We start from the raw sequence: 70,379 nt of genomic DNA on the forward strand, positions 1-70,379 counted from the left end.
GCTGATTTCTTGTCCTGTAATAAAAAGCCTTCTGTTTCCATCGCCACAGCTTTCAGGGAATCATTTGCAAGCTTCTGGCACCATTTTTGAGTGAATTGCCAAAAGTCAGATTTTTGCTGAAATTGTGACCCCGGGGCTTAGGGATTTTTTCAAAAAAATATTTTCTGCCGGTTAAGTTTTTGAGGGCGGATTTCTTGTCCTGTGATAAAAAGCCTTCTGTATCCATCGCCAAAGCTTTCAGGGGATCATTTGCAAGCTTCTGGCACCATTTTTGAGTGAATTGCCAAAAGTCAGATTTTGGCTGAAATTGTGACCCCGGGGCTTAGGGATTTTTTCAAAAAATTATTTTCTGCCGGTTAAGTTTTTGAGCGCGGATTTCTTGTCCTGTGATAAAAAGCCTTCTGTTTCCATGGCCAAAGCTTTCAGGGTTTCATTTGCAAGCTTCTGGCACCATTTTTGAGTGAATTGCCAAAAGTCAGATTTTTGCTGAAATTGTGACCCCGGGGCTTAGGGATTTTTTCAAAAAAACATTTTCTGCCGGTTACGTTTTTGAGGGCTGATTTCTTGTCCTGTGATAAAAAGCCTTCTGCTTCCATCGCCAAAGGTTTCAGGGGATCATTTGCAAGCTTCTGGCACCATTTTTGAGTGAATTGCCAAAAGTCAGATTATTGCTTAGGGATCATTTGCAAGCTTCTGGCACCATTTTTGAGTGAATTGCCAAAAGTCAGATTTTTGCTGAAATTGTGACCCCGGGGCTTAGGGATTTTTTCAAAAAAATATTTTCTGCCGGTTACGTTTTTGAGGGCTGATTTCTTGTCCTGTGATAAAAAGCCTTCTGTTTCCATCGCCACAGCTTTCAGGGGATCATTTGCAAGCTTCTGGCACCATTTTTGAGTGAATTGCCAAAAGTCAGATTAGGGCTTAGGGATCATTTGCAAGCTTCTGGCACCATTTTTGAGTGAATTGCCAAAAATCAGATTTTTGCTGAAATTGTGACCCCGGGGCTTAGGGATATTTTCAAAAAAAAATTTTCTGCCGGTTAAGTTTTTGAGGGCTGATTTCTTATCCTGTGATAAAAAGCCTTCTGTTTCCATCGCCACAGCTTTCAGGGGATCATTTGCAAGCTTCTGGCACCATTTTTGAGTGAATTGCCAAAAGTCAGATTTTTGCTGAAATTGTGACCCCGGGTCTTAGGGATTTTTTCAAAAAAATATTTTCTGCCGGTTAAGTTTTTGAGCGCGGATTTCTTGTCCTGTGATAAAAAGCCTTCTGTTTCCATCGCCAAAGCTTTCAGGGGATCATTTGCAAGCTTCTTGCACCTTTTTTGAGTGAATTGCCAAAAGTCAGATTTTTGCTGAAATTGTGACCCCGGGGCTTAGGGATTTTTTCAAAAAAATATTTTCTGCCGGTTACGTTTTTGAGGGCTGATTTCTTGTCCTGTGATAAAAAGCCTTCTGTTTCCATCGCCAAAGCTTTCAGGGGATCATTTGCAAGCTTCTGGCACCATTTTTGAGTGAATTGCCAAAAGTCAGATTAGGGCTTAGGGATCATTTGCAAGCTTCTGGCACCATTTTTGAGTGAATTGCCAAAAGTCAGATTTTTGCTGAAATTGTGACCCCGGAGCTTAGGGATTTTTTCAAAAATATATTATCTGCCGCTTACGTTTTTGAGGGCTGATTTCTTGTCCTGTGATAAAAAGCCTTCTGTTTCCATCGCCACAGCTTTCAGGGGATCATTTGCAAGCTTCTGGCACCATTTTTGAGTGAATTGCCAAAAGTCAGATTTTGGCTGAAATTGTGACCCCGGGGCTTAGGGATTTTTTCAAAAAAATATTTTCTGCCGGTTACGTTTTTGAGGGCTGATTTCTTGTCCTGTGATAAAAAGCCTTCTGTTTCCATCGCCAAAGCTTTTAGGGGATCATTTGCAAGCTTCTGGCACCATTTTTGAGTGAATTGCCAAAAGTCAGATTAGGGCTTAGGGATCATTTGCAAGCTTCTGGCACTATTTTTGAGTGAATTGCCAAAAGTCAGATTTTGGCTGAAATTGTGACCCCGGGGCTTAGGGATTTTTTCAAAAAAATATTTTCTGCCGGTTACGTTTTTGAGGGCTGATTTCTTGTCCTGTGATAAAAAGCCTTCTGTTTCCATCGCCAAAGCTTTCAGGGGATCATTTGCAAGCTTCTGGCACCATTTTTGAGTGAATTGCCAAAAGCCAGATTTTGGCTGAAATTGTGACCCCGGGGCTTAGGGATTTATTCAAAAAAATATTTTCTGCCGGTTACGTTTTTGAGGGCTGATTTCTTGTCCTGTGATAAAAAGCCTTCTGTTTCCATCGCCAAAGCTTTCAGGGGATCATTTGCAAGCTTCTGGCACCATTTTTGAGTGAATTGCCAAAAGTCAGATTTTTGCTGAAATTGTGACCCCGGGGCTTAGGGATTTTTTCAAAAAAATATTTTCTGCCGGTTAAGTTTTTGAGGGCTGATTTCTTGTCCTGTGATAAAAAGCCTTCTGTTTCCATCGCCAAAGCTTTCAGGGGATCATTTGCAAGCTTCTGGCACCATTTTTGAGTGAATTGCCAAAAGTCAGATTTTTGCTGAAATTGTGACCCCGGGGCTTAGGGATTTTTTCAAAAAAATATTTTCTGCCGGTTACGTTTTTGAGGGCTGATTTCTTGTCCTGTGATAAAAAGCCTTCTGTTTCCATGGCCAAAGCTTTCAGGGTTTCATTTGCAAGCTTCTGGCACCATTTTTGAGTGAATTGCCAAAAGTCAGATATTTGCTGAAATTGTGACCCCGGGGCTTAGGGATTTTTTCAAAAAAACATTTTCTGCCGGTTACGTTTTTGAGGGCTGATTTCTTGTCCTGTGATAAAAAGCCTTCTGCTTCCATCGCCAAAGGTTTCAGGGGATCATTTGCAAGCTTCTGGCACCATTTTTGAGTGAATTGCCAAAAGTCAGATTATTGCTTAGGGATCATTTGCAAGCTTCTGGCACCATTTTTGAGTGAATTGCCAAAAGTCAGATTTTTGCTGAAATTGTGACCCCGGGGCTTAGGGATTTTTTCAAAAAAATATTTTCTGCCGGTTACGTTTTTGAGGGCTGATTTCTTGTCCTGTGATAAAAAGCCTTCTGTTTCCATCGCCACAGCTTTCAGGGGATCATTTGCAAGCTTCTGGCACCATTTTTGAGTGAATTGCCAAAAGTCAGATTAGGGCTTAGGGATCATTTGCAAGCTTCTGGCACCATTTTTGAGTGAATTGCCAAAAGTCAGATTTTTGCTGAAATTGTGACCCCGGGGCTTAGGGATTTTTTCAAAAAAATATTTTCTGCCGGTTAAGTTTTTGAGCGCGGATTTCTTGTCCTGTGATAAAAAGCCTTCTGTTTCCATCGCCAAAGCTTTCAGGGGATCATTTGCAAGCTTCTGGCACCATTTTTGAGTGAATTGCCAAAAGTCAGATTTTTGCTGAAATTGTGACCCCGGGGCTTAGGGATTTTTTCAAAAAAATATTTTCTGCCGGTTAAGTTTTTGAGGGCTGATTTCTTGTCCTGTGATAAAAAGCCTTCTGTTTCCATCGCCAAAGCTTTCAGGGGATCATTTGCAAGCTTTTGGCACCATTTTTGAGTGAATTGCCAAAAGTCAGATTAGGGCTTAGGGATCATTTGCAAGCTTCTGGCACCATTTTTGAGTGAATTGCCAAAAATCAGATTTTTGCTGAAATTGTGACCCCGGGGCTTAGGGATATTTTCAAAAAAAAATTTTCTGCCGGTTAAGTTTTTGAGGGCTGATTTCTTATCCTGTGATAAAAAGCCTTCTGTTTCCATCGCCACAGCTTTCAGGGGATCATTTGTAAGCTTCTGGCACCATTTTTGAGTGAATTGCCAAAAGTCAGATTTTTGCTGAAATTGTGACCCCGGGTCTTAGGGATTTTTTCAAAAAAATATTTTCTGCCGGTTAAGTTTTTGAGCGCGGATTTCTTGTCCTGTGATAAAAAGCCTTCTGTTTCCATCGCCAAAGCTTTCAGGGGATCATTTGCAAGCTTCTTGCACCTTTTTTGAGTGAATTGCCAAAAGTCAGATTTTTGCTGAAATTGTGACCCCGGGGCTTAGGGATTTTTTCAAAAAAATATTTTCTGCCGGTTACGTTTTTGAGGGCTGATTTCTTGTCCTGTGATAAAAAGCCTTCTGTTTCCATCGCCAAAGCTTTCAGGGGATCATTTGCAAGCTTCTGGCACCATTTTTGAGTGAATTGCCAAAAGTCAGATTAGGGCTTAGGGATCATTTGCAAGCTTCTGGCACCATTTTTGAGTGAATTGCCAAAAGTCAGATTTTTGCTGAAATTGTGACCCCGGAGCTTAGGGATTTTTTCAAAAATATATTATCTGCCGCTTACGTTTTTGAGGGCTGATTTCTTGTCCTGTAATAAAAAGCCTTCTGTTTCCATCGCCACAGCTTTCAGGGAATCATTTGCAAGCTTCTGGCACCATTTTTGAGTGAATTGCCAAAAGTCAGATTTTTGCTGAAATTGTGACCCCGGGGCTTAGGGATTTTTTCAAAAAAATATTTTCTGCCGGTTAAGTTTTTGAGGGCGGATTTCTTGTCCTGTGATAAAAAGCCTTCTGTATCCATCGCCAAAGCTTTCAGGGGATCATTTGCAAGCTTCTGGCACCATTTTTGAGTGAATTGCCAAAAGTCAGATTTTGGCTGAAATTGTGACCCCGGGGCTTAGGGATTTTTTCAAAAAATTATTTTCTGCCGGTTAAGTTTTTGAGCGCGGATTTCTTGTCCTGTGATAAAAAGCCTTCTGTTTCCATCGCCAAAGCTTTCAGGGGATCATTTGCAAGCTTCTGGCACCATTTTTGAGTGAATTGCCAAAAGTCAGATTTTGGCTGAAATTGTGACCCCGGGGCTTAGGGATTTTTTCAAAAAAATATTTTCTGCCGGTTACGTTTTTGAGGGCTGATTTCTTGTCCTGTGATAAAAAGCCTTCTGTTTCCATGGCCAAAGCTTTCAGGGGATCATTAGCAAGCTTCTGGCACCATTTTTGAGTGAATTGCCAAAAGTCAGATTTTTGCTGAAATTGTGACCCCGGGGCTTAGGGATTTTTTCAAAAAAATATTTTCTGCCGGTTACGTTTTTGAGGGCTGATTTCTTGTCCTGTGATAAAAAGCCTTCTGTTTCCATCGCCAAAGCTTTCAGGGTTTCATTTGCAAGCTTCTGGCACCATTTTTGAGTGAATTGCCAAAAGTCAGATTTTTGCTGAAATTGTGACCCCGGGGCTTAGGGATTTTTTCAAAAAAACATTTTCTGCCGGTTACGTTTTTGAGGGCTGATTTCTTGTCCTGTGATAAAAAGCCTTCTGCTTCCATCGCCAAAGGTTTCAGGGGATCATTTGCAAGCTTCTGGCACCATTTTTGAGTGAATTGCCAAAAGTCAGATTATTGCTTAGGGATCATTTGCAAGCTTCTGGCACCATTTTTGAGTGAATTGCCAAAAGTCAGATTTTTGCTGAAATTGTGACCCCGGGGCTTAGGGATTTTTTCAAAAAAATATTTTCTGCCGGTTACGTTTTTGAGGGCTGATTTCTTGTCCTGTGATAAAAAGCCTTCTGTTTCCATCGCCACAGCTTTCAGGGGATCATTTGCAAGCTTCTGGCACCATTTTTGAGTGAATTGCCAAAAGTCAGATTAGGGCTTAGGGATCATTTGCAAGCTTCTGGCACCATTTTTGAGTGAATTGCCAAAAGTCAGATTTTTGCTGAAATTGTGACCCCGGGGCTTAGGGATTTTTTCAAAAAAATATTTTCTGCCGGTTAAGTTTTTGAGCGCGGATTTCTTGTCCTGTGATAAAAAGCCTTCTGTTTCCATCGCCAAAGCTTTCAGGGGATCATTTGCAAGCTTCTGGCACCATTTTTGAGTGAATTGCCAAAAGTCAGATTTTTGCTGAAATTGTGACCCCGGGACTTAGGGATTTTTTCAAAAAAATATTTTCTGCCGGTTAAGTTTTTGAGGGCTGATTTCTTGTCCTGTGATAAAAAGCCTTCTGTTTCCATCGCCACAGCTTTCAGGGGATCATTTGCAAGCTTCTGGCACCATTTTTGAGTGAATTGCCAAAAGTCAGATTTTGGCTGAAATTGTGACCCCGGGGCTTAGGGATTTTTTCAAAAAAATATTTTCTGCCGGTTACGTTTTTGAGGGCTGATTTCTTGTCCTGTGATAAAAAGCCTTCTGTTTCCATCGCCAAAGCTTTTAGGGGATCATTTGCAAGCTTCTGGAACCATTTTTGAGTGAATTGCCAAAAGTCAGATTAGGGCTTAGGGATCATTTGCAAGCTTCTGGCACTATTTTTGAGTGAATTGCCAAAAGTCAGATTTTGGCTGAAATTGTGACCCCGGGGCTTAGGGATTTTTTCAAAAAAATATTTTCTGCCGGTTACGTTTTTGAGGGCTGATTTCTTGTCCTGTGATAAAAAGCCTTCTGTTTCCATCGCCAAAGCTTTCAGGGGATCATTTGCAAGCTTCTGGCACCATTTTTGAGTGAATTGCCAAAAGCCAGATTTTGGCTGAAATTGTGACCCCGGGGCTTAGGGATTTATTCAAAAAAATATTTTCTGCCGGTTACGTTTTTGAGGGCTGATTTCTTGTCCTGTGATAAAAAGCCTTCTGTTTCCATCGCCAAAGCTTTCAGGGGATCATTTGCAAGCTTCTGGCACCATTTTTGAGTGAATTGCCAAAAGTCAGATTTTTGCTGAAATTGTGACCCCGGGGCTTAGGGATTTTTTCAAAAAAATATTTTCTGCCGGTTAAGTTTTTGAGGGCTGATTTCTTGTCCTGTGATAAAAAGCCTTCTGTTTCCATCGCCAAAGCTTTCAGGGGATCATTTGCAAGCTTCTGGCACCATTTTTGAGTGAATTGCCAAAAGTCAGATTTTTGCTGAAATTGTGACCCCGGGGCTTAGGGATTTTTTCAAAAAAATATTTTCTGCCGGTTACGTTTTTGAGGGCTGATTTCTTGTCCTGTGATAAAAAGCCTTCTGTTTCCATGGCCAAAGCTTTCAGGGTTTCATTTGCAAGCTTCTGGCACCATTTTTGAGTGAATTGCCAAAAGTCAGATTTTTGCTGAAATTGTGACCCCGGGGCTTAGGGATTTTTTCAAAAAAACATTTTCTGCCGGTTACGTTTTTGAGGGCTGATTTCTTGTCCTGTGATAAAAAGCCTTCTGCTTCCATCGCCAAAGGTTTCAGGGGATCATTTGCAAGCTTCTGGCACCATTTTTGAGTGAATTGCCAAAAGTCAGATTATTGCTTAGGGATCATTTGCAAGCTTCTGGCACCATTTTTGAGTGAATTGCCAAAAGTCAGATTTTTGCTGAAATTGTGACCCCGGGGCTTAGGGATTTTTTCAAAAAAATATTTTCTGCCGGTTACGTTTTTGAGGGCTGATTTCTTGTCCTGTGATAAAAAGCCTTCTGTTTCCATCGCCACAGCTTTCAGGGGATCATTTGCAAGCTTCTGGCACCATTTTTGAGTGAATTGCCAAAAGTCAGATTAGGGCTTAGGGATCATTTGCAAGCTTCTGGCACCATTTTTGAGTGAATTGCCAAAAGTCAGATTTTTGCTGAAATTGTGACCCCGGGGCTTAGGGATTTTTTCAAAAAAATATTTTCTGCCGGTTAAGTTTTTGAGCGCGGATTTCTTGTCCTGTGATAAAAAGCCTTCTGTTTCCATCGCCAAAGCTTTCAGGGGATCATTTGCAAGCTTCTGGCACCATTTTTGAGTGAATTGCCAAAAGTCAGATTTTTGCTGAAATTGTGACCCCGGGGCTTAGGGATTTTTTCAAAAAAATATTTTCTGCCGGTTAAGTTTTTGAGGGCTGATTTCTTGTCCTGTGATAAAAAGCCTTCTGTTTCCATCGCCAAAGCTTTCAGGGGATCATTTGCAAGCTTCTGGCACCATTTTTGAGTGAATTGCCAAAAGTCAGATTTTTGCTAAAATTGTGACCCCGGGGCTTAGGGATATTTTCAAAAAAATATTTTCTGCCGGTTACGTTTTTGAGGGCTGATTTCTTGTCCTGTGATAAAAAGCCTTCTGTCTCCATCGCCAAAGCTTTCAGGGGATCATTTGCAAGCTTTTGGCACCATTTTTGAGTGAATTGCCAAAAGTCAGATTAGGGCTTAGGGATCATTTGCAAGCTTCTGGCACCATTTTTGAGTGAATTGCCAAAAATCAGATTTTTGCTGAAATTGTGACCCCGGGGCTTAGGGATATTTTCAAAAAAAAAATTTCTGCCGGTTAAGTTTTTGAGGGCTGATTTCTTATCCTGTGATAAAAAGCCTTCTGTTTCCATCGCCACAGCTTTCAGGGGATCATTTGCAAGCTTCTGGCACCATTTTTGAGTGAATTGCCAAAAGTCAGATTTTTGCTGAAATTGTGACCCCGGGTCTTAGGGATTTTTTCAAAAAAATATTTTCTGCCGGTTAAGTTTTTGAGCGCGGATTTCTTGTCCTGTGATAAAAAGCCTTCTGTTTCCATCGCCAAAGCTTTCAGGGGATCATTTGCAAGCTTCTTGCACCTTTTTTGAGTGAATTGCCAAAAGTCAGATTTTTGCTGAAATTGTGACCCCGGGGCTTAGGGATTTTTTCAAAAAAATATTTTCTGCCGGTTACGTTTTTGAGGGCTGATTTCTTGTCCTGTGATAAAAAGCCTTCTGTTTCCATCGCCAAAGCTTTCAGGGGATCATTTGCAAGCTTCTGGCACCATTTTTGAGTGAATTGCCAAAAGTCAGATTAGGGCTTAGGGATCATTTGCAAGCTTCTGGCACCATTTTTGAGTGAATTGCCAAAAGTCAGATTTTTGCTGAAATTGTGACCCCGGAGCTTAGGGATTTTTTCAAAAATATATTATCTGCCGCTTACGTTTTTGAGGGCTGATTTCTTGTCCTGTAATAAAAAGCCTTCTGTTTCCATCGCCACAGCTTTCAGGGAATCATTTGCAAGCTTCTGGCACCATTTTTGAGTGAATTGCCAAAAGTCAGATTTTTGCTGAAATTGTGACCCCGGGGCTTAGGGATTTTTTCAAAAAAATATTTTCTGCCGGTTAAGTTTTTGAGGGCGGATTTCTTGTCCTGTGATAAAAAGCCTTCTGTATCCATCGCCAAAGCTTTCAGGGGATCATTTGCAAGCTTCTGGCACCATTTTTGAGTGAATTGCCAAAAGTCAGATTTTGGCTGAAATTGTGACCCCGGGGCTTAGGGATTTTTTTCAAAAAAACGTTTTCTGCCGGTTACGTTTTTGAGGGCTGATTTCTTGTCCTGTGATAAAAAGCCTTCTGTTTCCATCGCCAAAGCTTTCAGGGGATCATTTGCAAGCTTCTGGCACCATTTTTGAGTGAATTGCCAAAAGTCAGATTTTTGCTGAAATTGTGACCCCGGGGCTTAGGGATTTTTTCAAAAAATTATTTTCTGCCGGTTAAGTTTTTGAGCGCGGATTTCTTGTCCTGTGATAAAAAGCCTTCTGTTTCCATCGCCAAAGCTTTCAGGGGATCATTTGCAAGCTTCTGGCACCATTTTTGAGTGAATTGCCAAAAGTCAGATTTTGGCTGAAATTGTGACCCCGGGGCTTAGGGATTTTTTCAAAAAAATATTTTCTGCCGGTTACGTTTTTGAGGGCTGATTTCTTGTCCTGTGATAAAAAGCCTTCTGTTTCCATGGCCAAAGCTTTCAGGGGATCATTAGCAAGCTTCTGGCACCATTTTTGAGTGAATTGCCAAAAGTCAGATTTTGGCTGAAATTGTGACCCCGGGGCTTAGGGATTTTTTCAAAAAAATATTTTCTGCCGGTTACGTTTTTGAGGGCTGATTTCTTGTCCTGTGATAAAAAGCCTTCTGTTTCCATCGCCAAAGCTTTCAGGGGATCATTTGCAAGCTTCTGGCACCATTTTTGAGTGAATTGCCAAAAGTCAGATTTTTGCTGAAATTGTGACCCCGGGGCTTAGGGGTTTTTTCAAAAAAACATTTTCTGCCGGTTACGTTTTTGAGGTCTGATTTCTTGTCCTGTGATAAAAAGCCTTCTGTTTCCATCGCCAAAGGTTTCAGGGAATCATTTGCAAGCTTCTGGCACCATTTTTGAGTGAATTGCCAAAAGTCAGATTAGGGCTTAGGGATCATTTGCAAGCTTCTGGCACCATTTTTGAGTGAATTGCCAAAAGTCAGATTTTTGCTGAAATTGTGACCCCGGGGCTTAGGGATTTTTACAAAAAAATATTTTCTGCCGGTTAAGTTTTTGAGCGCGGATTTCTTGTCCTGTGATAAAAAGCCTTCTGTTTCCATGGCCAAAGCTTTCAGGGGATCATTTGCAAGCTTCTGGCACCATTTTTGAGTGAATTGCCAAAAGTCAGATTTTTGCTGAAATTGTGACCCCGGGGCTTAGGGATTTTTTCAAAAAAATATTTTCTGCCGGTTACGTTTTTGAGGGCTGATTTCTTGTTCTGTGATAAAAAGCTTTCTGTTTCCATCGCCAAAGCTTTCAGGGGATCATTTGCAAGCTTCTGGCACCATTTTTGAGTGAATTGCCAAAAGTCAGATTTTTGCTGAAATTGTGACCCCGGGGCTTAGGGATTTTTTCAAAAAAATATTTTCTGCCGGTTACGTTTTTGAGGGCTGATTTCTTGTCCTGTGATAAAAAGCCTTCTGTTTCCATCGCCAAAGCTTTCAGGGGATCATTTGCAAGCTTCTGGCACCATTTTTGAGTGAATTGCCAAAAGTCAGATTTTTGCTAAAATTGTGACCCCGGGGCTTAGGGATATTTTCAAAAAAATATTTTCTGCCGGTTACGTTTTTGAGGGCTGATTTCTTGTCCTGTGATAAAAAGCCTTCTGTCTCCATCGCCAAAGCTTTCAGGGGATCATTTGCAAGCTTCTGGCACCATTTTTGAGTGAACTGCCAAAAGTCAGATTAGGGCTTAGGGATCATTTGCAAGCTTCTGGCACCATTTTTGAGTGAATTGCCAAAAATCAGATTTTTGCTGAAATTGTGACCCCGGGGCTTAGGGATTTTTTCAAAAAAATATTTTCTGCCGGTTAAGTTTTTGAGGGCTGATTTCTTATCCTGTGATAAAAAGCCTTCTGTTTCCATCGCCACAGCTTTCAGGGAATCATTTGCAAGCTTCTGGCACCATTTTTGAGTGAATTGCCAAAAGTCAGATTTTTGCTGAAATTGTGACCCCGGGGCTTAGGGATTTTTTCAAAAAAATATTTTCTGCCGGTTAAGTTTTTGAGGGCGGATTTCTTGTCCTGTGATAAAAAGCCTTCTGTATCCATCGCCAAAGCTTTCAGGGGATCATTTGCAAGCTTCTGGCACCATTTTTGAGTGAATTGCCAAAAGTCAGATTTTGGCTGAAATTGTGACCCCGGGGCTTAGGGATTTTTTTCAAAAAAACGTTTTCTGCCGGTTACGTTTTTGAGGGCTGATTTCTTGTCCTGTGATAAAAAGCCTTCTGTTTCCATCGCCAAAGCTTTCAGGGGATCATTTGCAAGCTTCTGGCACCATTTTTGAGTGAATTGCCAAAAGTCAGATTTTTGCTGAAATTGTGACCCCGGGGCTTAGGGATTTTTTCAAAAAATTATTTTCTGCCGGTTAAGTTTTTGAGCGCGGATTTCTTGTCCTGTGATAAAAAGCCTTCTGTTTCCATCGCCAAAGCTTTCAGGGGATCATTTGCAAGCTTCTGGCACCATTTTTGAGTGAATTGCCAAAAGTCAGATTTTGGCTGAAATTGTGACCCCGGGGCTTAGGGATTTTTTCAAAAAAATATTTTCTGCCGGTTACGTTTTTGAGGGCTGATTTCTTGTCCTGTGATAAAAAGCCTTCTGTTTCCATGGCCAAAGCTTTCAGGGGATCATTAGCAAGCTTCTGGCACCATTTTTGAGTGAATTGCCAAAAGTCAGATTTTGGCTGAAATTGTGACCCCGGGGCTTAGGGATTTTTTCAAAAAAATATTTTCTGCCGGTTACGTTTTTGAGGGCTGATTTCTTGTCCTGTGATAAAAAGCCTTCTGTTTCCATCGCCAAAGCTTTCAGGGGATCATTTGCAAGCTTCTGGCACCATTTTTGAGTGAATTGCCAAAAGTCAGATTTTTGCTGAAATTGTGACCCCGGGGCTTAGGGGTTTTTTCAAAAAAACATTTTCTGCCGGTTACGTTTTTGAGGTCTGATTTCTTGTCTTGTGATAAAAAGCCTTCTGTTTCCATCGCCAAAGGTTTCAGGGAATCATTTGCAAGCTTCTGGCACCATTTTTGAGTGAATTGCCAAAAGTCAGATTAGGGCTTAGGGATCATTTGCAAGCTTCTGGCACCATTTTTGAGTGAATTGCCAAAAGTCAGATTTTTGCTGAAATTGTGACCCCGGGGCTTAGGGATTTTTACAAAAAAATATTTTCTGCCGGTTAAGTTTTTGAGCGCGGATTTCTTGTCCTGTGATAAAAAGCCTTCTGTTTCCATGGCCAAAGCTTTCAGGGGATCATTTGCAAGCTTCTGGCACCATTTTTGAGTGAATTGCCAAAAGTCAGATTTTTGCTGAAATTGTGACCCCGGGGCTTAGGGATTTTTTCAAAAAAATATTTTCTGCCGGTTACGTTTTTGAGGGCTGATTTCTTGTCCTGTGATAAAAAGCCTTCTGTTTCCATCGCCAAAGCTTTCAGGGGATCATTTGCAAGCTTCTGGCACCATTTTTGAGTGAATTGCCAAAAGTCAGATTTTTGCTGAAATTGTGACCCCGGGGCTTAGGGATTTTTTCAAAAAAATATTTTCTGCCGGTTAAGTTTTTGAGGGCTGATTTCTTGTCCTGTGATAAGAAGCCTTCTGTTTCCATCGCCAAAGCTTTCAGGGGATCATTTGCAAGCTTCTGGCACCATTTTTGAGTGAATTGCCAAAAGTCAGATTTTTGCTAAAATTGTGACCCCGGGGCTTAGGGATATTTTCAAAAAAATATTTTCTGCCGGTTACGTTTTTGAGGGCTGATTTCTTGTCCTGTGATAAAAAGCCTTCTGTCTCCATCGCCAAAGCTTTCAGGGGATCATTTGCAAGCTTCTGGCACCATTTTTGAGTGAACTGCCAAAAGTCAGATTAGGGTTTAGGGATCATTTGCAAGCTTCTGGCACCATTTTTGAGTGAATTGCCAAAAATCAGATTTTTGCTGAAATTGTGACCCCGGGGCTTAGGGTTTTTTTTGAAAAAAATATTTTCTGCCGGTTAAGTTTTTGAGGGCTGATTTCTTATCCTGTGATAAAAAGCCTTCTGTTTCCATTGCCACAGCTTTGAGGGGATCATTTGCAAGCTTCTGGCACCATTTTTGAGTGAATTGCCAAAAGTCAGATTTTTGCTGAAATTGTGACCCCGGGGCTTAGGGATTTTTTCAAAAAAATATTTTCTGCCGGTTACGTTTTTGAGGGCTGATTTCTTGTCCTGTGATAAAAAGCCTTCTGTTTCCATCGCCACAGCTTTCAGGGGATCATTTGCAAGCTTCTGGCACCATTTTTGAGTGAATTGCCAAAAGTCAGATTTTGGCTGAAATTGTGACCCCGGGGCTTAGGGATTTTTTCAAAAAAATATTTTCTGCCGGTTACGTTTTTGAGGGCTGATTTCTTGTCCTGTGATAAAAAGCCTTCTGTTTCCATCGCCAAAGCTTTTAGGGGATCATTTGCAAGCTTCTGGCACCATTTTTGAGTGAATTGCCAAAAGTCAGATTAGGGCTTAGGGATCATTTGCAAGCTTCTGGCACCATTTTTGAGTGAATTGCCAAAAGTCAGATTTTGGCTGAAATTGTGACCCCGGGGCTTAGGGATTTTTTCAAAAAAATATTTTCTGCCGGTTACGTTTTTGAGGGCTGATTTCTTGTCCTGTGATAAAAAGCCTTCTGTTTCCATCGCCAAAGCTTTCAGGGGATCATTTGCAAGCTTCTGGCACCATTTTTGAGTGAATTGCCAAAAGCCAGATTTTGGCTGAAATTGTGACCCCGGGGCTTAGGGATTTATTCAAAAAAATATTTTCTGCCGGTTACGTTTTTGAGGGCTGATTTCTTGTCCTGTGATAAAAAGCCTTCTGTTTCCATCGCCAAAGCTTTCAGGGGATCATTTGCAAGCTTCTGGCACCATTTTTGAGTGAATTACCAAAAGTCAGATTTTTGCTGAAATTGTGACCCCGGGGCTTAGGGATTTTTTCAAAAAAATATTGTCTGCCGGTTAAGTTTTTGAGGGCTGATTTCTTGTCCTGTGATAAAAAGCCTTCTGTTTCCATCGCCAAAGCTTTCAGGGGATCATTTGCAAGCTTCTGGCACCATTTTTGAGTGAATTGCCAAAAGTCAGATTTTTGCTGAAATTGTGACCCCGGGGCTTAGGGATTTTTTCAAAAAAATATTTTCTGCCGGTTACGTTTTTGAGGGCTGATTTCTTGTCCTGTGATAAAAAGCCTTCTGTTTCCATGGCCAAAGCTTTCAGGGTTTCATTTGCAAGCTTCTGGCACCATTTTTGAGTGAATTGCCAAAAGTCAGATTTTGGCTGAAATTGTGACCCCGGGGCTTAGGGATTTTTTCAAAAAAATATTTTCTGCCGGTTACGTTTTTGAGGGCTGATTTCTTGTCCTGTGATAAAAAGCCTTCTGTTTCCATCGCCAAAGCTTTCAGGGGATCATTTGCAAGCTTCTGGCACCATTTTTGAGTGAATTGCCAAAAGTCAGATTTTTGCTGAAATTGTGACCCCGGGGCTTAGGGATTTTTTCAAAAAAACATTTTCTGCCGGTTACGTTTTTGAGGGCTGATTTCTTGTCCTGTGATAAAAAGCCTTCTGCTTCCATCGCCAAAGGTTTCAGGGAATCATTTGCAAGCTTCTGGCACCATTTTTGAGTGAATTGCCAAAAGTCAGATTATTGCTTAGGGATCATTTGCAAGCTTCTGGCACCATTTTTGAGTGAATTGCCAAAAGTCAGATTTTTGCTGAAATTGTGACCCCGGGGCTTAGGGATTTTTTCAAAAAAATATTTTCTGCCGGTTACGTTTTTGAGGGCTGATTTCTTGTCCTGTGATAAAAAGCCTTCTGTTTCCATCGCCACAGCTTTCAGGGGATCATTTGCAAGCTTCTGGCACCATTTTTGAGTGAATTGCCAAAAGTCAGATTAGGGCTTAGGGATCATTTGCAAGCTTCTGGCACCATTTTTGAGTGAATTGCCAAAAGTCAGATTTTTGCTGAAATTGTGACCCCGGGGCTTAGGGATTTTTTCAAAAAAATATTTTCTGCCGGTTAAGTTTTTGAGCGCGGATTTCTTGTCCTGTGATAAAAAGCCTTCTGTTTCCATCGCCAAAGCTTTCAGGGGATCATTTGCAAGCTTCTGGCACCATTTTTGAGTGAATTGCCAAAAGTCAGATTTTTGCTGAAATTGTGACCCCGGGGCTTAGGGATTTTTTCAAAAAAATATTTTCTGCCGGTTACGTTTTTGAGGGCTGATTTCTTGTCCTGTGATAAAAAGCCTTCTGTTTCCATCGCCAAAGCTTTCAGGAGATCATTTGCAAGCTTCTGGCACCATTTTTGAGTGAATTGCCAAAAGTCAGATTAGGGCTTAGGGATCATTTGCAAGCTTCTGGCACCATTTTTGAGTGAATTGCCAAAAGTCAGATTTTTGCTGAAATTGTGACCCCGGGGCTTAGGGATTTTTTCAAAAAAATATTTTCTGCCGGTTACGTTTTTGAGGGCTGATTTCTTGTCCTGTGATAAAAAGCCTTCTGTTTCCATCGCCACAGCTTTCAGGGGATCATTTGCAAGCTTCTGGCACCATTTTTGAGTGAATTGCCAAAAGTCAGATTAGGGCTTAGGGATCATTTGCAAGCTTCTGGCACCATTTTTGAGTGAATTGCCAAAAGTCAGATTTTTGCTGAAATTGTGACCCCGGGGCTTAGGGATTTTTTCAAAAAAATATTTTCTGCCGGTTAAGTTTTTGAGCGCGGATTTCTTGTCCTGTGATAAAAAGCCTTCTGTTTCCATTGCCAAAGCTTTCAGGGGATCATTTGCAAGCTTCTGGCACCATTTTTGAGTGAATTGCCAAAAGTCAGATTTTTGCTGAAATTGTGACCCCGGGGCTTAGGGATTTTTTCAAAAAAATATTTTCTGCCGGTTACGTTTTTGAGGGCTGATTTCTTGTCCTGTGATAAAAAGCCTTCTGTTTCCATCGCCAAAGCTTTCAGGAGATCATTTGCAAGCTTCTGGCACCATTTTTGAGTGAATTGCCAAAAGTCAGATTAGGGCTTAGGGATCATTTGCAAGCTTCTGGCACCATTTTTGAGTGAATTGCCAAAAGTCAGATTTTTGCTGAAATTGTGACCCCGGGGCTTAGGGATTTTTTCAAAAAAATATTTTCTGCCGGTTACGTTTTTGAGGGCTGATTTCTTGTCCTGTGATAAAAAGCCTTCTGTTTCCATCGCCAAAGCTTTCAGGGGATCATTTGCAAGCTTCTGGCACCATTTTTGAGTGAATTGCCAAAAGTCAGATTTTTGCTGAAATTGTGACCCCGGCCGGGTCTTAGGGATTTTTTCAAAAAAATATTTTCTGCCGGTTAAGTTTTTGAGGGCTGATTTCTTGTCCTGTGATAAAAAGCCTTCTGTTTCCATCGCCAAAGCTTTCAGGGGATCATTTGCAAGCTTCTGGCACCATTTTTGAGTGAATTGCCAAAAGTCAGATTTTTGCTGAAATTGTGACCCCGGGGCTTAGGGATTTTTTCAAAAAAATATTTTCTGCCGGTTACGTTTTTGAGGGCTGATTTCTTGTCCTGTGATAAAAAGCCTTCTGTTTCCATGGCCAAAGCTTTCAGGGGATCATTTGCAAGCTTCTGGCACCATTTTTGAGTGAATTGCCAAAAGTCAGATTTTTGCTGAAATTGTGACCCCGGGGCTTAGGGATTTTTTCAAAAAAATATTTTCTGCCGGTTACGTTTTTGAGGGCTGATTTCTTGTCCTGTGATAAAAAGCCTTCTGTTTCCATCGCCAAAGCTTTCAGGGGATCATTTGCAAGCTTCTGGCACCATTTTTGAGTGAATTGCCAAAAGTCAGATTTTTGCTGAAATTGTGACCCCGGGGCTTAGGGATTTTTTCAAAAAAATATTTTCTGCCGGTTAAGTTTTTGAGGGCTGATTTCTTGTCCTGTGATAAAAAGCCTTCTGTTTCCATGGCCAAAGCTTTCAGGGGATCATTTGCAAGCTTCTGGCACCATTTTTGAGTGAATTGCCAAAAGTCAGATTTTTGCTAAAATTGTGACCCCGGGGCTTACGGATATTTTCAAAAAAATATTTTCTGCCGGTTACGTTTTTGAGGGCTGATTTCTTGTCCTGTGATAAAAAGCCTTCTGTCTCCATCGCCAAAGCTTTCAGGGGATCATTTGCAAGCTTCTGGCACCATTTTTGAGTGAATTGCCAAAAGTCAGATTTTTGCTGAAATTGTGACCCCGGGGCTTAGGGATTTTTTCAAAAAAATATTTTCTGCCGGTTACGTTTTTGAGGGCTGATTTCTTGTCCTGTGATAAAAAGCCTTCTGTTTCCATGGCCAAAGCTTTCAGGGTTTCATTTGCAAGCTTCTGGCACCATTTTTGAGTGAATTGCCAAAAGTCAGATTTTGGCTGAAATTGTGACCCCGGGGCTTAGGGATTTTTTCAAAAAAATATTTTCTGCCGGTTACGTTTTTGAGGGCTGATTTCTTGTCCTGTGATAAAAAGCCTTCTGTTTCCATCGCCAAAGCTTTCAGGGGATCATTTGCAAGCTTCTGGCACCATTTTTGAGTGAATTGCCAAAAGTCAGATTTTTGCTGAAATTGTGACCCCGGGGCTTAGGGATTTTTTCAAAAAAACATTTTCTGCCGGTTACGTTTTTGAGGGCTGATTTCTTGTCCTGTGATAAAAAGCCTTCTGCTTCCATCGCCAAAGGTTTCAGGGAATCATTTGCAAGCTTCTGGCACCATTTTTGAGTGAATTGCCAAAAGTCAGATTATTGCTTAGGGATCATTTGCAAGCTTCTGGCACCATTTTTGAGTGAATTGCCAAAAGTCAGATTTTTGCTGAAATTGTGACCCCGGGGCTTAGGGATTTTTTCAAAAAAATATTTTCTGCCGGTTACGTTTTTGAGGGCTGATTTCTTGTCCTGTGATAAAAAGCCTTCTGTTTCCATCGCCACAGCTTTCAGGGGATCATTTGCAAGCTTCTGGCACCATTTTTGAGTGAATTGCCAAAAGTCAGATTAGGGCTTAGGGATCATTTGCAAGCTTCTGGCACCATTTTTGAGTGAATTGCCAAAAGTCAGATTTTTGCTGAAATTGTGACCCCGGGGCTTAGGGATTTTTTCAAAAAAATATTTTCTGCCGGTTAAGTTTTTGAGCGCGGATTTCTTGTCCTGTGATAAAAAGCCTTCTGTTTCCATCGCCAAAGCTTTCAGGGGATCATTTGCAAGCTTCTGGCACCATTTTTGAGTGAATTGCCAAAAGTCAGATTTTTGCTGAAATTGTGACCCCGGGGCTTAGGGATTTTTTCAAAAAAATATTTTCTGCCGGTTACGTTTTTGAGGGCTGATTTCTTGTCCTGTGATAAAAAGCCTTCTGTTTCCATCGCCAAAGCTTTCAGGAGATCATTTGCAAGCTTCTGGCACCATTTTTGAGTGAATTGCCAAAAGTCAGATTAGGGCTTAGGGATCATTTGCAAGCTTCTGGCACCATTTTTGAGTGAATTGCCAAAAGTCAGATTTTTGCTGAAATTGTGACCCCGGGGCTTAGGGATTTTTTCAAAAAAATATTTTCTGCCGGTTACGTTTTTGAGGGCTGATTTCTTGTCCTGTGATAAAAAGCCTTCTGTTTCCATCGCCAAAGCTTTCAGGGGATCATTTGCAAGCTTCTGGCACCATTTTTGAGTGAATTGCCAAAAGTCAGATTTTTGCTGAAATTGTGACCCCGGCCGGGTCTTAGGGATTTTTTCAAAAAAATATTTTCTGCCGGTTAAGTTTTTGAGGGCTGATTTCTTGTCCTGTGATAAAAAGCCTTCTGTTTCCATCGCCAAAGCTTTCAGGGGATCATTTGCAAGCTTCTGGCACCATTTTTGAGTGAATTGCCAAAAGTCAGATTTTTGCTGAAATTGTGACCCCGGGGCTTAGGGATTTTTTCAAAAAAATATTTTCTGCCGGTTACGTTTTTGAGGGCTGATTTCTTGTCCTGTAATAAAAAGCCTTCTGTTTCCATGGCCAAAGCTTTCAGGGGATCATTTGCAAGCTTCTGGCACCATTTTTGAGTGAATTGCCAAAAGTCAGATTTTTGCTGAAATTGTGACCCCGGGGCTTAGGGATTTTTTCAAAAAAATATTTTCTGCCGGTTACGTTTTTGAGGGCTGATTTCTTGTCCTGTGATAAAAAGCCTTCTGTTTCCATCGCCAAAGCTTTCAGGGGATCATTTGCAAGCTTCTGGCACCATTTTTGAGTGAATTGCCAAAAGTCAGATTTTTGCTGAAATTGTGACCCCGGGGCTTAGGGATTTTTTCAAAAAAATATTTTCTGCCGGTTAAGTTTTTGAGGGCTGATTTCTTGTCCTGTGATAAAAAGCCTTCTGTTTCCATGGCCAAAGCTTTCAGGGGATCATTTGCAAGCTTCTGGCACCATTTTTGAGTGAATTGCCAAAAGTCAGATTTTTGCTAAAATTGTGACCCCGGGGCTTAGGGATATTTTCAAAAAAATATTTTCTGCCGGTTACGTTTTTGAGGGCTGATTTCTTGTCCTGTGATAAAAAGCCTTCTGTCTCCATCGCCAAAGCTTTCAGGGGATCATTTGCAAGCTTCTGGCACCATTTTTGAGTGAATTGCCAAAAGTCAGATTAGGGCTTAGGGATCATTTGCAAGCTTCTGGCACCATTTTTGAGTGAATTGCCAAAAATCAGATTTTTGCTGAAATTGTGACCCCGGGGCTTAGGGATTTTTTCAAAAAAATATTTTCTGCCGGTTAAGTTTTTGAGGGCTGATTTCTTATCCTGTGATAAAAAGCCTTCTGTTTCCATCGCCACAGCTTTCAGGGGATCATTTGCAAGCTTCTGGCACCATTTTTGAGTGAATTGCCAAAAGTCAGATTTTTGCTGAAATTGTGACCCCGGGTCTTAGGGATTTTTTCAAAAAAATATTTTCTGCCGGTTAAGTTTTTGAGCGCGGATTTCTTGTCCTGTGATAAAAAGCCTTCTGTTTCCATCGCCAAAGCTTTCAGGGGATCATTTGCAAGCTTCTGGCACCATTTTTGAGTGAATTGCCAAAAGCCAGATTTTGGCTGAAATTGTGACCCCGGGGCTTAGGGATTTATTCAAAAAAATATTTTCTGCCGGTTACGTTTTTGAGGGCTGATTTCTTGTCCTGTGATAAAAAGCCTTCTGTTTCCATCGCCAAAGCTTTCAGGGGATCATTTGCAAGCTTCTGGCACCATTTTTGAGTGAATTACCAAAAGTCAGATTTTTGCTGAAATTGTGACCCCGGGGCTTAGGGATTTTTTCAAAAAAATATTGTCTGCCGGTTAAGTTTTTGAGGGCTGATTTCTTGTCCTGTGATAAAAAGCCTTCTGTTTCCATCGCCAAAGCTTTCAGGGGATCATTTGCAAGCTTCTGGCACCATTTTTGAGTGAATTGCCAAAAGTCAGATTTTTGCTGAAATTGTGACCCCGGGGCTTAGGGATTTTTTCAAAAAAATATTTTCTGCCGGTTACGTTTTTGAGGGCTGATTTCTTGTCCTGTGATAAAAAGCCTTCTGTTTCCATGGCCAAAGCTTTCAGGGTTTCATTTGCAAGCTTCTGGCACCATTTTTGAGTGAATTGCCAAAAGTCAGATTTTGGCTGAAATTGTGACCCCGGGGCTTAGGGATTTTTTCAAAAAAATATTTTCTGCCGGTTACGTTTTTGAGGGCTGATTTCTTGTCCTGTGATAAAAAGCCTTCTGTTTCCATCGCCAAAGCTTTCAGGGGATCATTTGCAAGCTTCTGGCACCATTTTTGAGTGAATTGCCAAAAGTCAGATTTTTGCTGAAATTGTGACCCCGGGGCTTAGGGATTTTTTCAAAAAAACATTTTCTGCCGGTTACGTTTTTGAGGGCTGATTTCTTGTCCTGTGATAAAAAGCCTTCTGCTTCCATCGCCAAAGGTTTCAGGGAATCATTTGCAAGCTTCTGGCACCATTTTTGAGTGAATTGCCAAAAGTCAGATTATTGCTTAGGGATCATTTGCAAGCTTCTGGCACCATTTTTGAGTGAATTGCCAAAAGTCAGATTTTTGCTGAAATTGTGACCCCGGGGCTTAGGGATTTTTTCAAAAAAATATTTTCTGCCGGTTACGTTTTTGAGGGCTGATTTCTTGTCCTGTGATAAAAAGCCTTCTGTTTCCATCGCCACAGCTTTCAGGGGATCATTTGCAAGCTTCTGGCACCATTTTTGAGTGAATTGCCAAAAGTCAGATTAGGGCTTAGGGATCATTTGCAAGCTTCTGGCACCATTTTTGAGTGAATTGCCAAAAGTCAGATTTTTGCTGAAATTGTGACCCCGGGGCTTAGGGATTTTTTCAAAAAAATATTTTCTGCCGGTTAAGTTTTTGAGCGCGGATTTCTTGTCCTGTGATAAAAAGCCTTCTGTTTCCATCGCCAAAGCTTTCAGGGGATCATTTGCAAGCTTCTGGCACCATTTTTGAGTGAATTGCCAAAAGTCAGATTTTTGCTGAAATTGTGACCCCGGGGCTTAGGGATTTTTTCAAAAAAATATTTTCTGCCGGTTACGTTTTTGAGGGCTGATTTCTTGTCCTGTGATAAAAAGCCTTCTGTTTCCATCGCCAAAGCTTTCAGGAGATCATTTGCAAGCTTCTGGCACCATTTTTGAGTGAATTGCCAAAAGTCAGATTAGGGCTTAGGGATCATTTGCAAGCTTCTGGCACCATTTTTGAGTGAATTGCCAAAAGTCAGATTTTTGCTGAAATTGTGACCCCGGGGCTTAGGGATTTTTTCAAAAAAATATTTTCTGCCGGTTACGTTTTTGAGGGCTGATTTCTTGTCCTGTGATAAAAAGCCTTCTGTTTCCATCGCCACAGCTTTCAGGGGATCATTTGCAAGCTTCTGGCACCATTTTTGAGTGAATTGCCAAAAGTCAGATTTTTGCTGAAATTGTGACCCCGGCCGGGTCTTAGGGATTTTTTCAAAAAAATATTTTCTGCCGGTTAAGTTTTTGAGGGCTGATTTCTTGTCCTGTGATAAAAAGCCTTCTGTTTCCATGGCCAAAGCTTTCAGGGGATCATTTGCAAGCTTCTGGCACCATTTTTGAGTGAATTGCCAAAAGTCAGATTTTTGCTAAAATTGTGACCCCGGGGCTTAGGGATATTTTCAAAAAAATATTTTCTGCCGGTTACGTTTTTGAGGGCTGATTTCTTGTCCTGTGATAAAAAGCCTTCTGTCTCCATCGCCAAAGCTTTCAGGGGATCATTTGCAAGCTTCTGGCACCATTTTTGAGTGAATTGCCAAAAGTCAGATTAGGGCTTAGGGATCATTTGCAAGCTTCTGGCACCATTTTTGAGTGAATTGCCAAAAATCAGATTTTTGCTGAAATTGTGACCCCGGGGCTTAGGGATTTTTTCAAAAAAATATTTTCTGCCGGTTAAGTTTTTGAGGGCTGATTTCTTATCCTGTGATAAAAAGCCTTCTGTTTCCATCGCCACAGCTTTCAGGGGATCATTTGCAAGCTTCTGGCACCATTTTTGAGTGAATTGCCAAAAGTCAGATTTTTGCTGAAATTGTGACCCCGGGTCTTAGGGATTTTTTCAAAAAAATATTTTCTGCCGGTTAAGTTTTTGAGCGCGGATTTCTTGTCCTGTGATAAAAAGCCTTCTGTTTCCATCGCCAAAGCTTTCAGGGGATCATTTGCAAGCTTCTGGCACCATTTTTGAGTGAATTGCCAAAAGTCAGATTTTTGCTGAAATTGTGACCCCGGCCGGGGCTTAGGGATTTTTTCAAAAAAATATTTTCTGCCGGTTAAGTTTTTGAGGGCTGATTTCTTGTCCTGTGATAAAAAGCCTTCTGTTTCCATCGCCAAAGCTTTCAGGGGATCATTTGCAAGCTTCTGGCACCATTTTTGAGTGAATTGCCAAAAGTGAGATTTTGGCTGAAATTGTGACCCCGGGGCTTAGGGATTTTTTCAAAAAAATATTTTCTGCCGGTTACGTTTTTGAGGGCTGATTTCTTGTCCTGTGATAAAAAGCCTTCTGTTTCCATGGCCAAAGCTTTCAGGGGATCATTTGCAAGCTTCTGGCACCATTTTTGAGTGAATTGCCAAAAGTCAGATTTTTGCTGAAATTGTGACCCCGGGGCTTAGGGATTTTTTCAAAAAAATATTTTCTGCCGGTTACGTTTTTGAGGGCTGATTTCTTGTCCTGTGATAAAAAGCCTTCTGTTTCCATCGCCAAAGCTTTCAGGGGATCATTTGCAAGCTTCTGGCACCATTTTTGAGTGAATTGCCAAAAGTCAGATTTTTGCTGAAATTGTGACCCCGGGGCTTAGGGATTTTTTCAAAAAAATATTTTCTGCCGGTTAAGTTTTTGAGGGCTGATTTCTTGTCCTGTGATAAAAAGCCTTCTGTTTCCATCGCCAAAGCTTTCAGGGGATCATTTGCAAGCTTCTGGCACCATTTTTGAGTGAATTGCCAAAAGTCAGATTTTTGCTAAAATTGTGACCCCGGGGCTTAGGGATATTTTCAAAAAAATATTTTCTGCCGGTTACGTTTTTGAGGGCTGATTTCTTGTCCTGTGATAAAAAGCCTTCTGTCTCCATCGCCAAAGCTTTCAGGGGATCATTTGCAAGCTTCTGGCACCATTTTTGAGTGAATTGCCAAAAGTCAGATTAGGGCTTAGGGATCATTTGCAAGCTTCTGGCACCATTTTTGAGTGAATTGCCAAAAATCAGATTTTTGCTGAAATTGTGACCCCGGGGCTTAGGGATATTTTCAAAAAAAAATTTTCTGCCGGTTAAGTTTTTGAGGGCTGATTTCTTGTCCTGTGATAAAAAGCCTTCTGTTTCCATCGCCACAGCTTTCAGGGGATCATTTGCAAGCTTCTGGCACCATTTTTGAGTGAATTGCCAAAAGTCAGATTTTTGCTGAAATTGTGACCCCGGGTCTTAGGGATTTTTTCAAAAAAATATTTTCTGCCGGTTAAGTTTTTGAGCGCGGATTTCTTGTCCTGTGATAAAAAGCCTTCTGTTTCCATCGCCAAAGCTTTCAGGGGATCATTTGCAAGCTTCTGGCACCATTTTTGAGTGAATTGCCAAAAGTCAGATTTTTACTGAAATTGTGACCCCGGGGCTTAGGGATTTTTTCAAAAAAATATTTTCTGCCGGTTACGTTTTTGAGGGCTGATTTCTTGTCCTGTGATAAAAAGCCTTCTGTTTCCATCGCCAAAGCTTTCAGGGGATCATTTGCAAGCTTCTGGCACCATTTTTGAGTGAATTGCCAAAAGTCAGATTAGGGCTTAGGGATCATTTGCAAGCTTCTGGCACCATTTTTGAGTGAATTGCCAAAAGTCAGATTTTTGCTGAAATTGTGACCCCGGGGCTTAGGGATTTTTTCAAAAATATATTTTCTGCCGCTTACGTTTTTGAGGGCTGATTTCTTGTCCTGTGATAAAAAGCCTTCTGTTTCCATCGCCACAGCTTTCAGGGAATCATTTGCAAGCTTCTGGCACCATTTTTGAGTGAATTGCCAAAAGTCAGATTTTGGCTGAAATTGTGACCCCGGGGCTTAGGGATTTTTTCAAAAAAATATTTTCTGCCGGTTACGTTTTTGAGGGCTGATTTCTTGTCCTGTGATAAAAAGCCTTCTGTTTCCATCGCCACAGCTTTCAGGGGATCATTTGCAAGCTTCTGGCACCATTTTTGAGTGAATTGCCAAAAGTCAGATTAGGGCTTAGGGATCATTTGCAAGCTTCTGGCACCATTTTTGAGTGAATTGCCAAAAGTCAGATTTTTGCTGAAATTGTGACCCCGGGGCTTAGGGATTTTTTCAAAAAAATATTTTCTGCCGGTTAAGTTTTTGAGCGCGGATTTCTTGTCCTGTGATAAAAAGCCTTCTGTTTCCATCGCCAAAGCTTTCAGGGGATCATTTGCAAGCTTCTGGCACCATTTTTGAGTGAATTGCCAAAAGTCAGATTTTTGCTGAAATTGTGACCCCGGGGCTTAGGGATTTTTTCAAAAAAATATTTTCTGCCGGTTACGTTTTTGAGGGCTGATTTCTTGTCCTGTGATAAAAAGCCTTCTGTTTCCATCGCCAAAGCTTTCAGGAGATCATTTGCAAGCTTCTGGCACCATTTTTGAGTGAATTGCCAAAAGTCAGATTAGGGCTTAGGGATCATTTGCAAGCTTCTGGCACCATTTTTGAGTGAATTGCCAAAAGTCAGATTTTTGCTGAAATTGTGACCCCGGGGCTTAGGAATTTTTTCAAAAAAATATTTTCTGCCGGTTACGTTTTTGAGGGCTGATTTCTTGTCCTGTGATAAAAAGCCTTCTGTTTCCATCGCCACAGCTTTCAGGGGATCATTTGCAAGCTTCTGGCACCATTTTTGAGTGAATTGCCAAAAGTCAGATTAGGGCTTAGGGATCATTTGCAAGCTTCTGGCACCATTTTTGAGTGAATTGCCAAAAGTCAGATTTTTGCTGAAATTGTGACCCCGGGGCTTAGGGATTTTTTCAAAAAAATATTTTCTGCCGGTTAAGTTTTTGAGCGCGGATTTCTTGTCCTGTGATAAAAAGCCTTCTGTTTCCATTGCCAAAGCTTTCAGGGGATCATTTGCAAGCTTCTGGCACCATTTTTGAGTGAATTGCCAAAAGTCAGATTTTTGCTGAAATTGTGACCCCGGGGCTTAGGGATTTTTTCAAAAAAATATTTTCTGCCGGTTACGTTTTTGAGGGCTGATTTCTTGTCCTGTGATAAAAAGCCTTCTGTTTCCATCGCCAAAGCTTTCAGGAGATCATTTGCAAGCTTCTGGCACCATTTTTGAGTGAATTGCCAAAAGTCAGATTAGGGCTTAGGGATCATTTGCAAGCTTCTGGCACCATTTTTGAGTGAATTGCCAAAAGTCAGATTTTTGCTGAAATTGTGACCCCGGGGCTTAGGGATTTTTTCAAAAAAATATTTTCTGCCGGTTACGTTTTTGAGGGCTGATTTCTTGTCCTGTGATAAAAAGCCTTCTGTTTCCATCGCCAAAGCTTTCAGGGGATCATTTGCAAGCTTCTGGCACCATTTTTGAGTGAATTGCCAAAAGTCAGATTTTTGCTGAAATTGTGACCCCGGCCGGGTCTTAGGGATTTTTTCAAAAAAATATTTTCTGCCGGTTAAGTTTTTGAGGGCTGATTTCTTGTCCTGTGATAAAAAGCCTTCTGTTTCCATCGCCAAAGCTTTCAGGGGATCATTTGCAAGCTTCTGGCACCATTTTTGAGTGAATTGCCAAAAGTCAGATTTTTGCTGAAATTGTGACCCCGGGGCTTAGGGATTTTTTCAAAAAAATATTTTCTGCCGGTTACGTTTTTGAGGGCTGATTTCTTGTCCTGTGATAAAAAGCCTTCTGTTTCCATGGCCAAAGCTTTCAGGGGATCATTTGCAAGCTTCTGGCACCATTTTTGAGTGAATTGCCAAAAGTCAGATTTTTGCTGAAATTGTGACCCCGGGGCTTAGGGATTTTTTCAAAAAAATATTTTCTGCCGGTTACGTTTTTGAGGGCTGATTTCTTGTCCTGTGATAAAAAGCCTTCTGTTTCCATCGCCAAAGCTTTCAGGGGATCATTTGCAAGCTTCTGGCACCATTTTTGAGTGAATTGCCAAAAGTCAGATTTTTGCTGAAATTGTGACCCCGGGGCTTAGGGATTTTTTCAAAAAAATATTTTCTGCCGGTTAAGTTTTTGAGGGCTGATTTCTTGTCCTGTGATAAAAAGCCTTCTGTTTCCATGGCCAAAGCTTTCAGGGGATCATTTGCAAGCTTCTGGCACCATTTTTGAGTGAATTGCCAAAAGTCAGATTTTTGCTAAAATTGTGACCCCGGGGCTTAGGGATATTTTCAAAAAAATATTTTCTGCCGGTTACGTTTTTGAGGGCTGATTTCTTGTCCTGTGATAAAAAGCCTTCTGTCTCCATCGCCAAAGCTTTCAGGGGATCATTTGCAAGCTTCTGGCACCATTTTTGAGTGAATTGCCAAAAGTCAGATTAGGGCTTAGGGATCATTTGCAAGCTTCTGGCACCATTTTTGAGTGAATTGCCAAAAATCAGATTTTTGCTGAAATTGTGACCCCGGGGCTTAGGGATTTTTTCAAAAAAATATTTTCTGCCGGTTAAGTTTTTGAGGGCTGATTTCTTATCCTGTGATAAAAAGCCTTCTGTTTCCATCGCCACAGCTTTCAGGGGATCATTTGCAAGCTTCTGGCACCATTTTTGAGTGAATTGCCAAAAGTCAGATTTTTGCTGAAATTGTGACCCCGGGTCTTAGGGATTTTTTCAAAAAAATATTTTCTGCCGGTTAAGTTTTTGAGCGCGGATTTCTTGTCCTGTGATAAAAAGCCTTCTGTTTCCATCGCCAAAGCTTTCAGGGGATCATTTGCAAGCTTCTGGCACCATTTTTGAGTGAATTGCCAAAAGTCAGATTTTTGCTGAAATTGTGACCCCGGCCGGGGCTTAGGGATTTTTTCAAAAAAATATTTTCTGCCGGTTAAGTTTTTGAGGGCTGATTTCTTGTCCTGTGATAAAAAGCCTTCTGTTTCCATCGCCAAAGCTTTCAGGGGATCATTTGCAAGCTTCTGGCACCATTTTTGAGTGAATTGCCAAAAGTGAGATTTTGGCTGAAATTGTGACCCCGGGGCTTAGGGATTTTTTCAAAAAAATATTTTCTGCCGGTTACGTTTTTGAGGGCTGATTTCTTGTCCTGTGATAAAAAGCCTTCTGTTTCCATGGCCAAAGCTTTCAGGGGATCATTTGCAAGCTTCTGGCACCATTTTTGAGTGAATTGCCAAAAGTCAGATTTTTGCTGAAATTGTGACCCCGGGGCTTAGGGATTTTTTCAAAAAAATATTTTCTGCCGGTTACGTTTTTGAGGGCTGATTTCTTGTCCTGTGATAAAAAGCCTTCTGTTTCCATCGCCAAAGCTTTCAGGGGATCATTTGCAAGCTTCTGGCACCATTTTTGAGTGAATTGCCAAAAGTCAGATTTTTGCTGAAATTGTGACCCCGGGGCTTAGGGATTTTTTCAAAAAAATATTTTCTGCCGGTTAAGTTTTTGAGGGCTGATTTCTTGTCCTGTGATAAAAAGCCTTCTGTTTCCATCGCCAAAGCTTTCAGGGGATCATTTGCAAGCTTCTGGCACCATTTTTGAGTGAATTGCCAAAAGTCAGATTTTTGCTAAAATTGTGACCCCGGGGCTTAGGGATATTTTCAAAAAAATATTTTCTGCCGGTTACGTTTTTGAGGGCTGATTTCTTGTCCTGTGATAAAAAGCCTTCTGTTTCCATCGCCAAAGCTTTCAGGGGATCATTTGCAAGCTTCTGGCACCATTTTTGAGTGAATTGCCAAAAGTCAGATTAGGGCTTAGGGATCATTTGCAAGCTTCTGGCACCATTTTTGAGTGAATTGCCAAAAGTCAGATTTTTGCTGAAATTGTGACCCCGGGGCTTAGGGATTTTTTCAAAAATATATTTTCTGCCGCTTACGTTTTTGAGGGCTGATTTCTTGTCCTGTGATAAAAAGCCTTCTGTTTCCATCGCCACAGCTTTCAGGGAATCATTTGCAAGCTTCTGGCACCATTTTTGAGTGAATTGCCAAAAGTCAGATTTTTGCTGAAATTGTGACCCCGGGGCTTAGGGATTTTTTCAAAAAAATATTTTCTGCCGGTTAAGTTTTTGAGCGCGGATTTCTTGTCCTGTGATAAAAAGCCTTCTGTTTCCATCGCCAAAGCTTTCAGGGGATCATTTGCTAGCTTCTGGCACCATTTTTGAGTGAATTGCCAAAAGTCAGATTTTTGCTAAAATTGTGACCCCGGGGCTTAGGGATATTTTCAAAAAAATATTTTCTGCCGGTTACGTTCTTGAGGGCTGATTTCTTGTCCTGTGATAAAAAGCCTTCTGTCTCCATCGCCAAAGCTTTCAGGGGATCATTTGCAAGCTTCTGGCACCATTTTTGAGTGAATTGCCAAAAGTCAGATTAGGGCTTAGGGATCATTTGCAAGCTTCTGGCACCATTTTTGAGTGAATTGCCAAAAATCAGATTTTTGCTGAAATTGTGACCCCGGGGCTTAGGGATATTTTCAAAAAAAATTTTTCTGCCGGTTAAGTTTTTGAGGGCTGATTTCTTATCCTGTGATAAAAAGCCTTCTGTTTCCATCGCCACAGCTTTCAGGGGATCATTTGCAAGCTTCTGGCACCATTTTTGAGTGAATTGCCAAAAGTCAGATTTTTGCTGAAATTGTGACCCCGGGTCTTAGGGATTTTTTCAAAAAAATATTTTCTGCCGGTTAAGTTTTTGAGCGCGGATTTCTTGTCCTGTGATAAAAAGCCTTCTGTTTCCATCGCCAAAGCTTTCAGGGGATCATTTGCAAGCTTCTGGCACCATTTTTGAGTGAATTGCCAAAAGTCAGATTTTTGCTGAAATTGTGACCCTGGGGCTTAGGGATTTTTACAAAAAAATATTTTCTGCCGGTTAAGTTTTTGAGCGCGGATTTCTTGTCCTGTGATAAAAAGCCTTCTGTTTCCATCGCCAAAGCTTTCAGGGGATCATTTGCAAGCTTCTGGCACCATTTTTGAGTGAATTGCCAAAAGTCAGATTAGGGCTTAGGGATCATTTGCAAGCTTCTGGCACCATTTTTGAGTGAATTGCCAAAAGTCAGATTTTTGCTGAAATTGTGACCCCGGGGCTTAGGGATTTTTTCAAAAATATATTTTCTGCTGCTTACGTTTTTGAGGGCTGATTTCTTGTCCTGTGATAAAAAGCCTTCTGTTTCCATCGCCACAGCTTTCAGGGAATCATTTGCAAGCTTCTGGCACCATTTTTGAGTGAATTGCCAAAAGTCAGATTTTTGCTGAAATTGTGACCCCGGGGCTTAGGGATTTTTTCAAAAAAATATTTTCTGCCGGTTAAGTTTTTGAGCGCGGATTTCTTGTCCTGTGATAAAAAGCCTTCTGTTTCCATCGCCAAAGCTTTCAGGGGATCATTTGCAAGCTTCTGGCACCATTTTTGAGTGAATTGCCAAAAGTCAGATTTTTGCTGAAATTGTGACCGCGGGGCTTAGGGATTTTTTCAAAAAAATATTTTCTGCCGGTTACGTTTTTGAGGGCTGATTTCTTGTCCTGTGATAAAAAGCCTTCTGTTTCCATCGCCAAAGCTTTTAGGGGATCATTTGCAAGCTTCTGGCACCATTTTTGAGTGAATTGCCAAAAGTCAGATTAGGGCATAGGGATCATTTGCAAACTTCTGGCACCATTTTTGAGTGAATTGCCAAAAGTCAGATTTTTGCTGAAATTGTGACCCCGGGGCTTAGGGATTTTTTCAAAAAAATATTTTCTGCCGGTTACGTTTTTGAGGGCTGATTTCTTGTCCTGTGATAAAAAGCCTTCTGTTTCCATCGCCAAAGCTTTCAGGGGATCATTTGCAAGCTTCTGGCACCATTTTTGAGTGAATTGACAAAAGTCAGATTTTGGCTGAAATTGTGACCCCGGGGCTTAGGGATTTTTTTCAAAAAAAAGTTTTCTGCCGGTTACGTTTTTGAGGGCTGATTTCTTGTCCTGTGATAAAAAGCCTTCTGTTTCCATCGCCAAAGCTTTCAGGGGATCATTTACAAGCTTCTGGCACCATTTTTGAGTGAATTGCCAAAAGTCAGATTTTTGCTGAAATTGTGACCCCGGGGCTTAGGGATTTTTTCAAAAAATTATTTTCTGCCGGTTAAGTTTTTGAGCGCGGATTTCTTGTCCTGTGATAAAAAGCCTTCTGTTTCCATCGCCAAAGCTTTCAGGGGATCATTTGCAAGCTTCTGGCACCATTTTTGAGTGAATTGCCAAAAGTCAGATTTTGGCTGAAATTGTGACCCCGGGGCTTAGGGATTTTTTCAAAAAAATATTTTCTGCCGGTTACGTTTTTGAGGGCTGATTTCTTGTCCTGTGATAAAAAGCCTTCTGTTTCCATGGCCAAAGCTTTCAGGGGATCATTAGCAAGCTTCTGGCACCATTTTTGAGTGAATTGCCAAAAGTCAGATTTTTGCTGAAATTGTGACCCCGGGGCTTAGGGATTTTTTCAAAAAAATATTTTCTGCCGGTTACGTTTTTGAGGGCTGATTTCTTGTCCTGTGATAAAAAGCCTTCTGTTTCCATCGCCAAAGCTTTCAGGGGATCATTTGCAAGCTTCTGGCACCATTTTTGAGTGAATTGCCAAAAGTCAGATTTTTGCTGAAATTGTGACCCCGGGGCTTAGGGGTTTTTTCAAAAAAACATTTTCTGCCGGTTACGTTTTTGAGGGCTGATTTCTTGTCCTGTGATAAAAAGCCTTCTGTTTCCATCGCCAAAGGTTTCAGGGAATCATTTGCAAGCTTCTGGCACCATTTTTGAGTGAATTGCCAAAAGTCAGATTAGGGCTTAGGGATCATTTGCAAGCTTCTGGCACCATTTTTGAGTGAATTGACAAAAGTCAGATTTTTGCTGAAATTGTGACCCCGGGGCTTAGGGATTTTTACAAAAAAATATTTTCTGCCGGTTAAGTTTTTGAGCGCGGATTTCTTGTCCTGTGATAAAAAGCCTTCTGTTTCCATCGCCAAAGCTTTCAGGGGATCATTTGCAAGCTTCTGGCACCATTTTTGAGTGAATTGCCAAAAGTCAGATTTTTGCTGAAATTGTGACCCCGGGTCTTAGGGATTTTTTCAAAAAAATATTTTCTGCCGGTTACGTTTTTGAGGGCTGATTTCTTGTCCTGTGATAAAAAGCCTTCTGTCTCCATCGCCAAAGCTTTCAGGGGATCATTTGCAAGCTTCTGGCACCATTTTTGAGTGAATTGCCAAAAGTCAGATTAGGGCTTAGGGATCATTTGCAAGCTTCTGGCACCATTTTTGAGTGAATTGCCAAAAGTCAGATTTTTGCTGAAATTGTGACCCCGGGGCTTAGGGATTTTTTCAAAAAAATATTTTCTGCCGGTTACGTTTTTGAGGGCTGATTTCTTCTCCTGTGATAAAAAGCCTTCTGTTTCCATCGCCAAAGCTTTCAGGGGATCATTTGCAAGCTTCTGGCACCATTTTTGAGTGAATTGCCAAAAGTCAGATTTTGGCTGAAATTGTGACCCCGGGGCTTAGGGATTTTTTTCAAAAAAACGTTTTCTGCCGGTTACGTTTTTGAGGGCTGATTTCTTGTCCTGTGATAAAAAGCCTTCTGTTTCCATCGCCAAAGCTTTCAGGGGATCATTTGCAAGCTTCTGGCACCATTTTTGAGTGAATTGCCAAAAGTCAGATTTTGGCTGAAATTGTGACCCCGGGGCTTAGGGATTTTTTCAAAAAAATATTTTCTGCCGGTTACGTTTTTGAGGGCTGATTTCTTGTCCTGTGATAAAAAGCCTTCTGTTTCCATCGCCAAAGCTTTCAGGGGATCATTTCCAAGCTTCTGGCACCATTTTTGAGTGAATTGCCAAAAGTCAGATTTTGGCTGAAATTGTGACCCCGGGGCTTAGGGATTTTTCCAAAAAATTATTTTCTGCCGGTTACGTTTTTGAGGGCTGATTTCTTGTCCTGTGATAAAAAGCCTTCTGTTTCCATCGCCAAAGCTTTCAGGGGATCATTTGCAAGCTTCTGGCACCATTTTTGAGTGAATTGCCAAAAGTCAGATTAGGGCTTAGGGATCATTTGCAAGCTTCTGGCACCATTTTTGAGTGAATTGCCAAAAGTCAGATTTTTGCTGAAATTGTGACCCCGGGTCTTAGGGATTTTTTCAAAAAAATATTTTCTGCCGGTTACGTTTTTGAGGGCTGATTTCTTGTCCTGTGATAAAAAGCCTTCTGTCTCCATCGCCAAAGCTTTCAGGGGATCATTTGCAAGCTTCTGGCACCATTTTTGAGTGAATTGCCAAAAGTCAGATTAGGGCTTAGGGATCATTTGCAAGCTTCTGGCACCATTTTTGAGTGAATTGCCAAAAGTCAGATTTTTGCTGAAATTGTGACCCCGGGGCTTAGGGATTTTTTCAAAAAAATATTTTCTGCCGGTTACGTTTTTGAGGGCTGATTTCTTGTCCTGTGATAAAAAGCCTTCTGTTTCCATCGCCAAAGCTTTCAGGGGATCATTTGCAAGCTTCTGGCACCATTTTTGAGTGAATTGCCAAAAGTCAGATTTTGGCTGAAATTGTGACCCCGGGGCTTAGGGATTTTTTTCAAAAAAACGTTTTCTGCCGGTTACGTTTTTGAGGGCTCATTTCTTGTCCTGTGATAAAAAGCCTTCTGTTTCCATCCCCAAAGCTTTCAGGGGATCATTTGCAAGCTTCTGGCACCATTTTTGAGTGAATTGCCAAAAGTCAGATTTTGGCTGAAATTGTGACCCCGGGGCTTAGGGATTTTTTCAAAAAAATATTTTCTGCCGGTTACGTTTTTGAGCGCGGATTTCTTGTCCTGTGATAAAAAGCCTTCTGTTTCCATGGCCAAAGTTTCAGGGGATCATTTGCAAGCTTCTGGCACCATTTTTGAGTGAATTGCCAAAAGTCAGATTTTTGCTAAAATTGTGACCCCGGGGCTTAGGGATTTTTTCAAAAAAATATTTTCTGCCGGTTAAGTTTTTGAGGGCTGATTTCTTGTCCTGTGATAAAAAGCCTTCTGTCTCCATCGCCAAAGCTTTCAGGGGATCATTTGCAAGCTTCTGGCACCATTTTTGAGTGAATTGCCAAAAGTCAGATTAGGGCTTAGGGATCATTTGCAAGCTTCTGGCACCATTTTTGAGTGAATTGCCAAAAGTCAGATTTTTGCTGAAATTGTGACCCCGGGGCTTAGGGATTTTTTCAAAAAAATATTTTCTGCCGGTTACGTTTTTGAGGGCTGATTTCTTGTCCTGTGATAAAAAGCCTTCTGTTTCCATCGCCAAAGCTTTCAGGGGATCATTTGCAAGCTTCTGGCACCATTTTTGAGTGAATTGCCAAAAGTCAGATTAGGGCTTAGGGATCATTTGCAAGCTTCTGGCACCATTTTTGAGTGAATTGCCAAAAGTCAGATTTTTGCTGAAATTGTGACCCCGGGTCTTAGGGATTTTTTCCAAAAAATATTTTCTGCCGGTTACGTTTTTGAGGGCTGATTTCTTGTCCTGTGATAAAAAGCCTTCTGTCTCCATCGCCAAAGCTTTCAGGGGATCATTTGCAAGCTTCTGGCACCATTTTTGAGTGAATTGCCAAAAGTCAGATTAGGGCTTAGGGATCATTTGCAAGCTTCTGGCACCATTTTTGAGTGAATTGCCAAAAGTCAGATTTTTGCTGAAATTGTGACCCCGGGGCTTAGGGATTTTTTCAAAAAAATATTTTCTGCCGGTTACGTTTTTGAGGGCTGATTTCTTGTCCTGTGATAAAAAGCCTTCTGTTTCCATCGCCAAAGCTTTCAGGGGATCATTTGCAAGCTTCTGGCACCATTTTTGAGTGAATTGCCAAAAGTCAGATTTTGGCTGAAATTGTGACCCCGGGGCTTAGGGATTTTTTTCAAAAAAACGTTTTCTGCCGGTTACGTTTTTGAGGGCTCATTTCTTGTCCTGTGATAAAAAGCCTTCTGTTTCCATCCCCAAAGCTTTCAGGGGATCATTTGCAAGCTTCTGGCACCATTTTTGAGTGAATTGCCAAAAGTCAGATTTTGGCTGAAATTGTGACCCCGGGGCTTAGGGATTTTTTCAAAAAAATATTTTCTGCCGGTTACGTTTTTGAGCGCGGATTTCTTGTCCTGTGATAAAAAGCCTTCTGTTTCCATGGCCAAAGTTTCAGGGGATCATTTGCAAGCTTCTGGCACCATTTTTGAGTGAATTGCCAAAAGTCAGATTTTTGCTAAAATTGTGACCCCGGGGCTTAGGGATTTTTTCAAAAAAATATTTTCTGCCGGTTAAGTTTTTGAGGGCTGATTTCTTGTCCTGTGATAAAAAGCCTTCTGTCTCCATCGCCAAAGCTTTCAGGGGATCATTTGCAAGCTTCTGGCACCATTTTTGAGTGAATTGCCAAAAGTCAGATTAGGGCTTAGGGATCATTTGCAAGCTTCTGGCACCATTTTTGAGTGAATTGCCAAAAGTCAGATTTTTGCTGAAATTGTGACCCCGGGGCTTAGGGATTTTTTCAAAAAAATATTTTCTGCCGGTTACGTTTTTGAGGGCTGATTTCTTGTCCTGTGATAAAAAGCCTTCTGTTTCCATCGCCAAAGCTTTTAGGGGATCATTTGCAAGCTTCTGGCACCATTTTTGAGTGAATTGCCAAAAGTCAGATTAGGGCATAGGGATCATTTGCAAGCTTCTGGCACCATTTTTGAGTGAATTGCCAAAAGTCAGATTTTTGCTGAAATTGTGACCCCGGGGCTTAGGGATTTTTTCAAAAAAATATTTTCTGCCGGTTACGTTTTTGAGGGCTGATTTCTTGTCCTGTGATAAAAAGCCTTCTGTTTCCATCGCCAAAGCTTTCAGGGGATCATTTGCAAGCTTCTGGCACCATTTTTGAGTGAATTGCCAAAAGTCAGATTTTGGCTGAAATTGTGACCCCGGGGCTTAGGGATTTTTTTCAAAAAAACGTTTTCTGCCGGTTACGTTTTTGAGGGCTGATTTCTTGTCCTGTGATAAAAAGCCTTCTGTTTCCATCCCCAAAGCTTTCAGGGGATCATTTGCAAGCTTCTGGCACCATTTTTGAGTGAATTGCCAAAAGTCAGATTTTGGCTGAAATCTTGACCCCGGGGCTTAGGGATTTTTTCAAAAAATTATTTTCTGCCGGTTAAGTTTTTGAGCGCGGATTTCTTGTCCTGTGATAAAAAGCCTTCTGTTTCCATCGCCAAAGCTTTCAGGGGATCATTTGCAAGCTTCTGGCACCATTTTTGAGTGAATTGCCAAAAGTCAGATTTTGGCTGAAATTGTGACCCCGGGGCTTAGGGATTTTTTCAAAAAAATATTTTCTGCCGGTTACGTTTTTGAGGGCTGATTTCTTGTCCTGTGATAAAAAGCCTTCTGTTTCCATGGCCAAAGCTTTCAGGGGATCATTAGCAAGCTTCTGGCACCATTTTTGAGTGAATTGCCAAAAGTCAGATTTTTGCTGAAATTGTGACCCCGGGGCTTAGGGATTTTTTCAAAAAAATATTTTCTGCCGGTTACGTTTTTGAGGGCTGATTTCTTGTCCTGTGATAAAAAGCCTTCTGTTTCCATCGCCAAAGCTTTCAGGGGATCATTTGCAAGCTACTGGCACCATTTTTGAGTGAATTGCCAAAAGTCAGATTTTTGCTGAAATTGTGACCCCAGGGCTTAGGGATTTTTACAAAAAAATATTTTCTGCCGGTTAAGTTTTTGAGCGCGGATTTCTTGTCCTGTGATAAAAAGCCTTCTGTTTCCATCGCCAAAGCTTTCAGGGGATCATTTGCAAGCTTCTGGCACCATTTTTGAGTGAATTGCCAAAAGTCAGATTTTTGCTAAAATTGTGACCCCGGGTCTTAGGGATTTTTTCAAAAAAATATTTTCTGCCGGTTACGTTTTTGAGGGCTGATTTCTTGTCCTGTGATAAAAAGCCTTCTGTCTCCATCACCAAAGCTTTCAGGGGATCATTTGCAAGCTTCTGGCACCATTTTTGAGTGAATTGCCAAAAGTCAGATTAGGGCTTAGGGATCATTTGCAAGCTTCTGGCACCATTTTTGAGTGAATTGCCAAAAGGCAGATTTTTGCTGAAATTGTGACCCCGGGGCTTAGGGATTTTTTCAAAAAAATATTTTCTGCCGGTTACGTTTTTGAGGGCTGATTTCTTGTCCTGTGATAAAAAGCCTTCTGTTTCCATCGCCAAAGCTTTCAGGGGATCATTTGCAAGCTTCTGGCACCATTTTTGAGTGAATTGCCAAAAGTCAGATTTTGGCTGAAATTGTGACCCCGGGGCTTAGGGATTTTTTTCAAAAAAACGTTTTCTGCCGGTTACGTTTTTGAGGGCTGATTTCTTGTCCTGTGATAAAAAGCCTTCTGTTTCCATCGCCAAAGCTTTCAGGGGATCATTTGCAAGCTTCTGGCACCATTTTTGAGTGAATTGCCAAAAGTCAGATTATTGGCTGAAATTGTGACCCCGGGGCTTAGGGATTTTTTCAAAAAAATATTTTCTGCCGGTTACGTTTTTGAGCGCGGATTTCTTGTCCTGTGATAAAAAGCCTTCTGTTTCCATGGCCAAAGCTTTCAGGGGATCATTTGCAAGCTTCTGGCACCATTTTTGAGTGAATTGCCAAAAGTCAGATTTTTGCTAAAATTGTGACCCCGAGGCTTAGGGATTTTTTCAAAAAAATATTTTCTGCCGGTTAAGTTTTTGAGGGCTGATTTCTTGTCCTGTGATAAAAAGCCTTCTGTCTCCATCGCCAAAGCTTTCAGGGGATCATTTGCAAGCTTCTGGCACCATTTTTGAGTGAATTGCCAAAAGTCAGATTAGGGCTTAGGGATCATTTGCAAGCTTCTGGCACCATTTTTGAGTGAATTGCCAAAAGTCAGATTTTTGCTGAAATTGTGACCCCGGGGCTTAGGGATTTTTTCAAAAAAATATTTTCTGCCGGTTACGTTTTTGAGGGCTGATTTCTTGTCCTGTGATAAAAAGCCTTCTGTTTCCATCGCCAAAGCTTTCAGGGGATCATTTGCAAGCTTCTGGCACCATTTTTGAGTGAATTGCCAAAAGTCAGATTTTGGCTGAAATTGTGACCCCGGGGCTTAGGGATTTTTTTCAAAAAAACGTTTTCTGCCGGTTACGTTTTTGAGGGCTGATTTCTTGTCCTGTGATAAAAAGCCTTCTGTTTCCATCGCCAAAGCTTTCAGGGGATCATTTGCAAGCTTCTGGCACCATTTTTGAGTGAATTGCCAAAAGTCAGATTATTGGCTGAAATTGTGACCCCGGGGCTTAGGGATTTTTTCAAAAAAATATTTTCTGCCGGTTACGTTTTTGAGCGCGGATTTCTTGTCCTGTGATAAAAAGCCTTCTGTTTCCATGGCCAAAGCTTTCAGGGGATCATTTGCAAGCTTCTGGCACCATTTTTGAGTGAATTGCCAAAAGTCAGATTTTTGCTAAAATTGTGACCCCGAGGCTTAGGGATTTTTTCAAAAAAATATTTTCTGCCGGTTACGTTTTTGAGGGCTGATTTCTTGTCCTGTGATAAAAAGCCTTCTGTTTCCATCGCCAAAGCTTTCAGGGGATCATTTGCAAGCTTCTGGCACCATTTTTGAGTGAATTGCCAAAAGTCAGATTTGGGCTGAAATTGTGACCCCGGGGCTTAGGGATTTTTTTTCAAAAAAACGTTTTCTGCCGGTTACGTTTTTGAGGGCTGATTTCTTGTCCTGTGATAAAAAGCCTTCTGTTTCCATCGCCAAAGCTTTCAGGGGATCATTTGCAAGCTTCAGGCACCATTTTTGAGTGAATTGCCAAAAGTCAGATTTTGGCTGAAATTGTGACCCCGGGGCTTAGGGATTTTTTCAAAAAAATATTTTCTGCCGGTTACGTTTTTGAGGGCTGATTTCTTGTCCTGTGATAAAAAGCCTTCTGTTTCCATGGCCAAAGCTTTCAGGGGATCATTTGCAAGCTTCTGGCACCATTTTTGAGTGAATTGCCAAAAGTCAGATTTTTGCTAAAATTGTGACCCCGGGGCTTAGGGATTTTTACAAAATAATATTTTCTGCCGGTTAACTTTTTGAGCGCGGATTTCTTGTCCTGTGATAAAAAGCCTTCTGTTTCCATTGCCAAAGCTTTCAGGGGATCATTTGCAAGCTTCTGGCAACATTTTTGAGTGAATTGCCAAAAGTCAGATTAGGGCTTAGGGATCATTTGCAAGCTTCTGGCACCATTTTTGAGTGAATTGCCAAAAGTCAGATTTTTGCTGAAATTGTGACCCTGGGGCTTAGGGATTTTTACAAAAAAATATTTTCTGCCGGTTAAGTTTTTGAGCGCGGATTTCTTGTCCTGTGATAAAAAGCCTTCTGTTTCCATCGCCAAAGCTTTCAGGGGATCATTTGCAAGCTTCTGGCACCATTTTTGAGTGAATTGCCAAAAGTCAGATTTTTGCTAAAATTGTGACGCCGGGGCTTAGGGATTTTTTCAAAAAAATATTTTCTGCCGGTTACGTTTTTGAGGGCTGATTTCTTGTCCTGTGATAAAAAGCCTTCTGTCTCCATCGCCAAAGCTTTCAGGGGATCATTTGCAAGCTTCTGGCACCATTTTCGAGTGAATTGCCAAAAGTCAGATTAGGGCTTAGGGATCATTTGCAAGCTTCTGGCACCATTTTTGAGTGAATTGCCAAAAGTCAGATTTTTGCTGAAATTGTGACCCCGGGGCTTAGGGATTTTTTCAAAAAAATATTTTCTGCCGGTTACGTTTTTGAGGGCTGATTTCTTGTCCTGTGATAAAAAGCCTTCTGTTTCCATCGCCACAGCTTTCAGGGGATCATTTGCAAGCTTCTGGCACCATTTTTGAGTGAATTGCCAAAAGTCAGATTTTTGCTGAAATTGTGACCCCGGGGCTTAGGGATTTTTTCAAAAAAATATTTTCTGCCGGTTACGTTTTTGACGGCTGATTTCTTGTCCTGTGATAAAAAGCCTTCTGTTTCCATGGCCAAAGCTTTCAGGGGATCATTTGCAAGCTTCTGGCACCATTTTTGAGTGAATTGCCAAAAGTCAGATTTTTGCTAAAATTGTGACCCCGGGGCTTAGGGATTTTTTCAAAAAAATATTTTCTGCCGGTTACGTTTTTGAGGGCTGATTTCTTGTCCTGTGATAAAAAGCCTTCTGTTTCCATCGCCAAAGCTTTCAGGGGATCATTTGCAAGCTTCTGGCACCATTTTTGAGTGAATTGCCAAAAGTCAGATTTTGGCTGAAATTGTGACCCCGGGGCTTAGGGATTTTTTTCAAAAAAACGTTTTCTGCCGGTTACGTTTTTGAGGGCTGATTTCTTGTCCTGTGATAAAAAGCCTTCTGTTTCCATCCCCAAAGCTTTCAGGGGATCATTTGCAAGCTTCTGGCACCATTTTTGAGTGAATTGCCAAAAGTCAGATTTTGGCTGAAATTGTGACCCCGGGGCTTAGGGATTTTTTCAAAAAATTATTTTCTGCCGGTTAAGTTTTTGAGCGCGGATTTCTTGTCCTGTGATAAAAAGCCTTCTGTTTCCATCGCCAAAGCTTTCAGGGGATCATTTGCAAGCTTCTGGCACCATTTTTGAGTGAATTGCCAAAAGTCAGATTTTGGCTGAAATTGTGACCCCGGGGCTTAGGGATTTTTTCAAAAAAATATTTTCTGCCGGTTACGTTTTTGAGGGCTGATTTCTTGTCCTGTGATAAAAAGCCTTCTGTTTCCATGGCCAAAGCTTTCAGGGGATCATTAGCAAGCTTCTGGCACCATTTTTGAGTGAATTGCCAAAAGTCAGATTTTTGCTGAAATTGTGACCCCGGGGCTTAGGGATTTTTTCAAAAAAATATTTTCTGCCGGTTACGTTTTTGAGGGCTGATTTCTTGTCCTGTGATAAAAAGCCTTCTGTTTCCATCGCCAAAGCTTTCAGGGGATCATTTGCAAGCTTCTGGCACCATTTTTGAGTGAATTGCCAAAAGTCAGATTTTTGCTGAAATTGTGACCCCAGGGCTTAGGGATTTTTACAAAAAAATATTTTCTGCCGGTTAAGTTTTTGAGGGCTGATTTCTTGTCCTGTGATAAAAAGCCTTCTGTCTCCATCGCCAAAGCTTTCAGGGGATCATTTGCAAGCTTCTGGCACCATTTTTGAGTGAATTGCCAAAAGTCAGATTAGGGCTTAGGGATCATTTGCAAGCTTCTGGCACCATTTTTGAGTGAATTGCCAAAAGTCAGATTTTTGCTGAAATTGTGACCCCGGGGCTTAGGGATTTTTTCAAAAAAATATTTTCTGCCGGTTACGTTTTTGAGGGCTGATTTCTTGTCCTGTGATAAACAGCCTTCTGTTTCCATCGCCAAAGCTTTTAGGGGATCATTTGCAAGCTTCTGGCACCATTTTTGAGTGAATTGCCAAAAGTCAGATTAGGGCATAGGGATCATTTGCAAGCTTCTGGCACCATTTTTGAGTGAATTGCCAAAAGTCAGATTTTTGCTGAAATTGTGACCCCGGGGCTTAGGGATTTTTTCAAAAAAATATTTTCTGCCGGTTACGTTTTTGAGGGCTGATTTCTTGTCCTGTGATAAAAAGCCTTCTGTTTCCATCGCCAAAGCTTTCAGGGGATCATTTGCAAGCTTCTGGCACCATTTTTGAGTGAATTGCCAAAAGTCAGATTTTGGCTGAAATTGTGACCCCGGGGCTTAGGGATTTTTTTCAAAAAAACGTTTTCTGCCGGTTACGTTTTTGAGGGCTGATTTCTTGTCCTGTGATAAAAAGCCTTCTGTTTCCATCCCCAAAGCTTTCAGGGGATCATTTGCAAGCTTCTGGCACCATTTTTGAGTGAATTGCCAAAAATCAGATTTTGGCTGAAATTGTGACCCCGGGGCTTAGGGATTTTTTCAAAAAATTATTTTCTGCCGGTTAAGTTTTTGAGCGCGGATTTCTTGTCCTGTGATAAAAAGCCTTCTGTTTCCATCGCCAAAGCTTTCAGGGGATCATTTGCAAGCTTCTGGCACCATTTTTGAGTGAATTGCCAAAAGTCAGATTTTGGCTGAAATTGTGACCCCGGGGCTTAGGGATTTTTTAAAAAAAATATTTTCTGCCGGTTACGTTTTTGAGGGCTGATTTCTTGTCCTGTGATAAAAAGCCTTCTGTTTCCATGGCCAAAGCTTTCAGGGGATCATTAGCAAGCTTCTGGCACCATTTTTGAGTGAATTGCCAAAAGTCAGATTTTTGCTGAAATTGTGACCCCGGGGCTTAGGGATTTTTTCAAAAAAATATTTTCTGCCGGTTACGTTTTTGAGGGCTGATTTCTTGTCCTGTGATAAAAAGCCTTCTGTTTCCATCGCCAAAGCTTTCAGGGGATCATTTGCAAGCTTCTGGCACCATTTTTGAGTGAATTGCCAAAAGTCAGATTTTTGCTGAAATTGTGACCCCAGGGCTTAGGGATTTTTACAAAAAAATATTTTCTGCCGGTTAAGTTTTTGAGCGCGGATTTCTTGTCCTGTGATAAAAAGCCTTCTGTTTCCATCGCCAAAGCTTTCAGGGGATCATTTGCAAGCTTCTGGCACCATTTTTGAGTGAATTGCCAAAAGTCAGATTTTTGCTAAAATTGTGACCCCGGGTCTTAGGGATTTTTTCAAAAAAATATTTTCTGCCGGTTACGTTTTTGAGGGCTGATTTCTTGTCCTGTGATAAAAAGCCTTCTGTCTCCATCACCAAAGCTTTCAGGGGATCATTTGCAATCTTCTGGCACCATTTTTGAGTGAATTGCCAAAAGTCAGATTAGGGCTTAGGGATCATTTGCAAGCTTCTGGCACCATTTTTGAGTGAATTGCCAAAAGTCAGATTTTTGCTGAAATTGTGACCCCGGGGCTTAGGGATTTTTTCAAAAAAATATTTTCTGCCGGTTACGTTTTTGAGGGCTGATTTCTTGTCCTGTGATAAAAAAGCCTTCTGTTTCCATCGCCACAGCTTTCAGGGGATCATTTGCAAGCTTCTGGCACCATTTTTGAGTGAATTGCCAAAAGTCAGATTTTTGCTGAAATTGTGACCCCGGGGCTTAGGGATTTTTTCAAAAAAATATTTTCTGCCGGTTACGTTTTTGAGGGCTGATTTCTTGTCCTGTGATAAAAAGCCTTCTGTTTCCATGGCCAAAGCTTTCAGGGGATCATTTGCAAGCTTCTGGCACCATTTTTGAGTGAATTGCCAAAAGTCAGATTTTTGCTAAAATTGTGACCCCGGGGCTTAGGGATTTTTACAAAATAATATTTTCTGCCGGTTAACTTTTTGAGCGCGGATTTCTTGTCCTGTGATAAAAAGCCTTCTGTTTCCATCGCCAAAGCTTTCAGGGGATCATTTGCAAGCTTCTGGCAACATTTTTGAGTGAATTGCCAAAAGTCAGATTAGGCCTTAGGGATCATTTGCAAGCTTCTGGCACCATTTTTGAGTGAATTGCCAAAAGTCAGATTTTTGCTGAAATTGTGACCCCGGGGCTTAGGGATTTTTACAAAAAAATATTTTCTGCCGGTTAAGTTTTTGAGCGCGGATTTCTTGTCCTGTGATAAAAAGCCTTCTGTTTCCATCGCCAAAGCTTTCAGGGGATCATTTGCAAGCTTCTGGCACCATTTTTGAGTGAATTGCCAAAAGTCAGATTTTTGCTAAAATTGTGACGCCGGGGCTTAGGGATTTTTTCAAAAAAATATTTTCTGCCGGTTATGTTTTTGAGGGCTGATTTTTTGTCCTGTGATAAAAAGCCTTCTGTCTCCATCGCCAAAGCTTTCAGGGGATCATTTGCAAGCTTCTGGCACCATTTTTGAGTGAATTGCCAAAAGTCAGATTAGGGCTTAGGGATCATTTGCAAGCTTCTGGCACCATTTTTGAGTGAATTGCCAAAAGTCAGATTTTTGCTGAAATTGTGACCCCGGGGCTTAGGGATTTTTTCAAAAAAATATTTTCTGCCGGTTACGTTTTTGAGGGCTGATTTCTTGTCCTGTGATAAAAAGCCTTCTGTTTCCATCGCCACAGCTTTCAGGGGATCATTTGCAAGCTTCTGGCACCATTTTTGAGTGAATTGCCAAAAGTCAGATTTTTGCTGAAATTGTGACCCCGGGTCTTAGGGATTTTTTCAAAAAAATATTTTCTGCCGGTTAAGTTTTTGAGCGCGGATTTCTTGTCCTGTGATAAAAAGCCTTCTGTTTCCATCGCCAAAGCTTTCAGGGGATCATTTGCAAGCTTCTGGCACCATTTTTGAGTGAATTGCCAAAAGTCAGATTTTTGCTGAAATTGTGACCCCGGGGCTTAGGGATTTTTTCAAAAAAATATTTTCTGCCGGTTACGTTTTTGAGGGCTGATTTCTTGTCCTGTGATAAAAAGCCTTCTGTTTCCATCGCCAAAGCTTTCAGGGGATCATTTGCAAGCTTCTGGCACCATTTTTGAGTGAATTGCCAAAAGTCAGATTTTTGCTGAAATTGTGACCCCGGGGCTTAGGGATTTTTTCAAAAAAATATTTTCTGCCGGTTACGTTTTTGAGGGCTGATTTCTTGTACTGTGATAAAAAGCCTTCTGTTTCCATTGCCAAAGCTTTCAGGGGATCATTTGCAAGCTTCTGGCACCATTTTTGAGTGAATTGCCAAAAGTCAGATTTTTGCTGAAATTGTGACCCCGGGGCTTAGGGATTTTTTCAAAAAAACATTTTCTGCCGGTTAAGTTTTTGAGGGCTGATTTCTTGTCCTGTGATAAAAAGCCTTCTGTTTCCATGGCCAAAGCTTTCAGGGGATCATTTGCAAGCTTCTGGCACCATTTTTGAGTGAATTGCCAAAAGTCAGATTTTGGCTGAAATTGTGACCCCGGGGCTTAGGGATTTTTTCAAAAAAATATTTTCTGCCGGTTACGTTTTTGAGGGCTGATTTCTTGTCCTGTGATAAAAAGCCTTCTGTTTCCATGGCCAAAGCTTTCAGGGGATCATTTGCAAGCTTCTGGCACCATTTTTGAGTGAATTGCCAAAAGTCAGATTTTTGCTGAAATTGTGACCCCGGGGCTTAGGGATTTTTTCAAAAAAACATTTTCTGCCGGTTACGTTTTTGAGGGCTGATTTCTTGTCTGTGATAAAAAGCCTTCTGTTTCCATCGCCAAAGGTTTCAGGGAATCATTTGCAAGCTTCTGGCACCATTTTTGAGTGAATTGCCAAAAGTCAGATTAGGGCTTAGGGATCATTTGCAAGCTTCTGGCACCATTTTTGAGTGAATTGCCAAAAGTCAGATTTTTGCTGAAATTGTGACCCCGGGGCTTAGGGATTTTTACAAAAAAATATTTTCTGCCGGTTAAGTTTTTGAGCGCGGATTTCTTGTCCTGTGATAAAAAGCCTTCTGTTTCCATCGCCAAAGCTTTCAGGGGATCATTTGCAAGCTTCTGGCACCATTTTTGAGTGAATTGCCAAAAGTCAGATTTTTGCTGAAATTGTGACCCCGGGGCTTAGGGATTTTTTCAAAAAAATATTTTCTGCCGGTTACGTTTTTGAGGGCTGATTTCTTGTACTGTGATAAAAAGCCTTCTGTTTCCATTGCCAAAGCTTTCAGGGGATCATTTGCAAGCTTCTGGCACCATTTTTGAGTGAATTGCCAAAAGTCAGATTTTTGCTGAAATTGTGACCCCGGGGCTTAGGGATTTTTTCAAAAAAACATTTTCTGCCGGTTAAGTTTTTGAGGGCTGATTTCTTGTCCTGTGATAAAAAGCCTTCTGTTTCCATGGCCAAAGCTTTCAGGGGATCATTTGCAAGCTTCTGGCACCATTTTTGAGTGAATTGCCAAAAGTCAGATTTTGGCTGAAATTGTGACCCCGGGGCTTAGGGATTTTTTCAAAAAAATATTTTCTGCCGGTTACGTTTTTGAGGGCTGATTTCTTGTCCTGTGATAAAAAGCATTCTGTTTCCATGGCCAAAGCTTTCAGGGGATCATTTGCAAGCTTCTGGCACCATTTTTGAGTGAATTGCCAAAAGTCAGACTTTTGCTGAAATTGTGACCCCGGGGCTTAGGGATTTTTTCAAAAAAACATTTTCTGCCGGTTAAGTTTTTGAGGGCTGATTTCTTGTCCTGTGATAAAAAGCCTTCTGTTTCCATGGCCAAAGCTTTCAGGGGATCATTTGCAAGCTTCTGGCACCATTTTTGAGTGAATTGCCAAAAGTCAGATTTTGGCTGAAATTGTGACCCCGGGGCTTAGGGATTTTTTCAAAAAAATATTTTCTGCCGGTTACGTTTTTGAGGGCTGATTTCTTGTCCTGTGATAAAAAGCCTTCTGTTTCCATGGCCAAAGCTTTCAGGGGATCATTTGCAAGCTTCTGGCACCATTTTTGAGTGAATTGCCAAAAGTCAGATTTTTGCTGAAATTGTGACCCCGGGGCTTAGGGATTTTTTCAAAAAAACATTTTCTGCCGGTTACGTTTTTGAGGGCTGATTTCTTGTCTGTGATAAAAAGCCTTCTGTTTCCATCGCCAAAGGTTTCAGGGAATCATTTGCAAGCTTCTGGCACCATTTTTGAGTGAATTGCCAAAAGTCAGATTAGGGCTTAGGGATCATTTGCAAGCTTCTGGCACCATTTTTGAGTGAATTGCCAAAAGTCAGATTTTTGCTGAAATTGTGACCCCGGGGCTTAGGGATTTTTACAAAAAAATATTTTCTGCCGGTTAAGTTTTTGAGCGCGGATTTCTTGTCCTGTGATAAAAAGCCTTCTGTTTCCATCGCCAAAGCTTTCAGGGGATCATTTGCAAGCTTCTGGCACCATTTTTGAGTGAATTGCCAAAAGTCAGATTTTTGCTGAAATTGTGACCCCGGGGCTTAGGGATTTTTTCAAAAAAATATTTTCTGCCGGTTACGTTTTTGAGGGCTGATTTCTTGTACTGTGATAAAAAGCCTTCTGTTTCCATTGCCAAAGCTTTCTGGGGATCATTTGCAAGCTTCTGGCACCATTTTTGAGTGAATTGCCAAAAGTCAGATTTTTGCTGAAATTGTGAACCCGGGGCTTAGGGATTTTTTCAAAAAAATATTTTCTGCCGGTTACGTTTTTGAGGGCTGATTTCTTGTACTGTGATAAAAAGCCTTCTGTTTCCATTGCCAAAGCTTTCTGGGGATCATTTGCAAGCTTCTGGCACCATTTTTGAGTGAATTGCCAAAAGTCAGATTTTTGCTGAAATTGTGACCCCGGGGCTTAGGGATTTTTTCAAAAAAACATTTTCTGCCGGTTAAGTTTTTGAGGGCTGATTTCTTGTCCTGTGATAAAAAGCCTTCTGTTTCCATGGCCAAAGCTTTCAGGGGATCATTTGCAAGCTTCTGGCACCATTTTTGAGTGAATTGCCAAAAGTCAGATTTTTGCTAAAATTGTGACCCCGGGGCTTAGGGATTTTTTCAAAAAAACATTTTCTGCCGGTTACGTTTTTGAGGGCTGATTTCTTTTCCTGTGATAAAAAGCCTTCTGTCTCCATCGCCAAAGCTTTCAGGGGATCATTTGCAAGCTTCTGGCACCATTTTTGAGTGAATTGCCAAAAGTCAGATTTGGGCTTAGGGATCATTTGCAAGCTTCTGGCACCATTTTTGAGTGAATTGCCAAAAGTCAGATTTTTGCTGAAATTGTGACCCCGGGGCTTAGGGATTTTTTCAAAAAAATATTTTCTGCCGGTTACGTTTTTGAGGGCTGATTTCTTGTACTGTGATAAAAAGCCTTCTGTTTCCATTGCCAAAGCTTTCAGGGGATCATTTGCAAGCTTCTGGCACCATTTTTGAGTGAATTGCCAAAAGTCAGATTTTGGCTGAAATTGTGACCCCGGGGCTTAGGGATTTTTTCAAAAAAACATTTTCTGCCGGTTAAGTTTTTGAGGGCTGATTTCTTGTCCTGTGATAAAAAGCCTTCTGTTTCCATGGCCAAAGCTTTCAGGGGATCATTTGCAAGCTTCTGGCACCATTTTTGAGTGAATTGCCAAAAGTCAGATTTTGGCTGAAATTGTGACCCCGGGGCTTAGGGATTTTTTCAAAAAAATATTTTCTGCCGGTTACGTTTTTGAGGGCTGATTTCTTGTCCTGTGATAAAAAGCATTCTGTTTCCATGGCCAAAGCTTTCAGGGGATCATTTGCAAGCTTCTGGCACCATTTTTGAGTGAATTGCCAAAAGTCAGATTTTTGCTGAAATTGTGACCCCGGGGCTTAGGGATTTTTTCAAAAAAACATTTTCTGCCGGTTACGTTTTTGAGGGCTGATTTCTTGTCTGTGATAAAAAGCCTTCTGTTTCCATCGCCAAAGGTTTCAGGGAATCATTTGCAAGCTTCTGGCACCATTTTTGAGTGAATTGCCAAAAGTCAGATTAGGGCTTAGGGATCATTTGCAAGCTTCTGGCACCATTTTTGAGTGAATTGCCAAAAGTCAGATTTTTGCTGAAATTGTGACCCCGGGGCTTAGGGATTTTTACAAAAAAATATTTTCTGTTGGTTAAGTTTTTGAGCGCGGATTTCTTGTCCTGTGATAAAAAGCCTTCTGTTTCCATCGCCAAAGCTTTCAGGGGATCATTTGCAAGCTTCTGGCACCATTTTTGAGTGAATTGCCAAAAGTCAGATTTTTGCTAAAATTGTGACCCCGGGGCTTAGGGATTTTTTCAAAAAAATATTTTCTGCCGGTTACGTTTTTGAGGGCTGATTTCTTGTCCTGTGATAAAAAGCCTTCTGTCTCCATCGCCAAAGCTTTCAGGGGATCATTTGCAAGCTTCTGGCACCATTTTTGAGTGAATTGCCAAAAGTCAGATTAGGGCTTAGGGATCATTTGCAAGCTTCTGGCACCATTTTTGAGTGAATTGCCAAAAGTAAGATTTTTGCTGAAATTGTGACCCCGGGGCTTAAGGATTTTTTCAAAAAAATATTTTCTGCCGGTTACGTTTTTGAGGGCTGATTTCTTGTCCTGTGATAAAAAGCCTTCTGTTTCCATCGCCACAGCTTTCAGGGGATCATTTGCAAGCTTCTGGCACCATTTTTGAGTGAATTGCCAAAAGTCAGATTTTTGCTGAAATTGTGACCCCGGGTCTTAGGGATTTTTTCAAAGAAATATTTCTGCCGGTTAAGTTTTTGAGCGCGGATTTCTTGTCCTGTGATAAAAAGCCTTCTGTTTCCATCGCCACAGCTTTCAGGGGATCATTTGCAAGCTTCTGGCACCATTTTTGAGTGAATTGCCAAAAGTCAGATTTTTGCTGAAATTGTGACCCCAGGGCTTAGGGATTTTTTCAAAAAAATATTTTCTGCCGGTTACGTTTTTGAGGGCTGATTTCTTGTCCTGTGATAAAAAGCCTTCTGTTTCCATCGCCAAAGCTTTCAGGGGATCATTTGCAAGCTTCTGGCACCATTTTTCAGTGAATTGCCAAAAGTCAGATTAGGGCTTAGGGATCATTTGCAAGCTTCTGGCACCATTTTTGAGTGAATTGCCAAAAGTCAGATTTTGGCTGAAATTGTGACCCCGGGGCTTAGGGATTTTTTCAAAAAAATATTTTCTGCCGGTTACGTTTTTGAGGGCTGATTTCTTGTCCTGTGATAAAAAGCCTTCTGTTTCCATCGCCAAAGCTTTCAGGGGATCATTTCCAAGCTTCTGGCACCATTTTTGAGTGAATTGCCAAAAGTCAGATTTTGGCTGAAATTGTGACCCCGGGGCTTAGGGATTTTTCCAAAAAATTATTTTCTGCCGGTTACGTTTTTGAGGGCTGATTTCTTGTCCTGTGATAAAAAGCCTTCTGTTTCCATCGCCAAAGCTTTCAGGGGATCATTTCCAAGCTTCTGGCACCATTTTTGAGTGAATTGCCAAAAGTCAGATTTTGGCTGAAATTGTGACCCCGGGGCTTAGGGATTTTTTCAAAAAAATATTTTCTGCCGGTTACGTTTTTGAGGGCTGATTTCTTGTACTGTGATAAAAAGCCTTCTGTTTCCATTGCCAAAGCTTTCAGGGGATCATTTGCAAGCTTCTGGCACCATTTTTGAGTGAATTGCCAAAACTCAGATTTTTGCTGAAATTGTGACCCCGGGGCTTAGGGATTTTTTCAAAAAAACATTTTCTGCCGGTTACGTTTTTGAGGGCTGATTTCTTGTCCTGTGATAAAAAGCCTTCTGTTTCCATCGCGAAAGGTTTCAGGGAATCATTTGCAAGCTTCTGGCACCATTTTTGAGTGAATTGCCAAAAGTCAGATTAGAGCTTAGGGATCATTTGCAACCTTCTGGCACCATTTTTGAGTGAATTGCCAAAAGTCAGATTTTGGCTGAAATTGTGACCCCGGGGCTTAGGGATTTTTTCAAAAAAATATTTTCTACCAGTTACGTTTTTGAGGGCTGATTTCTTGTCCTGTGATAAAAAGCCTTCTGTTTCCATCGCCAAAGCTTTCAGGGGATCATTTGCAAGCTTCTGGCACCATTTTTGAGTGAATTGCCAAAAGTCAGATTAGGGCTTAGGGATCATTTGCAAGCTTCTGGCACCATTTTTGAGTGAATTGCCAAAAGTCAGATTTTGGCTGAAATTGTGACCCCGGGGCTTACGGATTTTTTCAAAAAAATATTTTCTGCCGGTTACGTTTTTGAGGGCTGATTTCTTCTCCTGTGATAAAAAGCCTTCTGTTTCCATCGCCAAAGCTTTCGGGGGATCATTTGCAAGCTTCTGGCACCATTTTTGAGTGAATTGCCAAAAGTCAGATTTTTGCTGAAATTGTGACCCCGGGGCTTAGGGATTTTTTCAAAAAAATATTTTCTGCCGGTTACGTTTTTGAGGGCTGATTTCTTGTCCTGTGATAAAAAGCCTTCTGTTTCCATCGCCAAAGCTTTCAGGGGATCATTTGCAAGCTTCTGGCACCATTTTTGAGTGAATTGCCAAAAGTCAGATTAGGGCTTAGGGATCATTTGCAACCTTCTGGCACCATTTTTGAGTGAATTGCCAAAAGTCAGATTTTTGCTGAAATTGTGACCCTGGGGCTTAGGGATTTTTTCAAAAAAATATTTTCTGCCGGTTACGTTTTTGAGGGCTGATTTCTTGTCCTGTGATAAAAAGCCTTCTGTTTCCATGGCCAAAGCTTTCAGGGGATCATTTGCAAGCTTCTGGCACCATTTTTGAGTGAATTGCCAAAAGTCAGATTAGGGCTTAGGGATCATTTGCAAGCTTCTGGCACCATTTTTGAGTGAATTGCCAAAAGTCAGATTTTGGCTGAAATTGTGACCCCGGGGCTTAGGGATTTTTTCAAAAAAATATTTTCTGCCGGTTACGTTTTTGAGGGCTGATTTCTTGTCCTGTGATAAAAAGCCTTCTGTTTCCATCGCCAAAGCTTTCAGGGGATTATTTGCAAGCTTCTGGCACCATTTTCCAGTGAATTGCCAAAAGTCAGATTAGGGCTTAGGGATCATTTGCAAGCTTCTGGCACCATTTTTGAGTGAATTGCCAAAAGTCAGATTTTGGCTGAAATTGTGACCCCGGGGCTTAGGGATTTTTTCAAAAAAATATTTTCTGCCGGTTACGTTTTTGAGGGCTGATTTCTTGTCCTGTGATAAAAAGCCTTCTGTTTCCATCGCCAAAGCTTTCAGGGGATCATTTCCAAGCTTCTGGCACCATTTTTGAGTGAATTGCCAAAAGTCAGATTTTGGCTGAAATTGTGACCCCGGGGCTTAGGGATTTTTCCAAAAAATTATTTTCTGCCGGTTACGTTTTTGAGGGCTGATTTCTTGTCCTGTGATAAAAAGCCTTCTGTTTCCATGGCCAAAGCTTTCAGGGGATCATTTGCAAGCTTCTGGCACCATTTTTGAGTCAATTGCCAAAAGTCAGATTTTTGCTGAAATTGTGACCCCGGGGCTTAGGGATTTTTTCAAAAAAATATTTTCTGCCGGTTACGTTTTTGAGGGCTGATTTCTTGTACTGTGATAAAAAGCCTTCTGTTTCCATTGCCAAAGCTTTCAGGGGATCATTTGCAAGCTTCTGGCACCATTTTTGAGTGAATTGCCAAAAGTCAGATTTTTGCTGAAATTGTGACCCCGGGGCTTAGGGATTTTTTCAAAAAAATATTTTCTGCCGGTTATGGTTTTGAGGGCTGATTTCTTGTCCTGTGATAAAAAGCCTTCTGTTTCCATGGCCAAAGCTTTCAGGGGATCATTTGCAAGCTTCTGGCACCATTTTTGAGTGAATTGCCAAAAGTCAGATTTTGGCTGAAATTGTGACCCCGGGGCTTAGGGATTTTTACAAAAAAATATTTTCTGCCGGTTAAGTTTTTGAGCGTGGATTTCTTGTCCTGTGATAAAAAGCCTTCTGTTTCCATCGCCAAAGCTTTCAGGGGATCATTTGCAAGCTTCTGGCACCATTTTTGAGTGAATTGCCAAAAGTCAGATTAGGGCTTAGGGATCATTTGCAAGCTTTTGGCACCATTTTTGAGTGAATTGCCAAAAGTCAGATTTTTGCTGAAATTGTGACCCCGGGGCTTAGGGATTTTTTCAAAAAAACATTTTCTGCCGGTTAAGTTTTTGAGGGCTGATTTCTTGTCCTGTGATAAAAAGCCTTCTGTTTCCATGGCCAAAGCTTTCAGGGGATCATTTGCAAGCTTCTGGCACCATTTTTGAGTGAATTGCCAAAAGTCAGATTTTGGCTGAAATTGTGACCCCGGGGCTTAGGGATTTTTTCAAAAAAATATTTTCTGCCGGTTACGTTTTTGAGGGCTGATTTCTTGTCCTGTGATAAAAAGCATTCTGTTTCCATGGCCAAAGCTTTCAGGGGATCATTTGCAAGCTTCTGGCACCATTTTTGAGTGAATTGCCAAAAGTCAGATTTTGGCTGAAATTGTGACCCCGGGGCTTAGGGATTTTTTCAAAAAAACATTTTCTGCCGGTTACGTTTTTGAGGGCTGATTTTTTGTCTGTGATAAAAAGCCTTCTGTTTCCATCGCCAAAGGTTTCAGGGAATCATTTGCAAGCTTCTGGCACCATTTTTGAGTGAATTGCCAAAAGTCAGATTTTTGCTGAAATTGTGACCCCGGGGCTTAGGGATTTTTACAAAAAAATATTTTCTGCTGGTTAAGTTTTTGAGCGCGGATTTCTTGTCCTGTGATAAAAAGCCTTCTGTTTCCATCGCCAAAGCTTTCAGGGGATCATTTGCAAGCTTCTGGCACCATTTTTGAGTGAATTGCCAAAAGTCAGATTTTTGCTAAAATTGTGACCCCGGGGCTTAGGGATTTTTTCAAAAAAATATTTTCTGCCGGTTACGTTTTTGAGGGCTGATTTCTTGTCCTGTGATAAAAAGCCTTCTGTCTCCATCGCCAAAGCTTTCAGGGGATCATTTGCAAGCTTCTGGCACCATTTTTGAGTGAATTGCCAAAAGTCAGATTAGGGCTTAGGGATCATTTGCAAGCTTCTGGCACCATTTTTGAGTGAATTGCCAAAAGTCAGATTTTTGCTGAAATTGTGACCCCGGGGCTTAAGGATTTTTTCAAAAAAATATTTTCTGCCGGTTACGTTTTTGAGGGATGATTTCTTGTCCTGTGATAAAAAGCCTTCTGTTTCCATCGCCACAGCTTTCAGGGGATCATTTGCAAGCTTCTGGCACCATTTTTGAGTGAATTGCCAAAAGTCAGATTTTTGCTGAAATTGTGACCCCGGGGGTTAGGGATTTTTTCAAAAAAATATTTTCTGCCGGTTACGTTTTTGAGGGCTGATTTCTTCTCCTGTGATAAAAAGCCTTCTGTTTCCATCGCCAAAGCTTTCGGGGGATCATTTGCAAGCTTCTGGCACCATTTTTGAGTGAATTGCCAAAAGTCAGATTTTTGCTGAAATTGTGACCCCGGGGCTTAGGGATTTTTTCAAAAAAATATTTTCTGCCGGTTACGTTTTTGAGGGCTGATTTCTTGTCCTGTGATAAAAAGCCTTCTGTTTCCATCGCCAAAGCTTTCAGGGGATCATTTGCAAGCTTCTGGCACCATTTTTGAGTGAATTGCCAAAAGTCAGATTAGGGCTTAGGGATCATTTGCAACCTTCTGGCACCATTTTTGAGTGAATTGCCAAAAGTCAGATTTTTGCTGAAATTGTGACCCTGGGGCTTAGGGATTTTTTCAAAAAAATATTTTCTGCCGGTTACGTTTTTGAGGGCTGATTTCTTGTCCTGTGATAAAAAGCCTTCTGTTTCCATGGCCAAAGCTTTCAGGGGATCATTTGCAAGCTTCTGGCACCATTTTTGAGTGAATTGCCAAAAGTCAGATTAGGGCTTAGGGATCATTTGCAAGCTTCTGGCACCATTTTTGAGTGAATTGCCAAAAGTCAGATTTTGGCTGAAATTGTGACCCCGGGGCTTAGGGATTTTTTCAAAAAAATATTTTCTGCCGGTTACGTTTTTGAGGGCTGATTTCTTGTCCTGTGATAAAAAGCCTTCTGTTTCCATCGCCAAAGCTTTCAGGGGATTATTTGCAAGCTTCTGGCACCATTTTCCAGTGAATTGCCAAAAGTCAGATTAGGGCTTAGGGATCATTTGCAAGCTTCTGGCACCATTTTTGAGTGAATTGCCAAAAGTCAGATTTTGGCTGAAATTGTGACCCCGGGGCTTAGGGATTTTTTCAAAAAAATATTTTCTGCCGGTTACGTTTTTGAGGGCTGATTTCTTGTCCTGTGATAAAAAGCCTTCTGTTTCCATCGCCAAAGCTTTCAGGGGATCATTTGCAAGCTTCTGGCACCATTTTTGAGTGAATTGCCAAAAGTCAGATTTTTGCTGAAATTGTGACCCCGGGGCTTAGGGATTTTTTCAAAAAAATATTTTCTGCCGGTTACGTTTTTGAGGGCTGATTTCTTGTACTGTGATAAAAAGCCTTCTGTTTCCATTGCCAAAGCTTTCAGGGGATCATTTGCAAGCTTCTGGCACCATTTTTGAGTGAATTGCCAAAAGTCAGATTTTTGCTGAAATTGTGACCCCGGGGCTTAGGGATTTTTTCAAAAAAATATTTTCTGCCGGTTAAGGTTTTGAGGGCTGATTTCTTGTCCTGTGATAAAAAGCCTTCTGTTTCCATGGCCAAAGCTTTCAGGGGATCATTTGCAAGCTTCTGGCACCATTTTTGAGTGAATTGCCAAAACTCAGATTTTGGCTGAAATTGTGACCCCGGGGCTTAGGGATTTTTTCAAAAAAATATTTTCTGCCGGTTACGTTTTTGAGGGCTGATTTCTTGTCCTGTGATAAAAAGCCTTCTGTTTCCATGGCCAAAGCTTTCAGGGGATCATTTGCAAGCTTCTGGCACCATTTTTGAGTGAATTGCCAAAAGTCAGATTAGGGCTTAGGGATCATTTGCAAGCTTCTGGCACCATTTTTGAGTGAATTGCCAAAAGTCAGATTTTTGCTGAAATTGTGACCCCGGGGCTTAGGGATTTTTACAAAAAAATATTTTCTGCCGGTTAAGTTTTTGAGCGTGGATTTCTTGTCCTGTGATAAAAAGCCTTCTGTTTCCATCGCCAAAGCTTTCAGGGGATCATTTGCAAGCTTCTGGCACCATTTTTGAGTGAATTGCCAAAAGTCAGTTTTTTGCTAAAATTGTGACCCCGGGGCTTAGGGATTTTTTCAAAAAAATATTTTCTGCCGGTTACGTTTTTGAGGGCTGATTTCTTGTCCTGTGATAAAAAGCCTTCTGTTTCCATCGCCAAAGCTTTCAGGGGATCATTTGCAAGCTTCTGGCACCATTTTTGAGTGAATTGCCAAAAGTCAGATTAGGGCTTAGGGATCATTTGCAAGCTTCTGGCACCATTTTTGAGTGAATTGCCAAAAGTCAGATTTTTGCTGAAATTGTGACCCCGGGGCTTAGGGATTTTTTCAAAAAAACATTTTCTGCCGGTTAAGTTTTTGAGGGCTGATTTCTTGTCCTGTGATAAAAAGCCTTCTGTTTCCATGGCCAAAGCTTTCAGGGGATCATTTGCAAGCTTCTGGCACCATTTTTGAGTGAATTGCCAAAAGTCAGATTTTTGCTGAAATTGTGACCCCGGGGCTTAGGGATTTTTTCAAAAAAACATTTTCTGCCGGTTACGTTTTTGAGGGCTGATTTTTTGTCTGTGATAAAAAGCCTTCTGTTTCCATCGCCAAAGGTTTCAGGGAATCATTTGCAAGCTTCTGGCACCATTTTTGAGTGAATTGCCAAAAGTCAGATTTTTGCTGAAATTGTGACCCCGGGGCTTAGGGATTTTTACAAAAAAATATTTTCTGCTGGTTAAGTTTTTGAGCGCGGATTTCTTGTCCTGTGATAAAAAGCCTTCTGTTTCCATCGCCAAAGCTTTCAGGGGATCATTTGCAAGCTTCTGGCACCATTTTTGAGTGAATTGCCAAAAGTCAGATTTTTGCTAAAATTGTGACCCCGGGGCTTAGGGATTTTTTCAAAAAAATATTTTCTGCCGGTTACGTTTTTGAGGGCTGATTTCTTGTCCTGTGATAAAAAGCCTTCTGTCTCCATCGCCAAAGCTTTCAGGGGATCATTTGCAAGCTTCTGGCACCATTTTTGAGTGAATTGCCAAAAGTCAGATTAGGGCTTAGGGATCATTTGCAAGCTTCTGGCACCATTTTTGAGTGAATTGCCAAAAGTCAGATTTTTGCTGAAATTGTGACCCCGGGGCTTAAGGATTTTTTCAAAAAAATATTTTCTGCCGGTTACGTTTTTGAGGGATGATTTCTTGTCCTGTGATAAAAAGCCTTCTGTTTCCATCGCCACAGCTTTCAGGGGATCATTTGCAAGCTTCTGGCACCATTTTTGAGTGAATTGCCAAAAGTCAGATTTTTGCTGAAATTGTGACCCCGGGGGTTAGGGATTTTTTCAAAAAAATATTTTCTGCCGGTTACGTTTTTGAGGGCTGATTTCTTCTCCTGTGATAAAAAGCCTTCTGTTTCCATCGCCAAAGCTTTCGGGGGATCATTTGCAAGCTTCTGGCACCATTTTTGAGTGAATTGCCAAAAGTCAGATTTTTGCTGAAATTGTGACCCCGGGGCTTAGGGATTTTTTCAAAAAAATATTTTCTGCCGGTTACGTTTTTGAGGGCTGATTTCTTGTCCTGTGATAAAAAGCCTTCTGTTTCCATCGCCAAAGCTTTCAGGGGATCATTTGCAAGCTTCTGGCACCATTTTTGAGTGAATTGCCAAAAGTCAGATTAGGGCTTAGGGATCATTTGCAACCTTCTGGCACCATTTTTGAGTGAATTGCCAAAAGTCAGATTTTTGCTGAAATTGTGACCCTGGGGCTTAGGGATTTTTTCAAAAAAATATTTTCTGCCGGTTACGTTTTTGAGGGCTGATTTCTTGTCCTGTGATAAAAAGCCTTCTGTTTCCATGGCCAAAGCTTTCAGGGGATCATTTGCAAGCTTCTGGCACCATTTTTGAGTGAATTGCCAAAAGTCAGATTAGGGCTTAGGGATCATTTGCAAGCTTCTGGCACCATTTTTGAGTGAATTGCCAAAAGTCAGATTTTGGCTGAAATTGTGACCCCGGGGCTTAGGGATTTTTTCAAAAAAATATTTTCTGCCGGTTACGTTTTTGAGGGCTGATTTCTTGTCCTGTGATAAAAAGCCTTCTGTTTCCATCGCCAAAGCTTTCAGGGGATTATTTGCAAGCTTCTGGCACCATTTTCCAGTGAATTGCCAAAAGTCAGATTAGGGCTTAGGGATCATTTGCAAGCTTCTGGCACCATTTTTGAGTGAATTGCCAAAAGTCAGATTTTGGCTGAAATTGTGACCCCGGGGCTTAGGGATTTTTTCAAAAAAATATTTTCTGCCGGTTACGTTTTTGAGGGCTGATTTCTTGTCCTGTGATAAAAAGCCTTCTGTTTCCATCGCCAAAGCTTTCAGGGGATCATTTGCAAGCTTCTGGCACCATTTTTGAGTGAATTGCCAAAAGTCACATTTTTGCTGAAATTGTGACCCCGGGGCTTAGGGATTTTTTCAAAAAAATATTTTCTGCCGGTTACGTTTTTGAGGGCTGATTTCTTGTACTGTGATAAAAAGCCTTCTGTTTCCATTGCCAAAGCTTTCAGGGGATCATTTGCAAGCTTCTGGCACCATTTTTGAGTGAATTGCCAAAAGTCAGATTTTTGCTGAAATTGTGACCCCGGGGCTTAGGGATTTTTTCAAAAAAATATTTTCTGCCGGTTAAGGTTTTGAGGGCTGATTTCTTGTCCTGTGATAAAAAGCCTTCTGTTTCCATGGCCAAAGCTTTCAGGGGATCATTTGCAAGCTTCTGGCACCATTTTTGAGTGAATTGCCAAAACTCAGATTTTGGCTGAAATTGTGACCCCGGGGCTTAGGGATTTTTTCAAAAAAATATTTTCTGCCGGTTACGTTTTTGAGGGCTGATTTCTTGTCCTGTGATAAAAAGCCTTCTGTTTCCATGGCCAAAGCTTTCAGGGGATCATTTGCAAGCTTCTGGCACCATTTTTGAGTGAGTTGCCAAAAGTCAGATTAGGGCTTAGGGATCATTTGCAAGCTTCTGGCACCATTTTTGAGTGAATTGCCAAAAGTCAGATTTTTGCTGAAATTGTGACCCCGGGGCTTAGGGATTTTTACAAAAAAATATTTTCTGCCGGTTAAGTTTTTGAGCGTGGATTTCTTGTCCTGTGATAAAAAGCCTTCTGTTTCCATCGCCAAAGCTTTCAGGGGATCATTTGCAAGCTTCTGGCACCATTTTTGAGTGAATTGCCAAAAGTCAGTTTTTTGCTAAAATTGTGACCCCGGGGCTTAGGGATTTTTTCAAAAAAATATTTTCTGCCGGTTACGTTTTTGAGGGCTGATTTCTTGTCCTGTGATAAAAAGCCTTCTGTTTCCATCGCCAAAGCTTTCAGGGGATCATTTGCAAGCTTCTGGCACCATTTTTGAGTGAATTGCCAAAAGTCAGATTAGGGCTTAGGGATCATTTGCAAGCTTCTGGCACCATTTTTGAGTGAATTGCCAAAAGTCAGATTTTTGCTGAAATTGTGACCCCGGGGCTTAGGGATTTTTTCAAAAAAACATTTTCTGCCGGTTAAGTTTTTGAGGGCTGATTTCTTGTCCTGTGATAAAAAGCCTTCTGTTTCCATGGCCAAAGCTTTCAGGGGATCATTTGCAAGCTTCTGGCACCATTTTTGAGTGAATTGCCAAAAGTCAGATTTTTGCTGAAATTGTGACCCCGGGGCTTAGGGATTTTTTCAAAAAAACATTTTCTGCCGGTTACGTTTTTGAGGGCTGATTTCTTGTCTGTGATAAAAAGCCTTCTGTTTCCATCGCCAAAGGTTTCAGGGAATCATTTGCAAGCTTCTGGCACCATTTTTGAGTGAATTGCCAAAAGTCAGATTTTTGCTGAAATTGTGACCCCGGGCCTTAGGGATTTTTACAAAAAAATATTTTCTGCTGGTTAAGTTTTTGAGCGCGGATTTCTTGTCCTGTGATAAAAAGCCTTCTGTTTCCATCGCCAAAGCTTTCAGGGGATCATTTGCAAGCTTCTGGCACCATTTTTGAGTGAATTGCCAAAAGTCAGATTTTTGCTAAAATTGTGACCCCGGGGCTTAGGGATTTTTTCAAAAAAATATTTTCTGCCGGTTACGTTTTTGAGGGCTGATTTCTTGTCCTGTGATAAAAAGCCTTCTGTCTCCATCGCCAAAGCTTTCAGGGGATCATTTGCAAGCTTCTGGCACCATTTTTGAGTGAATTGCCAAAAGTCAGATTAGGGCTTAGGGATCATTTGCAAGCTTCTGGCACCATTTTTGAGTGAATTGCCAAAAGTCAGATTTTTGCTGAAATTGTGACCCCGGGGCTTAAGGATTTTTTCAAAAAAATATTTTCTGCCGGTTACGTTTTTGAGGGATGATTTCTTGTCCTGTGATAAAAAGCCTTCTGTTTCCATCGCCACAGCTTTCAGGGGATCATTTGCAAGCTTCTGGCACCATTTTTGAGTGAATTGCCAAAAGTCAGATTTTTGCTGAAATTGTGACCCCGGGGCTTAGGGATTTTTTCAAAAAAATATTTTCTGCCGGTTAAGTTTTTGAGCGCGGATTTCTTGTCCTGTGATAAAAAGCCTTCTGTTTCCATCGCCAAAGCTTTCAGGGGATCATTTGCAAGCTTCTGGCACCATTTTTGAGTGAATTGCCAAAAGTCAGATTTTTGCTGAAATTGTGACCCCGGGGCTTAGGGATTTTTTCAAAAAAATATTTTCTGCCGGTTACGTTTTTGAGGGCTGATTTCTTGTCCTGTGATAAAAAGCCTTCTGTTTCCATCGCCAAAGCTTTCAGGGGATCATTTGCAAGCTTCTGGCACCATTTTTCAGTGATTTGCCAAAAGTCAGATTAGGGCTTAGGGATCATTTGCAAGCTTCTGGCACCATTTTTGAGTGAATTGCCAAAAGTCAGATTTTGGCTGAAATTGTGACCCCGGGGCTTAGGGATTTTTTCAAAAAAATATTTTCTGCCGGTTACGTTTTTGAGGGCTGATTTCTTGTCCTGTGATAAAAAGCCTTCTGTTTCCATCGCCAAAGCTTTCAGGGGATCATTTCCAAGCTTCTGGCACCATTTTTGAGTGAATTGCCAAAAGTCAGATTTTGGCTGAAATTGTGACCCCGGGGCTTAGGGATTTTTCCAAAAAATTATTTTCTGCCGGTTACGTTTTTGAGGGCTGATTTCTTGTCCTGTGATAAAAAGCCTTCTGTTTCCATCGCCAAAGCTTTCAGGGGATCATTTGCAAGCTTCTGGCACCATTTTTGAGTGAATTGCCAAAAGTCAGATTAGGGCTTAGGGATCATTTGCAAGCTTCTGGCACCATTTTTGAGTGAATTGCCAAAAGTCAGATTTTGGCTGAAATTGTGACCCCGGGGCTTAGGGATTTTTTCAAAAAAATATTTTCTGCCGGTTACGTTTTTGAGGGCTGATTTCTTGTCCTGTGATAAAAAGCCTTCTGTTTCCATCGCCAAAGCTTTCAGGGGATCATTTGCAAGCTTCTGGCACCATTTTTGAGTGAATTGCCAAAAGTCAGATTAGGGTTTAGGGATCATTTGCAAGCTTCTGGCACCATTTTTGAGTGAATTGCCAAAAGTCAGATTTTTGCTGAAATTGTGACCCCGGGGCTTAGGGATTTTTACAAAAAAATATTTTCTGCCGGTTAAGTTTTTGAGCGTGGATTTCTTGTCCTGTGATAAAAAGCCTTCTGTTTCCATCGCCAAAGCTTTCAGGGGATCATTTGCAAGCTTCTGGCACCATTTTTGAGTGAATTGCCAAAAGTCAGTTTTTTGCTAAAATTGTGACCCCGGGGCTTAGGGATTTTTTCAAAAAAATATTTTCTGCCGGTTACGTTTTTGAGGGCTGATTTCTTGTCCTGTGAGAAAAAGCCTTCTGTTTCCATGGCCAAAGCTTTCAGGGGATCATTTGCAAGCTTCTGGCACCATTTTTGAGTGAATTGCCAAAAGTCAGATTAGGGCTTAGGGATCATTTGCAAGCTTCTGGCACCATTTTTGAGTGAATTGCCAAAAGTCAGATTTTGGCTGAAATTGTGACCCCGGGGCTTAGGGATTTTTTCAAAAAAATATTTTCTGCCGGTTACGTTTTTGAGGGCTGATTTCTTGTCCTGTGATAAAAAGCCTTCTGTTTCCATCGCCAAAGCTTTCAGGGGATCATTTGCAAGCTTCTGGCACCATTTTTCAGTGAATTGCCAAAAGTCAGATTAGGGCTTAGGGATCATTTGCAAGCTTCTGGCACCATTTTTGAGTGAATTGCCAAAAGTCAGATTTTGGCTGAAATTGTGACCCCGGGGCTTAGGGATTTTTTCAAAAAAATATTTTCTGCCGGTTACGTTTTTGAGGGCTGATTTCTTGTCCTGTGATAAAAAGCCTTCTGTTTCCATCGCCAAAGCTTTCAGGGGATCATTTGCAAGCTTCTGGCACCATTTTTCAGTGAATTGCCAAAAGTCAGATTAGGGCTTAGGGATCATTTGCAAGCTTCTGGCACCATTTTTGAGTGAATTGCCAAAAGTCAGATTTTGGCTGAAATTGTGACCCCGGGGCTTAGGGATTTTTTCAAAAAAATATTTTCTGCCGGTTACGTTTTTGAGGGCTGATTTCTTGTCCTGTGATAAAAAGCCTTCTGTTTCCATCGCCAAAGCTTTCAGGGGATCATTTCCAAGCTTCTGGCACCATTTTTGAGTGAATTGCCAAAAGTCAGATTTTGGCTGAAATTGTGACCCCGGGGCTTAGGGATTTTTCCAAAAAATTATTTTCTGCCGGTTACGTTTTTGAGGGCTGATTTCTTGTCCTGTGATAAAAAGCCTTCTGTTTCCATCGCCAAAACTTTCAGGGGATCATTTGCAAGCTTCTGGCACCATTTTTGAGTGAATTGCCAAAAGTCAGATTTTTGCTGAAATTGTGACCCCGGGGCTTAGGGATTTTTTCAAAAAAATATTTTCTGCCGGTTACGTTTTTGAGGGCTGATTTCTTGTACTGTGATAAAAAGCCTTCTGTTTCCATTGCCAAAGCTTTCAGGGGATCATTTGCAAGCTTCTGGCACCATTTTTGAGTGAATTGCCAAAACTCAGATTTTTGCTGAAATTGTGACCCCGGGGCTTAGGGATTTTTGCAAAAAAACATTTTCTGCCGGTTACGTTTTTGAGGGCTGATTTCTTGTCCTGTGATAAAAAGCCTTCTGTTTCCATCGCCAAAGGTTTCAGGGAATCATTTGCAAGCTTCTGGCACCATTTTTGAGTGAATTGCCAAAAGTCAGATTAGGGCTTAGGGATCATTTGCAAGCTTCTGGCACCATTTTTGAGTGAATTGCCAAAATTCAGATTTTTACTGAAATTGTGACCCCGGGGCTTAGGGATTTTTTCAAAAAAATATTTTCTGCCAGTTACGTTTTTGAGGGCTGATTTCTTGTTCTGTGATAAAAAGCCTTCTGTTTCCATTGCCAAAGCTTTCAGGGGATCATTTGCAAGCTTCTGGCACCATTTTTGAGTGAATTGCCAAAACTCAGATTTTTGCTGAAATTGTGACCCCGGGGCTTAGGGATTTTTGCAAAAAAACATTTTCTGCCGGTTACGTTTTTGAGGGCTGATTTCTTGTCCTGTGATAAAAAGCCTTCTGTTTCCATCGCCAAAGGTTTCAGGGAATCATTTGCAAGCTTCTGGCACCATTTTTGAGTGAATTGCCAAAAGTCAGATTAGGGCTTAGGGATCATTTGCAAGCTTCTGGCACCATTTTTGAGTGAATTGCCAAAATTCAGATTTTTACTGAAATTGTGACCCCGGGGCTTAGGGATTTTTTCAAAAAAATATTTTCTGCCAGTTACGTTTTTGAGGGCTGATTTCTTGTCCTGTGATAAAAAGCCTTCTGTTTCCATCGCCAAAGCTTTCAGGGGATCATTTGCAAGCTTCTGGCACCATTTTTGAGTGAATTGCCAAAAGTCAGATTAGGGCTTAGGGATCTTTTGCAAGCTTCTGGCACCATTTTTGAGTGAATTGCCAAAAGTCAGATTTTGGCTGAAATTGTGACCCCGGGGCTTAGGAATTTTTTCAAAAAAATATTTTCTGCCGGTTACGTTTTTGAGGGCTGATTTCTTCTCCTGTGATAAAAAGCCTTCTGTTTCCATCGCCAAAGCTTTCGGGGGATCATTTGCAAGCTTCTGGCACCATTTTTGAGTGAATTGCCAAAAGTCAGATTTTTGCTGAAATTGTGACCCCGGGGCTTAGGGATTTTTTCAAAAAAATATTTTCTGCCGGTTACGTTTTTGAGGGCTGATTTCTTGTCCTGTGATAAAAAGCCTTCTGTTTCCATCGCCAAAGCTTTCAGGGGATCATTTGCAAGCTTCTGGCACCATTTTTGAGTGAATTGCCAAAAGTCAGATTAGGGTTTAGGGATCATTTGCAAGCTTCTGGCACCATTTTTGAGTGAATTGCCAAAAGTCAGATTTTTGCTGAAATTGTGACCCTGGGTCTTAGGGATTTTTTCAAAAAAACATTTTCTGCCGGTTACGTTTTTGAGGGCTGATTTCTTGTCCTGTGATAAAAAGCCTTCTGTTTCCATGGCCAAAGCTTTCAGGGGATCATTTGCAAGCTTCTGGCACCATTTTTGAGTGAATTGCCAAAAGCCAGATTTTTGCTGAAATTGTGACCCCGGGGCTTAGGGATTGTTTCAAAAAAATATTTCCTTCCGGTTACGTTTTTGAGGGCTGATTTCTTGTCCTGTGATAAAAAGTCTTCTGTTTCCATCGCCAAAGCTTTCAGGGGATCATTTGCAAGCTTCTGGCACCATTTTTGAGTGAATTGCCAAAAGTCAGATTTGGGTTTAGGGATCATTTGCAAGCTTCTGGCACCATTTTTGAGTGAATTGCCAAAAGTCAGATTTTTGCTGAAATTGTGACCCTGGGGCTTAGGGATTTTTTCAAAAAAATATTTTCTGCCGGTTACGTTTTTGAGGGCTGATTTCTTGTCCTGTGATAAAAAGCCTTCTGTTTCCATCGCCAAAGCTTTCAGGGGATCATTTGCAAGCTTCTGGCACCATTTTTGAGTGAATTGCCAAAAGTCAGATTTTTGCTGAAATTGTGACCCCGGGGCTTAGGGATTTTTTCAAAAAAATATTTTCTGCCGGTTAAGTTTTTGAGGGCTGATTTCTTGTCCTGTGATAAAAAAGCCTTCTGTTTCCATCACCAAAGCTTTCAGGGGATCATTTGCAAGCTTCTGGCACCATTTTTGAGTGAATTGCCAAAAGTCAGATTTTTGCTAAAATTGTGACCCCGGGGCTTAGGGATATTTTCAAAAAAATATTTTCTGCCGGTTACGTTTTTGAGGGCTGATTTCTTGTCCTGTGATAAAAAGCCTTCTGTCTCCATCGCCAAAGCTTTCAGGGGATCATTTGCAAGCTTCTGGCACCATTTTTGAGTGAATTGCCAAAAGTCAGATTAGGGCTTAGGGATCATTTGCAAGCTTCTGGCACCATTTTAGAGTGAATTGCCAAAAATCAGATTTTTGCTGAAATTGTGACCCCGGGGCTTAGGGATATTTTCAAAAAAAAAATTTCTGCCGGTTAAGTTTTTGAGCGCGGATTTCTTGTCCTGTGATAAAAAGCCTTCTGTTTCCATCGCCAAAGCTTTCAGGGGATCATTTGCAAGCTTCTGGCACCATTTTTGAGTGAATTGCCAAAAGTCAGATTTTGGCTGAAATTGTGACCCCGGGGCTTAGGGATTTTTTCAAAAAAATATTTTCTGCCGGTTACGTTTTTGAGGGCTGATTTCTTGTCCTGTGATAAAAAGCCTTCTGTTTCCATGGCCAAAGCTTTCAGGGGATCATTTGCAAGCTTCTGGAACCATTTTTGAGTGAATTGCCAAAAGTCAGATTTTTGCTGAAATTGTGACCCCGGGGCTTAGGGATTTTTTCAAAAAAATATTTTCTGCCGGTTACGTTTTTGAGGGCTGATTTCTTGTCCTGTGATAAAAAGCCTTCTGTTTCCATCGCCACAGCTTTCAGGGGATCATTTGCAAACTTCTTGCACCATTTTTGAGTGAATTGCCAAAAGTCAGATTTTTGCTGAAATTGTGACCCTGGGTCTTAGGGATTTTTTCAAAAAAGCATTTTCTGCCTGTTACGTTTTTGAGGGCTGATTTCTTGTCCTGTGATAAAAAGCCTTCTGTTTCCATCGCCAAAGCTTTCAGGGGATCATTTGCAAGCTTCTGGCACCATTTTTGAGTGAATTGCCAAAAGTCAGATTATTGTTTAGGGATCATTTGCAAGCTTCTGGCACCATTTTTGAGTGAATTGCCAAAAGTCAGATTTTTGCTGAAATTGTGACCCCGGGGCTTAGGGATTTTTTCAAAAAAATATTTTCTGCCGGTTATGTTTTTGAGGGCTGATTTCTTGTCCTGTGATAAAAAAGCCTTCTGTTTCCATGGCCAAAGCTTTCAGGGGATCATTTGCAAGCTTCTGGCACCATTTTTGAGTGAATTGCCAAAAGTCAGATTTTGGCTGAAATTGTGACCCCGGGGCTTAAGGATTTTTTCAAAAAAATATTTTCTGCCGGTTACGTTTTTGAGGGCTGATTTCTTGTCCTCTGATAAAAAGCCTTCTGTTTCCATGGCCAAAGCTTTCAGGGGATCATTTGCAAGCTTCTGGCAGCATTTTTGAGTGTATTGCCAAAAGTCAGATTTTGGCTGAAATTGTGACCCCGGGGCTTAGGGATTTTTTCAAAAAAATATTTTCTGCCGGTTAAGTTTTTGAGCGCGGATTTCTTGTCCTGTGATAAAAAGCCTTCTGTTTCCATCGCCAAAGCTTTCAGGGGATCATTTGCAAGCTTCTGGCACCATTTTTGAGTGAATTGCCAAAAGTCAGATTTTTGCTGAAATTGTGACCCCGGGGCTTAGGGATTTTTTTCAAAAAAACATTTTCTGCCGGTTACGTTTTTGAGGGCTGATTTCTTGTCCTGTGATAAAAAGCCTTCTGTTTCCATCGCCAAATGTTTCAGGGAATCATTTGCAAGCTTCTGGCACCATTTTTGAGTGAATTGCCAAAAGTCAGATTAGGGCTTAGGGATCATTTGCAAGCTTCTGGCACCATTTTTGAGTGAATTGCCAAAAGTCAGATTTTTGCTGAAATTGTGACCCCGGGGCTTAGGGATTTTTTCAAAAAAATATTTTCTGCCGGTTAAGTTTTTGAGCGCGGATTTCTTGTCCTGTGATAAAAAGCCTTCTGTTTCCATCGCCAAAGCTTTCAGGGGATCATTTGCAAGCTTCTGGCACCATTTTTGAGTGAATTGCCAAATGTCAGATTTTTGCTGAAATTGTGACCCCGGGGCTTAGGGATTTTTTCAAAAAAATATTTTCTGCCGGTTACGTTTTTGAGGGCTGATTTTTTGTCCTGTGATAAAAAGCCTTCTGTTTCCATCGCCAAAGCTTTCAGGGGATCATTTGCAAGCTTCTGGCACCATTTTTGAGTGAATTGCCAAAAGTCAGATTAGGCCTTAGGGATCATTTGCAAGCTTCTGGCACCATTTTTGAGTGAATTGCCAAAAGTCAGATTTTTGCTGAAATTGTGACCCCGGGGCTTAGGGATTTTTTCAAAAAAATATTTTCTGCCGGTTACGTTTTTGAGGGCTGATTTCTTGTCCTGTGATAAAAAGCCTTCTGTTTCCATCGCCACAGCTTTCAGGGGATCATTTGCAAGCTTCTGGCACAATTTTTGAGTGAATTGCCAAAAGTCAGATTTTTACTGAAATTGTGACCCCGGGTCTTAGGGATTTTTTCAAAAAAACATTTTCTGCCTGTTACGTTTTTGAGGGCTGATTTCTTGTCCTGTGATAAAAAGCCTTCTGTTTCCATCGCCAAAGGTTTCAGGGAATCATTTGCAAGCTTCTGGCACCATTTTTGAGTGAATTGCCAAAAGTCAGATTAGGGCTTAGGGATCATTTGCAAGCTTCTGGCACCATTTTTGAGTGAATTGCCAAAAGTCGGATTTTTACTGAAATTGTGACCCCGGGGCTTAGGGATTTTTTCAAAAACATATTTTCTGCCGGTTACGTTTTTGAGGGCTGATTTCTTGTCCTGTGATAAAAAGCCTGCTGTTTCCATCGCCACAGCTTTCAGGGGATCATTTGCAAGCTTCTGGCACCATTTTTGAGTGAATTGCCAAAAGTCAGATTTTTGCTGAAATTGTGACCCCGGGGCTTAGGGATTTTTTCAAAAAAATATTTTCTGCCGGTTAAGTTTTTGAGGGCTGATTTCTTGTCCTGTGATAAAAAGCCTTCTGTTTCCATCGCCAAAGCTTTCAGGGGATCATTTGCAAGCTTCTGGCACCATTTTTGAGTGGATTGCCAAAAGTCAGATTTTGGCTGAAATTGTGACCCCGGGGCTTAGGGATTTTTCCAAAAAATTATTTTCTGCCGGTTACGTTTTTGAGGGCTGATTTCTTGTCCTGTGATAAAAAGCCTTCTGTTTCCATCGCCAAAGCTTTCAGGGGATCATTTGCAAGCTTCTGGCACCATTTTTGAGTGAATTGCCAAAAGTCAGATTTTTGCTGAAATTGTGACCCGGGGGCTTAGGGATTTTTTCAAAAAAATATTTTCTGCCGGTTACGTTTTTGAGGGCTGATTTCTTGTCCTGTGATAAAAAGCCTTCTGTTTCCATTGCCAAAGCTTTCAGGGGATCATTTGCAAGCTTCTGGCACCATTTTTGAGTGAATTGCCAAAAGTCAGATTTTTGCTGAAATTGTGACCCCGGGGCTTAGGGATTTTTTCAAAAAAACATTTTCTGCCGGTTACGTTTTTGAGGGCTGATTTCTTCTCCTGTGATAAAAAGCCTTCTGTTTCCATCGCCAAAGGTTTCAGGGAATCATTTGCAAGCTTCTGGCACCATTTTTGAGTGAATTGCCAAAAGTCAGATTAGGGCTTAGGGATCATTTGCAAGCTTCTGGCACCATTTTTGAGTGAATTGCCAAAAGTCAGATTTTTGCTGAAATTGTGACCCCGGGGCTTAGGGATTTTTTCAAAAAAATATTTTCTGCGGGTTACGTTTTTGAGGGCTGATTTCTTGTCCTGTGATAAAAAGCCTTCTGTTTCCATCGCCAAAGCTTTCAGGGGATCATTTGCAAGCTTCTGGCACCATTTTTGAGTGAATTGCCAAAAGTCAGATTAGGGCTTAGGGATCATTTGCAAGCTTCTGGCACCATTTTTGAGTGAATTGCCAAAAGTCAGATTTTGGCTGAAATTGTGACCCCGGGGCTTAGGGATTTTTTCAAAAAAATATTTTCTGCCGGTTACGTTTTTGAGGGCTGATTTCTTGTCCTGTGATAAAAAGCCTTCTGTTCCCATCGCCAAAGCTTTCAGGGGATCATTTGCAAGCTTCTGGCACCATTCTTGAGTGAATTGCAAAAAGTCAGATTAGGGCTTAGGGATCATTTGCAAGCTTCTGGCATCATTTTTGAGTGAATTACCAAAAGTCAGATTTTGGCTGAAATTGTGACCCCGGGGCTTATGGATTTTTTCAAAAAAATATTTTCTGCCGGTTACGTTTTTGAGGGCTGATTTCTTGTCCTGTGATAAAAAGCCTTCTGTTTCCATCGCCAAAGCTTTCAGGGGATCATTTGCAAGCTTCTGGCACCATTTTTGAGTGAATTGCCAAAAGTCAGATTAGGGCTTAGGGATCATTTGCAAGCTTCTGGCACCATTTTTGAGTGAATTGCCAAAAGTCAGATTTTTGCTGAAATTGTGACCCCGGGGCTTAGGGATTTTTTCAAAAAAACATTTTCTGCCGGTTACGTTTTTGAGGGCTGATTTCTTCTCCTGTGATAAAAAGCCTTCTGTTTCCATCGCCAAAGGTTTCAGGGAATCATTTGCAAGCTTCTGGCACCATTTTTGAGTGAATTGCCAAAAGTCAGATTAGGGCTTAGGGATCATTTGCAAGCTTCTGGCACCATTTTTGAGTGAATTGCCAAAAGTCAGATTTTTGCTGAAATTGTGACCCCGGGGCTTAGGGATTTTTTCAAAAAAATATTTTCTGCGGGTTACGTTTTTGAGGGCTGATTTCTTGTCCTGTGATAAAAAGCCTTCTGTTTCCATCGCCAAAGCTTTCAGGGGATCATTTGCAAGCTTCTGGCACCATTTTTGAGTGAATTGCCAAAAGTCAGATTAGGGCTTAGGGATCATTTGCAAGCTTCTGGCACCATTTTTGAGTGAATTGCCAAAAGTCAGATTTTGGCTGAAATTGTGAAATTGTGATTTTTTCAAAAAAATATTTTCTGCCGGTTACGTTTTTGAGGGCTGATTTCTTGTCCTGTGATAAAAAGCCTTCTGTTTCCATCGCCAAAGCTTTCAGGGGATCATTTGCAAGCTTCTGGCACCATTTTTGAGTGAATTGCCAAAAGTCAGATTTTGGCTGAAATTGTGACCCCGGGGCTTAGGGATTTTTTCAAAAAAATATTTTCTGCCGGTTAAGTTTTTGTGCGCGGATTTCTTGTCCTGTGATAAAAAGCCTTCTGTTTCCATCGCCAAAGCTTTCAGGGGATCATTTGCAAGCTTCTGGCACCATTTTTGGGTGAATTGCCAAAAGTCAGATTAGGGCTTAGGGATCATTTGCAAGCTTCTGGCACCATTTTTGAGTGAATTGCCAAAAGTCAGATTTTTGCTGAAATTGTGACCCCGGGGCTTAGGGATTTTTTCAAAAAAATATTTTCTGCCGGTTACGTTTTTGAGGGCTGATTTCTTGTCCTGTGATAAAAAGCCTTCTGTTTCCATCGCCAAAGCTTTCAGGGGATCATTTGCAAGCTTCTGGCACCATTCTTGAGTGAATTGCCAAAAGTCAGATTAGGGCTTAGGGATCATTTGCAAGCTTCTGGCATCATTTTTGAGTGAATTACCAAAAGTCAGATTTTGGCTGAAATTGTGACCCCGGGGCTTAGGGATTTTTTCAAAAAAATATTTTCTGCGGGTTACGTTTTTGAGGGCTGATTTCTTGTCCTGTGATAAAAAGCCTTCTGTTTCCATCGCCAAAGCTTTCAGGGGATCATTTGCAAGCTTCTGGCACCATTTTTGAGTGAATTGCCAAAAGTCAGATTAGGGCTTAGGGATCATTTGCAAGCTTCTGGCACCATTTTTGAGTGAATTGC

This window comes from Podarcis vaucheri, assembly GCF_965113315.1.
Source record: "Podarcis vaucheri genome assembly, chromosome: 4".
NCBI classification, from domain to species: domain Eukaryota; kingdom Metazoa; phylum Chordata; class Lepidosauria; order Squamata; family Lacertidae; genus Podarcis; species Podarcis vaucheri.